The sequence below is a fragment of the Oenanthe melanoleuca genome, chromosome 3 (genome assembly GCF_029582105.1).
Source record: "Oenanthe melanoleuca isolate GR-GAL-2019-014 chromosome 3, OMel1.0, whole genome shotgun sequence".
NCBI lineage: Eukaryota > Metazoa > Chordata > Aves > Passeriformes > Muscicapidae > Oenanthe > Oenanthe melanoleuca.
Genome location: NC_079336.1, coordinates 88,442,631 through 88,514,719, shown reverse-complemented (window position 1 = coordinate 88,514,719; position 72,089 = coordinate 88,442,631). Strand labels below are relative to the sequence as shown.

Here is a 72,089-nt window from a genome sequence, read left to right as displayed (position 1 = left end):
GATTTTTCTACAAAGCTTCTAACCCAATAAATAAGTGTGTTAAGTTACAGTGGTATAAATGTGGTGGGGCTCTGGTTTAGGAGCATTTGAGCAGCCAGAAGGCACTCCATGTTGACACAAAGCTAGGAAACCACTCAGCTGTGGAGACACAGCTTCCCTTTTCTTCACGTACCTCTCTCCCAACCAGTCTGGAGCAGAGAAACCAGCGAATATCATATGCTGCAGATGGATCAGCCATGGATCATGTACAGCTAGCTGAGTCTGGCATGGTCTGATTCCTCTTGTGTTTGCTGGCTACTTACCCAGCCAACAGCCAGACATTTGTGGGGTAAATCATTTCCAATTGTTTCACAGGAGAGAACTGTCCAGCAGAATAAATAATAATTCCTCTCGGACAGGGGTTTCAGTGTTTGCCTGGGGCTCTGGGGCTCTGCTGCTTCCTTTCTGATCCCCCCCACCCAGCACAGCTTCTCCTGGAGAAAGAAAGGAGGTCCCTGCTACAGGCCAGTCATAGGTAGAAAAAGAGGTGCCAGCTGTTTTTTCTAAATTTTTTGTTTAGTCCATATATAAATGGAAAACGTTACGAACAGCAGTAGAAACACTTGGTCAAAAATAATGGAGGCAAATTGCTTGTAAAATTGTAAGTGAAAAAGTTGCTTGGTTTGTGCCACTTATAATGCATAAAACTTGAGGGACTGGACACAGGCTGATGCTTTGCAAAAGACAGTTCAGCCTGTGTGAAAATTACTGGATGTTGCTGTGGCCTTTGCTGGCTGTTGTGTGCTGAGGAGGCTCTGGGGATGGGGAAAGCTTTGCAGCGAGGATCTCAGCTTTGCTTAAATTCTGCAATGTGTTGCTCTTCCCTTTACCTTCTCCTCTAGGCAGTCCAAGGTGATGCCCTCTTCTCACTGCCTGCCCAGAGTCACACAACAGCCACATCCTGCCAGCCAGCACAGGGATTTCTCTGATGCTTTCCAGCTTCCTGATGCTAGTGCAGAAGGGTGGCAGAAGGAAAAGGGCCATGCAGATGATGACCCCACGCTGTGCTGAGCCCCAGGTGCCATCTCTGGCCCACTGGCATCTGGTGTGGCATTGAGAAGTCAGGGCAAGCACAAGAACATATGGGGAGCCTTTGCTCTGATGGTGTCACTGCTCTGCCCTGAGTCATGGCATATCGTCCTGGGAGAGTCCACTGTTCATGGAGGAGCAAGCAGGGCTCAAGATGAGATGGGAAAAGGTCTCTGCAGCTGGGGAGAGGTGCTGGCTTCCCCTAAAGCCCACATTTGAACTGAGGGGTCTTCCTGCAGCTCAGCCAGTGATACTGCAGTGTCCTGCTCATCTTCTTACTCAAAAAAGTGCCTTCCATGCAAATTGTCAATTCCTGGCCAGCTACTTGTTCTGCACCACATCTTGCCTCTAGGCAGAATTTGGGACCTGTCATGCCAATTCAGTCCATATTGCTGGGTCTCCATATCACACTGATGCCTTAAGTTTTAGCTTTTGTATTTCCAGATTCTGTACTGCATTAATGTATAACTCTGAACTTCATATAAAGTGTTAGCAAGTTCTCTTCACAGTTTAGTTATAACAGTCATTTTCCAGCCTGAGAACCAAGGACACCATTGCAGCTTTGGGCCCAAAAAGTACAAACAGTGAATTGAAGAGAGCAATCTGGGAGGATGGGATTTCACAACCTGAATCTGTAATTGGACAATTAACCCCAACATGTAAATGAACCAAAACTTATAAAAGTGTGCAAATGTGTGACCCATGGTGCATCTTGGGTGTAGCCTTGACCAGGCTCCTGTACTGCCCAAGGTGTGTCTTTTGAAGGTCTTTTAATAAATACCTACTTTATTCCTTTAACACTGTCTAGCCTCTGTTCTAGGCAGCCTCTCAAGGCCTCAACACACCCAGGAAAAATGGGTCCTGTTGGGCCAGACAATGCTAAATGCTGTCTCACTGAGGATGAGATGAGGATGCAGATTGATCACTGAGCTTGTGTGCAGTGTCTGCTGCAAGGTGTGGTGTGAAACACACCCAGGTCACACGGGCTTGAAAGGAAATGGAGGGCAGGAGCTAAGCTCCTTTTCAACAGGAATTTATGTGGAGCAAGTTAGGAGCATAACCATGAACCATCCTGGGTTGCTTTCGGAGCAGCTGCCTCTCTACTGAATCTCCCTGACATCTGGTACTTTCCTCCAGGATGGGTAACTTTTCCACCCCAAGGCCAAACAGAGCCTTTTTCCGCAGCCTTGTGCTAACTTTCTACAGCAAGGAGAGCTGAGGGAACTGATGCCCTTAGAAATATTTTTCTGCAGGGTCAGAGTCTCTTCTGGTCCAGCAAGAAGCTGATGGTCCTGGTGGCATGCCAAGCCTCAGGACCACAGCTCAGGATTCACAGATTCATAAATGTCCAGGAGGACCCAAGAAAAATCCACAGGCTGTAAACACAAGCTGTGCAATGTTTCTGTTGAACTGGGGATCACAGTCTATGCAGTTTGGCTTAAGAAATGTTGTATTGTGTTTAAGAAATTTCAGATCCATTGCTATTTCGTAGTTATTCTGTGTGCATCAGAAAAAAACCCAACAGATTAAAAATAATTTAATGTTTCACCTCCTACTGTGTTTTTCCCTCTGTCAAAGCCTTAAAAAGTGTCTACCTTAATAACTGTGGTGCTGCATAGTTTAAATTTCCTTATTTGTGTGACTTTTCTTGTGTTAAATAACCTCTCTTAGTGCTTGCCCAATGATTTTCTGGTGGTGGTGGAAAAGCTCTCTACTGCTGTTTTATCACACTCATCTCTCTATTTCTGCTGGAAAAAAAAAATAAAAAAAGGAGGTTCAGGGCAGCTGAGTGAGCAACCTGAAGGACTGGCAGCAGCAGAACCAAACAGCACAAATCTTCACACCAGCATGAAACTTGGGTTGCCTTGGAGCAGCTCTTCCAGGGTTGTACAAGAGCAAGCAGGGCACCTTCAGCTTCCAGGGACCCTTGGAGATCTTCTACCTGGTTTACAACAGGGGCTGGCTTCCAGTAGCCACCCCAGGTAAGAGGAAGTCAAAGAGGTTTCCTAGTGCCACCTTTTTTCTAGGCAGTCCAGCTTGATAAAACCAACAGATATGGCCCCATCATCTTAAAAGTTTTAAAAGTTTTGGTGTCAAAGAAACCTCCTTTGATAAATAATGTAAGTCATAAAGTAGAAAAATTGAGGCATTTATAAAACTACAGACAGGAGTGAGTCATTCTGCTGGAGCTCTCCTGGACACTAAGTATTTCTCCTTGGATATGTGTACAGTGATTTTGAGCAGATTGTATCTTCAATGCTACAGCCTCTGACATATAGTTATTACTGTTGATGCTGCATGCAGTTAAAGCAAAATGTGACTTGTCTACTATACCATGCAAAGGTGAACAGCTCTGTAAGAAAAGATTCAAGCAGCATAATCCATTAGAGTCCATTTACAAACTAACAGATATTTTACAGACATTCAACAGACGTTCAATCAAATCATAATCTCAGAAACCTGCCAACAATAAAACCCATAAATTAAAATCAAGTTATATAAGCATGACTTGATGAACCTGATATAATCTGATAGCATGAGATGCATATCCTACATTAAGTAACAAATTCCCCTTCTTTTCCCTTATCCGTTAATAGTGGGGCAGAAAATGAGTAGCAAATGTTTTGTAGCCAGCAAACCTGAACCTGAACGCAAGGACATGATTTTACAGGGGATTATTTGCCATTAATTTCACCTTTTTATTAACAAATTGATGGCTGAATAGACTTCCCATTAAAAGCAAGACAATTCTTCCTTTTAAAAGGCAGATTACAGTGTGTGGCCTGTGGTAAGACCCAAGCAAAATGACCTTTGCTTCTGTGCTCTCTGCTCCTCATAAGCAGCAAAGGGCTGTGTCTTGTGGCCATCCTCAGATTTTTCTTCTCTGCTACAACTGCAGACTCTGGCTGGGTCTTACTCAAGGGAAAACTGCAAATTCCCTCCTGAACTCCCTCATGACTGCCTGCAGGAAAGAGAGTATCCTGTAGGAATTTGGTATCTTGCAGGAATTGGGTATCTTGCCTTCACAACCAGGAATTATGCTTTAATAGCATGGAAGGTGAAGCATGCTGAAGACAAGGCATGAGTTGGTGTTTCTCAACATGTTGAGGGGATAAATTCCAGCTTTGTGTGGAACATGAGGGTGACCAGGAGTCTGGGGGCAATCACTAGTGAACGAGCTGCCTAAAACTGCATGTAAAGGGCAATCTTGGGAGCATGTATTTATTTCCTTGGTTATATGGCTCGTACATCTCCAGTGCCCATTTGCAGAAAAGGTCTGAGGGCTGCTCTTCCAGCTCTTTGCTTGGAATAGCAAATGCATCCTGATCCTGGAAAAGGAACAAATGCCCCATTTCACACCCTCTGCTGTCCCATCCACCCCATGCTTCAGCCTGGAATTTGTGGAAACAGCTTCACAAATGCAACCAGAGAGCTGAGTAGACCTAATGAAGCTTAATTGCCACATGTTTATTACATTTTCAGAGTAAAGAGCAGTGCAGTCTGAATGTCTAAATTAATCCTGTGTTACCAGGCCAGCTACCATGACATTTCTATGTTCCAGCATAATGCAAACATAACAAACAATTTGACTTATTTTTATCAGAAAAGCAAATCAATAAATGGATGTCAAAATCTTGACCTGAGCCTCCTCAGAGATGAGGTTTTCTCTTGAATAAGGGGCCTGAAAGCACCTGCAAGCTGCAGGGATCAGGCAGAATCTCACTGGGGACACTGGGGACAGCTGGGGAGGAGCTGGGCAAATGCAGCCTGCTCCCTCCTCTGACCTTTCCTTTCCTAAGCTCTGGATCACAATGCTTTACAGCTTGAGCTCTACAGCTTTTGTGGAAGACTGGAAAAGTGGGTGCTGAAATCCCATTGAAAGTAGATGCTGCACCCCTGTAGGTCTTAAATCCATCTGAAATGTTTGTGGTTGTGATGATGAAGCTGTTGAAATGTGTCCTGCACTAGGGTGACATGGTTCTTCCTGACTCTTAAAGATTACACCTAAAAATATAACCCTTAAGGATATTTTTAGAGGAACTCTCAGCTAGGAAAAAAGGCAAGCCCCTGAGAACAATAAGAAGAAACAGTTTGAAAAGTATATGAGAAGCACAATTCAATTTGATCTTTATTTAAAACTAGGATGCCTCATTTTAAGTAATTTCATTCATGTGCATTTTTTCCTTGTTTTAAATGGAAAAGGACTTGTGACTGACATAGGCTCTGTTCTATTCAAGTGATGAAAAGACAGCCCTATTTATATACTTATAATATTATCTAAGTAGAAAAGTCCCAGCTGGTGCAGAGGCTTTCTTTGTTGGCACTGTGGTTATTTTCAGTGGCCTAGCTTTGACTCAGCATGCAGGAAAGGCAGTGGGTGCTGGCACTCAGGATCCTTGCCCTGTGCCATGGGAGAAGCTGGGAACTCCCACGTCTGGGGCTGAGCTGGGGACCCCCTGGCAGGGGCAGAGCCTTCTGCCTTACAGGGATAAATGAGCTAAAAGCTTTCCAAACATTGTCTACGTGTGAAAGAAAGAAAGAATAACTTTCTCCAGATATGTTTTGCTAAGGTGCCGCTCCTCTTTTGAATGAGAAGCCTCTTCAAAGGGATTGGCTTTTTCATATCAATGCCACAGAGAAACAATACTCAATTCTTGGTACTGAATGTCTTCAATTACCACAATACCTTGCAGGATATGACACTAGAAAGGTTATGCATAGAGAGGATAATTTTGGTTCATAGCCTCTAAACGTTCCCAGCCGCAATAGTGTGGTGAAAGAAGATGTCTTCCAAGAAGTTCACATTACTGGCTGGAGTAAAATAAAATAGCTATATTGTTTCAGCCAGCAATTTCTTCCCATTGTCTTCGCTTTAAAAACCAAGCATACTCAAAGGAGAAGGGATGTGTTTCACTACAATTTGAGAACTGTACTGTAACCAAATATTATCTTCATTTTGCTCCTTGTTTCATGTTACTTTTTGGTCCTTGAGTTCTCCAAAGTTCATCACTGTCTGTGACATTACTGTGACTTGCTAACTTTCTCATTATTTCCCCAATCAATAGGAGAACAATATATGGTGTTATTCTGTATTTCAGTTACCTGTCACTCAGTGTTTTATCTCCATTGATACTCCAGGTACTGCTCACAGAAACCAAAGTAGGCTGTCTTGTCTTCCGCTAATCTTGAATGCCTTTTGTTCAAGAGGTGTTTTGTATTCATCAGTCAACTAAGGACTCATCCTGAAGAAGCCCTCAGTCAGCACATAGATCTCAGTGAAAAAGGGATATGCAGCTCGTGAAATATTCATAGCAAAAGGTACCTCAATCATTTTCACCTTTTGACCCTTCGAGGCTAAAAGGATTATCAGCAGTAAGTGGCAAATCTTGTGGATGGGAAATTTTCATAGGTGAAACACCTTGCCATTCCTTTTAGCCACTTTTGGTATTAAGCCTATTCAGAAGGTACATTTATCTACCCACTCTATCTGCCACTACAATTGTGTCAAACTCAAAACACTTTTAATAAAAGTCCAAAGTTAAAATGATAGTGATCAAAACCTGGAAATAGCCAAGACTTTTTTGAGAAATGAAAAAATGCCGTGGATGTTCTCTGCTTCCTGCACTTCACTGGGGGCAACGAAGAGCCCTTTTAGAATAGCTGTAATAAATACAGCATAGTATTATTCATACCCAGAAGTGCCATTTGGGGAATCAAGTGACAAGTCATCTCAATTTGTAAAGTTAAAGTCTAACACAATAAGTGAGATTTTCTGATATTACAGTCTGCTGAAGGAGAAAGATGAGTGCTGATGGTAGGCAATTAACTTGTTCAGGGATCTCCACAGCTAAGAACAAGGATGCAAAATCTGCAGCAATGGCTTGAGGAACAAATAGGAACAGTCATTTGAAATTGAATATCTGTACTCCATATCTAAAAAATTAAATTTTGCCTACCTAAATTAATAAAATCATCTCTGCTTTGGTGCTAATCCATACGGTCCTACCCATAGTCTGTATCCTCCAAGTAACAGGATCCATCATTTCTAAACAGCAGATTAGCAGCATCAGAGACATGCTCCAAGGCAACAAAAATAAGCAGCAAAATTCAGTGTACACATGGACAGAAACAAGGATAAGTTTGGGGAATCCTGAATTCATACCCCGAGGTCTACTGGGAAAAGGAAAAGTTTCTTGGTGGGGCAATCCCATGGGAAGCACCACCACAAGCAGCCCTGATCTCGGGGCTGTCGGGGAGCATGGTTTGTCCCAAGCAGCCCAGAGTGACTCTGTCATTTTGGGTGTCATTGTCTAAAAGGAGGTCACCAGGCCACCCTCCAGGAGTGTGGGTCGTGCCCTCCACTGGCACAGATTGGCACATGGCTTCATAAACATCCCAGGGTAGAAACAGCTCTTCTGGTGGTATTTCATCAAGGAAGGTGGACAGTCAGATGAACATCCACTGCTTAACAAGCAAGTACCACTGGCCAGGAGATAGCACTCCCTGAAACATGAAATGCAGTTAAGATCCTTGAGGATAAGACAGTGCTGTGTTCTTGGACCAGAGAAAACACAGCAAAGTTATCCAAGGGTGCAGAGATTACCTGTGGCAAGCCACTCAGTCTGCCTCAGTTTCCTGACCTGCAAATCTGAGTTACCTTCTAAAAAATACTAACAAATCCTCTTTTCTGTAGTGGAATTTGGCTTTCTGTGTTCTGCATCCTGCTGATGAATCCACGTGTGAAGTACACACCACCAGTAAAGAGAGATTCCTATTGCATCAAATTTTACATAGAAATGTCCTTGATTTTGATAACACCTCTGCATATGGTTCTTGCCATAGCTTGGAAATTGCTTTGGAATTGCTTGTAGTGTGCCCTTTGTTCTTGAATGCCCTTCCCTCCTTTCTTCCTAGAAGAATTTTTGGTTATGCATTCACATGAGAAAGACTCATTGAAAAAACAGGAGAAAGAAAAGACAATTTGTGTACATAGCAGGCCAAAGTCCTTGTGTCCTCTCTCCTAAATATTTTCTTTACTTCAGGAAATGAACAGTGTGCTTCAGTCCAATGTAACTCTGGGAGTGCATGAAAAAGTATGCTTGGTGGAAATAAATGGCAAAATGTTTTTTTCTTTGATTTCTGTTAGAAGTATTCTTTCAATATTTCAATTGAAGAAAACTCTGGGTTAGAAATATCCTTCTGGATAACAAAAGTCTGCTTCCCTTCAGTGTTAAATCATATGGATGTAGCAGCTATAAAGATTCTGTTTCTTTTGGAGTCATGTGTTGTGTTTGGTAGTTATTCTCTTCCCTGTGGAACAGCACAGGCCTATAGCTTTAAAATGAATTAGCAGATTTCCAGGGTTATTTCAACACTGCTGCTATAGGGGAGAAATTAATGTGTTTCTCAAAAAACTCCCCAGCAGGTTCAGCACTTCACTGTCTTTGAGATGTCAGTGTTTCCAGAAATCTGTCTGCTGGTGGCTGAAGTTGGACTGTAAATGTTTATCTGGACACCTGAAGGAAGGAACATGGTCTGGGAGGTGCCAGGGGTCCAGCAGTTTTCCCAGGCCCTTCTGGGACTGGCTGAGCGAGTTACACTGGAAATCAGAGCATCCTTTTGTGGATTGACCACTGAGTACATTTAAGCAGAAAGAAAGAGCTCTCTGAGGTCTGGATCATGCAGTAGAGTACCTGGCTCCAGGACACTCATCCCTGATGTGCTGTCTCTGTAAGCTCCCTGGCATTCTGTAAGGGACTGGAACACTGGAGGGGAAAAGCCCTATCCTGAACTGCCAGAGCAAAGGCACATGGAGTGCCCATCTCCTTCAAGAACTGTAAAAGTCTCATTTCTGTGCCTGCTGAACTCTTCTTAGCTTGTGTCAGAAAACAAGGGATAACTGATTACACTCCTGGGAGAGCTATATCCATAACACAGACACAAAAGCCTGATATTCCCCAAACCCTGAATTTTTTACCCATAACAGATCCAAGGCCTAGGATCTGTGTAAAATGTCACACAAAGCTGGATAAAAGCTTCTGCAATAGCAGATCTACCTGTGTTTCTCTCTTGGAGGCCTCAAAATATTCAATGAGCAATTATGAAGCCAATAAAAATACAGACAGGGAGGCACACCCTGCCATTAACTTCAAAAGAAAATTAACAAATGAGTGTGCTCAGAGGGGAACCCCATGGCTCAGGGAGAGGTGGGCCAACACAGAGCCTTTCACCTCAGGATCCCAATCCCCTTGAGCTCACAGTCTGTCTCCAGGCCAGCACCAAATGAGTCCTTCACCCCAGCCCACTTCAGGCGTGCAGATCTGCTGTTTGCCAGTACTTGGGAAAACAAGCACTGCTGAGGCATATGTCTGATCCTCTTGGTTTCACTGATTGAAGACTCACACTGTAGATCTGGCTCTTTAGTATATACAGCTCTTGCCTGATCAAAAAATAATTATAATTTAACCATTAAAACCAGAAGTGGGAATTAAAACAAGTAAAACCAGTCATGATTGTAGGTAAGGAAGGTGTAAAGGATGGTATCAACAGCTCACTGTTGCCCCATAAAACAAGAAACATCCTTGGAAACTCAGCAAAAACTTCACTATTTTAATGCTCAAGCTGAACAGATACCAGTAAATGCAAAGAAATTTTTCTCATAACTTTAATTAATGTACCCAATATAAAAAGCAAAAGCAGTGCCTTGCTATCACGCATCCCTCAGTATCAAAGAGAGCATTAGCTAGAAATGAATCACAGTGACCCTCTGCAAATGGGCTGAATGTTTTCATTTTGCATGCTGAACCAATTGAGTCATGAGGAAGCAGCAGCAAGATTTTAATTCCATATAGTACATCCCCACCTCTGAATTTATTTACCAAGTATAACATTTATTTAATGTAATTTAGTTCTAAATATTTAAAAGCTCACTTTGTTTAATATGTTTTCAAGTACAAGATGTTAAGTAATTATGGATGATGTGGTGGTCTTTTATTAGGTAGTTAATGACCATCTGGGAATTCAAGCCCCAAGGCAATGCCAAGGGCTTCTGAGTATTAGCTGGCCATTAACATAGTGGTAATGGACTAGCACACTCTACATGATTATGACTATTAACTAAGCATAAAAAAGTAACATTCAAATTAAAATAGGAAATTCAGGTTTAAGGCTTCTCTAGCATCCTTAATTTAATCAGATCATAGTGACCCATATGGCTGAGTCTTGTGCTGAACTGGATCGCACGGCAGGGATTCAAGCTGGCATCTCCTCTGGCCATGGCAGAGCTGTGCAGTCAGGTCACCAATGCTCCCAGGTGCCACAGTCCCCTTGTCACAGTCACAGTCTGGGGACCTGCTCATGCTGGGACTGCTGCCATCATCCCCTTGCACCATCCTGGTGAAACAGACACGGGGATGCTGCCCTTCCCTGGCATCATGAACGGAGCCAAGAGGGATGCCCCGACCTCCTACCCACCCCTGGGGCTTGGAGGCTGCTGGCTGGACCAGCTGGCACCTTGGAGACTGGCATTGCCCCAGAGCAATGCCAAAACAGGCTCAAGGCTAGGATTGCATTTCCCTGCTGCACACTTTGCAGTCATTACATTTTCCTAGTGCTTTCTTTTCTCCTTTAATTAGGTGATGAAAGACAAAGATATCCATTGTGAACAAACCTTAGATAAAAAGGCTTCGTGCAGTTTAATATGCTCAGGCAGTGTTGCAGCTCATAAGCAATACTTGGGAGAGGAGGGAAGAGCAGATACTGATTTCATTTTGCTGCTGGCTCAGTGCTGCTCTTCTCTTAGGCAGGTATCAACACTGCTTTCACAGAAGTTAGAGGCAGAAAAGATCTATTAGATTATACTGTTCTCTTGACACGATAATGTGCTCTGTATAGACTTGTATTGAGTTTGTTTTGCCATTGCCTGTCATAAAGTCTCTGCAGGCTTGAATTGCCATCATTTTGCCATCAGAATGACATCTTAATATGGTCTCTGCTCCACAGAGTTGCCATGACATTATCATGAGATCATTAGACTATGCTAAGTCACATACAAGAGAGAAAAACATGATGTTATAGAAAACTGCTATTGGGATTTGAAAATTTGATTTCTATTTCTTTGTTGCACTACAGGTCTTTGGTCAGGAAAAAGAGTTCAGTGGAAACCTAATGGGCTGTGATAATCTGTGAAAATGCTCTTTATTGTTATCACAAAATGTTAGAGCATTTTTGTTAAAACAAAAATATCTTTTTTGTTTACACAGAGTCCTTTAAAAAAAAAATGAAAAGTGTGCATTTTGCTCTGGGATAGGGATCTGATTAAAGTTGGGTGTAAACAGGCTAAAATAAAACCTTAAAACAAAAAAAAAAAAAAAAATCAGCGCACAGAGAAGAAATCACAGTACATAAGGGTTTAGCTAAAGACTTTCTATCTTTTTTTTTTTTTTTTTTTTTTTTTTTTTTATAATGTAAAAGAAAATATTTGGATATTTGCTACCCATTTATTTGTATAGCACAGTGCATTCCCAAAAACCCTGAGAAATCTGAGGTCTTAACAAGCCCTGTACTTTTGATTTAAGAGTTTCTCCACTGATGAATGCAGCCATCTCTGGGCTGAAATACAACAATTTAATAGGACACAGCAATGCTACATGAAGCCCAGAGCCAAAGGAAAAAAAAAAAAGCCCAAGGTGTGTGCAGTTAATGCAAAATATTTGCACTGCTGTGTCCCTGGAATACACATGATCTCAAGTCCAGGAAAAAATTAAAAGGTTAAAGAAGTTACAACCAAAGAAACAACAGGACAGTGCCAAGTGAAAGGTCACAAGACAAATGAAAAACACATCAAATGGCTCACCCACTGATGTGCTCTAACAGCAAAATGACCCCCATCAAAATGTTCACCATAAGTGCAGTATCAGAAGCTCTTCAAAGAATGCACGAAAATGTTGGCTTCCTAAATTAATCAAGTTTTATAGCTTGCTTGGAAATTTTGGTCAGGACTTCTAAATAATAATGTACCACCTCAACTAATACAATTTCCCCTTGAAAGCACACCTCCTTTTCCAGTAATAGGAAATAGTGCTTATTGCTGCCACCACCCCAATTTTATGGCACCCTCTGTGCTCCTGTGTAGTGCCCAATACTAGGAATGGTCTTGGCTTAAATTTTGTGTCCATTTACCTTAATGATTTCACTCCACTGTGCAAAGGGGAAAGAGAAAATAAAGGTTTAATGTGAAATCTGAAAGCGAAGGGACTGCACTTTCTAACACTGTGTGCTATGCTCATCCAGAGCAATTATTATTGCTCATTACATTTCCATGCAGAAATCATTACATTTTATATCACAATATGCATTTTTTTATAAGTAAGCTTTAAACAAATTAGAATACTTAATATGCTTTTTGAACTTTTGCCAGACGTGTGCTCCCAAGCCGGTTCCTTCTATTTACATTGTAGCATTTATCCATTTCCAAATATGAGAAGATTTATCTATCAGATTCTGTGCAAATTCAGTACACAGATAATTTGTAAAAAGCTTTCTTTTTCAAAATGTTCTGTGGTTTTTCTAATCTCATCTCTTTTCTAATTTCCTAATCATATAACCTTGAAGTCTAAAGACACAGCCTGTGATAATCTGTGTAAACTGTCTTTATTGTTATCACAGACATTTATTAAAAAAAAAAAAAAACAACACACACACACGCATACGCATTCAAAGCTGCCTTTTAAGTAATACTTTAGTCAAAGTTCAATCAGATCCACATTACTGCTACTCATCAGATAGAAAGTGTTTGCGAGCAGGAGGGGGATATTGACTTTAAAAATTCACTGGCGAGGCGTACAGAGCCTGCAGGAATGTCAAAACTCCAACCTGCATTTTGATGTTTTTGCCTCAGGTTAGTCTTGACTGACATGCTTGGAGCACTCTTGTTTGTGCTCCGGCATCCATTAACTGTCCTTGACTCAATGTTACACGGGCCTTTGCGGTCAGCCCGGTGCCTAATGGCTGCGGCGGATCCGATCCACGAGGTGCAAGGAAAGCACAGCCTCACTCCCAGGGATCACATTGGCCGGGCCCTGCTTCGTTAGGGGGTATTGTTTGATCCCAAATTAATGAGAGCCTGTTAATTATTATTCTGATAACTCTGCTTCGCATGGGAGCGTGTCAGGCGAGTGGTGCTGTAAAGAAGCGGAGTTTTGCGAAGGAAAACAAAATGTCAAGGTTGAGGCGTCTTTGAGTGGGCTTGGTTTACACGTAAGGCATTTCGCTCGAGTGCAGATGTGGGGAAAAGAAAGTCTCAGCTGTACTTTTGTTCAGCATTAAATGACTGCCTTGCAAAAACAGCTCAGAGAAGGCTTATCAGTCCAGCATATAGATAGATGTATACGTCCATAATCCCCTGCGACGTGCATTGCTGACTTTCCTTCTCTCTGACTTTGTCCTTCCCTGGTTTCCACAAAGTTTTTGAAAAATGATCCAATACCCACTTGCATTTGGGTTCATGGAAAGTCTCCCTTTCAAAATAGGGTAAAATGGGTGCTAAAGCAGTGTTAACATTAACAATAATTTTAATTATTCTGATGTCACTCACGTTAATATATATATAGAGAGATCTCTACAGTAAGTGCTGACAGGTACAAATGTGCCCATAGAAATGTTTTTCTTTAACATCAAGCTTAGATAAGCTTCTGAGGTGCCTATATTCATTTACTGGGAAGTACTGAGATTAGACAGATGTCTCAATTTAAAAAGGGAGAAAAAAAATCTCATGTAGATGTGACACTCGTTCACCTGTGTTTTTCTGCCAGTCTATATAATGCTATCAGAACATAACCAGAGTTTTGATTTATACACCTCATTTGACGTTGACTGGCAGCTCTACAGAGAACACATGCAAAGAGATGGTAATTTAAAAATATGGAGATCTTATTAGGCCAAATGGGAAAAAAAAAAAAAAAATCATTTCATTTTACTTCTTTTGAAATTAAGTGGGGGGATAAGGCACCAAAACGGAACATCTCCACACTGAGGCGCCGGGAGCGCGAACCTGGACGGGGCCCAGGATGTGCAGATGGCCCCCGCCTTTGGAAAAGGCCTGGCCAGGAATACCAAGTGCCCTAAATTCTAGCATTGGAGGGGCTTGACATTTTAATCTGACTTAACAGTTGAGGGCAATCTAGGTTATTAAATTGACCTCTTCCACTTATCTGAGATGTTTCACCAGAGGGAGAGAGAGGTGCTCCTCACTGCTCTGTGTGCCACCCAGTTGCTGTTCACAGGAGGAAACACAGAAAGTGCCTTTTCAGCTCTCTGGGTCATCCATGACTATGAAGTCGTGCCTAAATTTAGCATCTTTCAGTTTGAAAACCTTTGCCTGGGCTCAGCAAATTTCTCAAATTTGAAAAGCTCTAGGCAAAGAGGGTTCTAAAATGAGCATCATTTTTTTCTAGTAGTGTCAAAGGAGACTCCAGCCAGACAGTGTCACTGGCAAAACTTGGGGCTTGTGATATGATATGTCTTCATATAACTTGCAAGGATTTTGGTTAGGAAATGTCAGGAGGTCACATGGCTGGCTCCTTTTCTTCTCTTGGCCATAAATTTCATTATCTTGAAACAATGTTTTTCTTTCAACAAATAAAAAGTTAAGAAATAATTGGAATGCTTTAAACACAGGGGTGGTGAGAAATGCCTGTAGATTTGTCTCGCTTTTTTAATGTCTTGCATTGCTGAAGCCACTTGAAATGTCTGCTGTTTATTTTCCTTTGGAGGAAATTTTACTGTTAGTGAATAATTCTCAGCTGCTAACTTGAAGGCCAGAAGCCTTCTTCCCAGCTGCAGAATGAAGCCACAAGAAAAAGCAGCTTCATTCAGCTTTCCCACAATGTAAAGCCTCTCTGCCTCAGCCCTGACCTGGTGGGTGGTCAGCTTAGTCTGTGTGGAGCTCCCAGGTTTTGGAAACACTGCTGTCAGTAGCCACTCCCAGTTGGTGTTAATTTTCCTTGAAATTTCCAAAAGTAAAAAAGTTCAAAATAAAAGCAGTTGAAATAGGCAAAGCAATCACTCCTTAGCTTGACCTCAACATGTTTGAGGCATGGCTGAAAACACTTCAGCACAGGCAAGGTCAGGCTGCTGTGTGGTCACACCATCTCACAGGGAGTACAGAACATGCTTTTCACCTTCTGCCAGGCACAGAATGGAGTGGGAGCTGCAGGAGGAGCAGCAAGCTCTGCTTTGGCCACTTTCCTGCAAACTTCTTCTTGCTTCTGCTTTCAGGTGCCACAAAAAGCACGTGGGTGCATCAGGAGCAGCTGCATCAGGGTACCCCAGGTCTGCTGGGCCAGACCTGGAGCTTCCTTTTGCAAGTTTTGGAACTGGGGCAAGTGAGTATGACTAGAGGCCATCAGCATCTGCCAGTGCTTCTTGGTGCTGCAGGTGGGCTGGTGCTAACATGGGATTGCAATCCCATGGAAATGTGGGGGAAAGAGTGTATTCCTGATCTATCCTGAAGACAATGTGCTTAACAAGCCATGCTCCTACTTGAAAAAAGGCGTCTGTACCTTCTGGAGAAGCTCCATCTCCCAATGACTACCACCTTCTTGATGCTACAGTGGAAGGTAAAACTTGAAGTTTCTAGGAACTTCCTTTGGATAATTTTTTCTAAATGCATGAAAGTGTTTATGAGCATTTATACAAGAGCAAGAGGTTTGGCATGGTCTTGCTTCATATACCTTGCAGTGTGTGCTTGCTTCTTTTGGCCCTCAATCATTGCACAGAAGAAATTTCAAGGTGACTTCGAGCCTTCCATCTCTTCTAGAGGGTATCACAATAAGAGAACTCAGAACTGACAAACCTTGATGTCTGTGTGTACAAATTTCTGAATTGCAGTGTGCTTCACCTTTTTGCAGCAAAGACAAGTCCTGCATGCAGTCTGTTGCTTCGTGGCACACTCTGAGGAAATGCCTGCTGGAAGCATCCATGTGCAGAGGATCACCTCCATAGAATATGCATGGTAGAAACGAAATTTTCAGTGCTGCCTGGGGGCAGATTTCACTGCTGTGATGGAGGCAAGACCAGGGCAAAGTACATGGCTCCCACTTGGCTGAGGAAGGAGTGCAGGCTGGGTGTAGCTGCTGGCCCTTGACATTTGATAGGCTATATGGGAATTGGGATCTCTGGAGCTTTGCAGGCATTTGTCACAGTCCCATTTGTTTTGCTGTGAAGTTTCCTGCAGTTTTCAGCTGTGTTGGAGCTGCTGTGATTGCCAGATAAGTGTCTGGGCTGCGGGTGTGGCTGAGCCAGAGGAGGGTGCCATTTCGGAGGTTTTGCTTTGGGATATTTATAGCTGGAGGAATAAGCACGTGCATGAGAGAGTTTTCCAGATGAAACACATGATTTCAGCTTGCTGTGGAGCTCACCTCAGTGTGAGATTAGCTGCTCATAGTGGATATGAATAAAAACAAAAGATAACTTGGTTTGGCCAGCACTAATGCTGACCAGGAGTGCAGAGCAGTTCCCACTAACAAACCACCCACCCATTAGTCCCCAGTGTCACTACTCATGTGAAGGTGATATGTGGTTCTGATGGTGCTATTTGACACTGTCCTTTAATGTGCAAACCTTGCTTTCACCTTTTCACAGTGACATTTTTCACGGGGGGACACTGGTGAGTTGACATCAGCTTATAAAGCAGTGCCCATGCCCATTCCCAGAATAAAGATGAGAACTGACTTTGGCAAAGTTGGAAAAGCACTGAACAGAAATCTTACATTTCTTGGTCAGATGCTTGTCGTGAAACTGTGGAGGTGCCTACTTCTAGGAGGGGACTGAGGGGTTGAGTCTTGAAGTAAGAAAGATATTAAACTGCAGAGGTGGCACTGGAGTTCAGACAAACATCAGCTCCATACTTGTATTAACAGTGAGCAGGAGTTCCAGAGCGTTTTCCTGGAGCAGTGACCTCTCTGTGCACTGCCATGAGCTGCTTTTTAAAACTCCTGCCTTGCTGGTATCTAAACCCTTCATTTGATCTGGCCCAAGCGTGCAGCCTGGAAACTTAGTGCAGGAGCAATGTTTGTCAGGGCTTCATTAAGGTGTTAATGTAGGCAGAAGGAAAAGTGTCCACCACATAACTGTCTGTGAGCTGCTGAAAAAATAAACACATCAGCATTTTTATTGCTGTTATTCTACATGGATTCTTCTAACTTAACCCTGCAAACACTTAACTGGTGTCAGAAGAACTTTAAAACCTGCTACTTATGTCCTCCATCTACTGAAATCTGGACAGCCTGAAATCACCCGTGCTCCCAATTAAAGCTAAATACAAGTCCATTTTTCAAAGGATGGCTTAAGTTAATCCTCATACATACAGATGAAAGCTAAACTTCTGTAAGAAAACTTTGACAAAGGGGAAGGGCAATTGCTGCATGAAATATAGACACAGGAGAGATCACAGATAAAAGTAGTGCAGTTTAGCAAATTAACACTCATAAATTTTAAAGGTACATTTATATAAGGAAAATTAGCTGTCCAAAGATAACTGTTTAGGAAAAAAATGTCCTCACTTTAGGGATCTTCCTGTGTAGCTGCTTTTTGAAGCCTTGTACCCTGGGCTTCTACAACATCACTTGGGAATAAGTTGTAAAATTTAATAGAGCAGCATATGTAAAAGTAATTTCTTTTGATTCTGCTGCCTCCTCATTTCATCAGGTTGTCTTAGTTCTTGTGTTCTAGAAAATAACAAGTAATCATAATTATGCTATAGTCACCTTCTCTGCATTTTTTAGGATTTTCTAAACCTACTTATTTTTCAAGACATAGAGTCTGCATTATTTTCTCTTTTCTCTGGTTGTATTTTCTCTTGCTTCTCTGTTCCTACACTTATGCAATTGATATTTTTATTGTTATATTTCAGAGAAGGAGGGGGAGTGAGAAAAGCTGCTGGATGTTGCTGCACAGGATGTTGCTGGTATTCATCTCATTTCTATTTTTCAATGATTTTTTTACATTCATGTTTTCTGTCTGACTGTCATTGAGGTTTTTCAAAGAAGCTCTGACAGGTTTGTGTCCATGACTTCCCTCTAAAGAATTCATAACTCTAGTATATATTTAAACTCTGTTATTTATCTAATTCCATATTACATTTACTACAAATCCTATCAGCATTATAGGATACTCACTATACTTATTTGTTTCTGAAATACCTTATATTGTGCCATCAGCTTGAAACAGATCCACAACCTCATCCTTTCAGAAGAAACAATCTCCATTCACAGTTTTTCCTGAAAACAAGTATGGATCAGACTGTGTAGAAAACTGATTCATATAGACATGTGTTTATTACTTTTTTATCATTGTATTTGCCTGGGAGTGGCTGCAGGTTAATTAAACTACTTGCAAAATTGCATCAGAGTTGCTGAATCTGACTAAATCCTTGCAGTGCCTCTGTGTGTTGTTTTTTGGGGTTTGTTTTTAATTGAGAAATAAATGTAGGCTACAGGAACATTTCCATTCCCTTTCCCTTTGGCATTTCTTTCCACATGGAGAGATGCTCCTTATGAAGGTATTCTTCCAACACCAGTAGCTTTTATTTTGAATCACAGACACCATGTAATTCTCCAGTTCCCCTTTTTGGCTTTTTCTGCCAGCACTGTGCCTGACAGAGACTGTGAAACTATTGTAATGTTGTACATCTTTCTATTTCTGGGAATTTTTGCAGGCAGTTTGTAGAGACTGTAAAGGTATGCAGTAGATTTAGGGATTGCATCTTCTTCAGATGCTGTGAGTTTCCTTAACCTGTCAGATATTATCTTGGATTATGCTGTCAGTGACTTAAGTCTGATCTCAGTCTTCTCATTTCCAAAATCTGCCAAAGAAATTATAAATCCAAAATTCAGCTCCTGTGTGTTCAATATATATATGTGTTGCTATAATTATAAATATATTGCATATATGTATTGTTGAATATACTGACAATATAGTGGTTAAATTGCACAAAAAATTATACATATATTCATATATGTATGTACACGTATAATATGGTCATCAGCTCTTCTGCTGCATTCATTCTAATTCTTTCAGGGGCATCCATCCAATTACACCAATACTTTCCCATGCATTTCCTATTTTTTATCTCAGAACTTCTTTCTCTCGTGGGTAAAATAAAAAGCCACCTCTCCATTATTCTTCCACCCTACACAGGCACTTTTCTTCTGCTCCTGTGTGTCATAGGCACTTTTAAAAGGCTGAAGAAAAGATTTCCACTGGACCCAATGTGGAAAACATATTCTGGGTTTCCTCATCAAAAAACATCCTGGGAAAAGATCCTTACTTATTTGTTCTTGTGATATCTTTCACAAGGTTTGTAATTGGGTAACACATTCATTCATTCATAGGACAGTAAACTGGAATAAAGCCTACATTCTAATATGTTCCAAGTCTGGAACAAATAAATATACAACATCTCCCCCCACACACACTTCTGCTAGTTAGCGTGTGGTAATTAACAGTTGTTAAAATGACTAAAATTTGCAATGTGGACATGCTCCGTGAGAAAACCTCAGTGTGATTACACAGTGAGCCTTCTGTCAGAAGATAATAGGTATTTTTAGCAACCCCCGTCTCACTTTTGTATGAGTTTTGTCATATCCCAATCCAAAAAAAAAAAACATAATCAACTTTGGATTCTGGCAGTTCTGGTTTTCAATCAGTCAGAACATCAGCATTTTCACATTCCAGAGGATATTCACTTTGTTGTTTTCATCTCCATTTTACCAAGAGAGGCTGAAATTAGACCATCCCAGATCCCTGTGAGGAAAAGGGTCTGGAAAAGGGTGGATGGGCAGCAGAGGGAGACCAGCTGCTGAGATGATGGGGGAAGCTGTTTTGGAGCAGCCATTTCCCTCTTGCCTTGTGTAGGTTGTGGGAGGGAGAACACTTCACTGGGGACAGAAGAGAGGACCCTTTGGTGATTTTACTCTTTTTGCATAAGTGGAAATATCTACCAAAATGCACAGGAGCAGACGTGCAGGTTCAGATCTATGAGATAAAAGTCACATGGCACTGGTCTGAAGCAGGTCCATCAAATGATTCAGGAGTTTAGAAGACACCAAGAGAAATTTCTCCTTCCAGGTAGAAGAAGATATTGGATATTTGGATAGCATCATACAACAACCAACAAAAGGGATAAGGGTGTTTTCTACAGAGGACAGTAGAGCGACAAGTAGGAAAGTCCAGGAGGTTTGTGATCAGAAACTTGTTTGCTTTTATTTGATTGAAAGCTTTGATGGACAAACTGGCCAGAGGCATTTCAGGTTCTGCCCTGGCAGCCAAAGGACAGCACAGCACTGTTGGGAAAGACAGCAGGCAAACATGGAAAGGTGCTGTGAGAGTGAGAGTTAAACAGATTTTTGAGCAGTGAGCCTGTCCTAGCGAGGCAGCTCTTGAGGCTCCATCCCAGCCTGAATGGGAGCTGCTGCACCAGGACAGCAGTGGAATGAGACTGGCAATTATCACTGGCACTTTTACAAGTGAGGAGCTTATGGGGCTCATGTGATACCAAGTGCTCGTTGTGCACTGAGCAGTTGTTCTGGAAGCCTTGGCTTTGTTTAGTCCTGAGAACAAAAAAGAAATGTTGCAAGGAAAGTGCAGAATGAATCCAAAAAGAACAATGGAACAGCGCTTGATTTGTTTAATTCTGAAATCAAGGTCACTTAGAAGTACTACAGCTTTTATTTGTTTTATTGGGATTTTTTTCTTAAGGATTTTTTTTTTTTTTTGGCAACATCTTTCTTTTCGTTTGACGGTTCTGTCATCCCAGAACTGTATAGGTTACTGATCCTGCCTGTATTCAAAGCTGTTATTAAGTGGAGTCTTTTAGATTTTAGAGAAATGATAATGGTTCCAAAGATGACAGAAAGTGGCAGCTGGTGACAAAAAACCCCCTTGATAAGACGACAACAGTAAATCAAACTACTGCCACTTTTTCGTTTCATGTTTGTTAATACCACCTCGCCTTTTGAAGTTTAAAGCAAGGTTCAAAAGAGCCAGGTGCTGAATCATAATATTAAAGCAAGTAAGGAGCTCCATGAAAGAGAGGAGATCTGAGAGGGGAAAGCAACAAACACGGCTTTCAACTGCCTTTTGTCGGCCTTTCTGCAGATGTCACCAGTTGTTATCCCCAGCAGAGGCTTCAAGCTTGTAGCAGTGCCTCTGGCTGATTCCAACGCAACGTTTCAAGTGTCAATCAAAAAGGAAGGACGCAGCTTAGGTCCTGGTCATTGTCCTGTGAAAAGAGCCAAGCATTTAACATTGATTTAGCTCCCTCAATATACAAAGATAGAGCCAGCTTTGTGCAGCAAAAGGGCCTTTGGCAAGGTTGCTTGTAGAGCAATTCCATCGCATCCGATGCTCCTTGGTTTAGCTGTCACACTGCAGTGTCTGGAGTCCTGTGAAAAGTTATTCAGGAATGAGTGAGCAAATTAAAAAGAAATAACATGCTCTCCTATATAGCAATGCAAGCTATAGAAAGTGCTTTTAGCATCATATAGCCCTGAAAAGCATTTTTAATAAAAGTATTTTGTGCTTTTAAATGCCTTTTAACAAAGAGAACAAGATGTTTTAGGACAACAGGAGGCCTTGTGAAACCTATCTCCATTCGATTGGATAAGCAATTGTACCCACAGTGCCTTGGCCAAGTACTGGCTTATTTTGTTTTCAAGGCACTTACATTCACTACCATCCACACACTGCATTATGCCTCCATAAAGGAGTAAAAAATGCCCCCACACCCAATGGTGACAAAAAGACCCTGCCTGAATGCCACAGATGCTCCCCACTCTGACCTTCCCATCCTTTCTCATGTCAAGTCTTTCCTGCTCCTGGTATTTCTCTTGAAAACAATTATTTCTTGGCAATTATTTCTTCCTCAGGCATTGCTCTCCCCACCAGCTCTCACACAGCACAGTCATGGAAATGACTGGTCAGTGGTGGCCACGCTTGGACCTTTTTGGCAGAACTCTGGTGAGAATTAGGTTCTCACAAATGTGGTAGAAACTCCACCATTATCCTTAAAAAACAAAGGAAAACTGGGTGAAACACAAGTAAAATGTTCCTGTTGTCTTAAGCAAAGTGAACAGATACCCTTTGTATCTGGAAGTAATGTTAAATTTGTGCTTGAAAGTATAGTTCTTTTTTGTGGGATTTCCAGCATTTTTCCATTCAAGTTTAGTGCACCAGGCTGAGCAACAGGATGATCTGGTATCACAGAGTCAAGAGTCTGAGTCCAACAAAATTCTTGTGCATGCAGCCAGCTTCAGTGAGGTGCAGAAAGAAGTTTAAAGATGAGGGAAATATTCCCCTTTTGCAAGGTCAGTATTACTACTAATTTCTGGTTTGCACAATCATTACTTTTCCCCAATATTCTCATCCTTTCCTGTGCAGAAATACAGATTAAAAAATCATGAACATTCTCATGAGAATTAGAACATTTCAGTACCATGATGGCAACAGTTTTTCAGAAGCTTGTTTCCCCTCTTACAGGCAGCTTTCTGCTAACACCTTTCCTAGTCAAAACCACTCTGACCAGGTGTACTTCTCAGCATACCCCTGAAACCAGCCATGCATGGTGGTGGTTTTCCTGGGTGTGGGACTGGGTTACTCCTGATGAAGGAGCCTCATTCCTGCACATTGCTCATATAGCTTATGTTATCTGCAGTTTAGAAATGCTCTGACAGAGGATTTCGTAGGATGGGGTGTATCTTTAAATCCCAGTCTCATTAGGAACACGCTCATTTCTGCATTCCTCCAGAGGCATTTCCAGCATTCCCCATAGCTGGCACTCCAGCAGGCAGTTTAACAAAGTGTGACTCAGTTCAGGGACACTTGCACTTCTCTAAATTTCCCAATGAAAGTGATTTTTAAAATCCTTCAATTTGATCTAACATCCTTTTCTTTTGCACTCACTTTCTGTGACTTGCTCACAGGAAATGTGCTGGGGGAATTTCTTTCTGGCCCCCTGAGTCTGCCCAGCAGCATGAGCTGTATCAGATGTCCACCTGCCACAATTTGTCCTTCTCCCAAACATTAAGAAAAGCAGGAGGCAGACAGTGACTTCCTGCATTGCCATGTTGGTCATTCCAGAATATCCCACAGGCAGCCCAACACACACTTTGAACCAGGGGTCAGTGAGAAATCAGAGACTACAAATCACCAATGGAGAATAAAGCTCAAATTTTGGCTGCATTTTTCTAAAAGGCAATATTCTTGTTGAATGTTGTTGAGCTCCTAACTAGCAGGGACACTACAACAGTAATAATTTCAAAACAGCATTTTACTGGGGCCTTTAGAACTTGTTTGGGAAAAGGTTCCAGGAAAAAGGAATCACATGAAAGCAAATATAGAAGCAGGTGCTCATGGACATGTGTATATGTTTGTGCATGTGAGAGGGAGAGCAAAACAAAGGCAAAAACAAGCTTTACAAAGCAAAGCTAGGAAACTGAGGGCTTCAGTGACCCTAATAAAACCCACTAAAGGTCAAAATTGTTTACCAGCTTGCTAATACAAGAAATGCACAGTTAAGATGTAAAGACTGCTTTTCCATTTCATCACAATAAGATAATGAGGAGAAAAACAACAGTTAGATAATGAAGCAAATGTCAGCTTAACCCAAGTTTTGGTCATGATCACCAAAATGTATCACCCACACCGTGGAGTAGTGCAGAAGGGAAAACAGGGCACAGTTATCATTTGTGATCTTGCTGGACTCATCCATTCAGGATAATTTTTTATCCTTACAGTCCCTGGTTTCTGGTGTGTGGTTCTCATTGTGCTTTTCCAGTAGCACATCTCTGTTCCTTGTAGTGCTGGGCCAAATTCAGGCTTAGTTTGAGCAAATGCAGCTTCTCTGAAGGTGCCAGATAGCCCTGGCCAGCACAAGGAGAAGATTTGATGGACCACAGATGGTGAGTGGCTAGTGAAGGCCTGGTGATATACTTTCACCTTTGTTTAGCAATTCTTGACCCTCTGGGAACCAAAAAACCTCTCCAACAGCTTTGCTGCATTCTCTGCTCCTCCCCAGTGTGACAAAGCTTTTTCTTCACTCCCCACCCACAACAGCTCATTTCTGCCAGCCCCCCCACAACCTGCTCACTCTGAGCCCTCCTGCTCTTGATGTGGACATGTTTTTAAAGAACATGTGTGTGAGCCATTCATTCTCCTCAGAGGTCAGAACAAAGCAAGTGACAGGAGTCATTTTCTATGAGCAAGTAGACACAAGTACCTCACAAACCAGTTCCAAAACTTTTGGAGCAGCAGTGCCACATGCCATTTCCTGGGAGGTGATGTGCTGATGCATTTGCATTCTTCAGTGTTGTGAGTGCAGTGTTTCTGGTTGTGTCCCTTGGAAATAATGGATTTGGTCACCACCAGTTAGTCAATGCAAAAAGACACTTTTCCCAACAACTTCACTAATGCAGGAACCATTGGGCATCCAGATGCTCCTGCCTTATCCATAAAGAGTAGCTGCCTAAGGGTTTCATTGGAAAAAAATGCCACTGTCCTGGAAGTGTCAGGGATGTAGCCTATACAAAGCAATTAATAATTTTGTTTATATAAAGATGTATTTTTTATTATAATCACACAACATCATCTTGCTTAAGTGCCTGTTATTACAGGCTAAGGACTATGGCACAAGGAAATTTAGTTTATTTTTATTTTAGGCAGTGGAACTCTGTATTTGTACTGTTTCTTTATTAGCAAAACCTCTGTGTATATTGTCTTTAGGGAGCACTTTCATTCACGTTTCCCACTCAAAACCCCTTTTCAGCCCAGTGATTTTCATACATCTTCACTGATGGCAGGTTGCAAAATCTAAATTACAGGCATTGCCCTCTTCTTCATTTGTCAGGCAACAGGTTTGTGATGATGTCTCCAGCCAAAATTTTCTAGAGTTGGTGGGACTACAGGAAATACCAGTGCCTCTAATAACCATTATTTTCAGTGCCTCTAACAACATTTATGTCTCAAATTTGAATGTTGTTTTCAGGCCTACCAGGAGTTCTCAATGAATCATATTTGTAATTAAAAACATAAGTGTTTCAAAATTAATAGCCAAACCTGGAGGATCCATGCCATGATGGACTCTTCTGATCACTGAGCCCACTTATTAAATATGTCTCAGTGGCAGAGCTGTTTCTAAAATCAAGGAGCCTCCAGCTTCAGGCACCTGCTTTAATTCAATACCAGGACCAAAAATGAAAGAAAAGAGACAATTTTTCCAGGACTATCTCTGTTTATCTGTTACAATGTAAAAGCAAAAAAACACCAAAGAAGAGGTGTATGTTCACTAGGATAACCCAGGCTGATCTGTGGGGCACATGTGCTCACTAGTGCAAAGAGGATTAACACTATTGCTACAGTCCTGATGCTCTCATGAGGTGTGTACATATACATATACATATACATATACATATACATATACATATACACACATATACATAGATATAGATATAGATATAGATATAGATATAGATATAGATATAGATATACATATAGATATACATATACATATACATATACATATACATATACACACACATATACATACATATACATATACATACATACATATATATATATATATATATATATATATGAGGTATGTTTTTGCAGAGAGGGAAGTAACATGTTAAGCCAACAGATCTACCCACAAGTCATCAGGCTCACAAACCACTGCTCAGATTCAGTATTGGTGTGTATTTCCAACTGAAACTATTCTGTGAGTGAGACCACATTTGCAGAGAGCTTTGGCTGCCCTGGAACAGCATTTCCATCTATTCTTTAATTTGATCACCCCTATCAGATGTATTTCCTTATGGCCACCATCAGCAAGGCACTGCTTTCATGGTATGCATCAGACATTTAAGTTTCTCATACATTTGTCCCACACTCTTGCTAGCTTTTACAGTTTTGAAATCATATCTATTTTCATCATCCTTCTGCCTGCCAGTGTCCTTCTACCTGGCATTATCCCTCCATTCCTTCCTGACTCCTCATGTCACTGCTCATGACTTCAAATAACAAGCTTACAGCTCATGTTAGTTTGTGTAAGCGCAAGAAACTTGTGCAGCCAGACTCCTCAGAGAGCTGATATGATTCTGCTCAACCTTTCTGTGTGACAGCATCAAACCTCAGACAGCCTTTTCCCTGTGAATTTTCTGTGTTTGTGCTGTGTTCTATAATATTCCCCCTGCCCAGGACCACCAACACTGGACTGGGGCTTTCCTGCTGCTAGTCATCCATTTACAATTTCAGTATTTTTGGGATTTATCTGTCTTCTGGACTCTATATATTTAAGGTTTAATTTTTGTTATATTTTTAAATTTCTCTAGAATCACGAGTATAAAAATCTTTTCTAAATACAAGAGTTGCACTTTCAAGGTGTTAACAATATGCAGAGAGAAAGCTTTAGAAAAGCTCACTAATATGTGAAGTGCAATTAAGGCTGTAACTGAGATAAGTCTGTCATAGAAAAGTTATCACATACATGAAGAAAGCCATGCATGCTTGCAGATCAGAGGTTAACACTGCTTTTTAAAAATACTGGTCAAGAAAAATAAAGTTGGTAATTAGTATGTGTCATTAATGTATCAAAATATTTTCTATTTAAAGTAACCCTGAGCATTAAATGTACCATAAATATAACTACTGTATGCTTTAATCAGCTTGATTTTAGCCCTCCCCCACTTTTTAATTTTATTTAAGTTTGTGACAGTCTAAGTTTTTTCTGCTTGTGAGCACTGGCATCACCAGTTCAGTTCAGCTGAGGATCTGGCCCCTACCGTGTTTATTATTAGATGGAATGGACGAGAATATATTCATTTTCTGCTGAACTTTTTGATGGCCTTGCTCTTTCTTCCTTTCTTTCCATTTCTCATACCCCATCCAAAATTTGTGCTGCAGAAATTCAATGTCCCTGTTGCTTTCTTTCACTTGAATCTCAATTGCACAGCCAACCAGATTTCATCGTGGCTTATATGCTCTTCCACTTGCTATCTGTAATCACTGTCATTGTGAAACTCAAAGCTAAGTCAAGAATTGTTGCCTTTTTATGGCTTCCTCTTTTATATATGTTGTGTTGGAGAGCGGTCGTTACCGCTTTTTTGTCATTATTTCTGGGCTTCACTCCATTAGCTACTGATCAGGCCTTCTCTCGTTGCTTTCCTTCAGTAAATACTGTAACATTCAGCTTCCTTTCAGCCTTGTGCTTTTAAAGAAAATCTTTGTACAATTAAAGATATGAAATTGCTAAATACAAGGCTGCATTCATTGTTCTCCCTTTTTAAAGGTTTAATCACACTTAATGGCTCTCTTGAAAACTTGAATTTTCCATGTGGATGGTTTTACCCCACTGAAAGAGTTTGCTAATATTCTTTTCAAGTGTTTTCTCCTTAAATGAGCTATTCAAGAAGTTTTGTGCAGAATAAGATTGAGGAAGGATATATCCAGAAACAATTATGAAAAGTGTCCAGGGCTATCTTTTTAGCCATTGGTGGAGATTGATGACCTCAAGCAGCAGCCAGAAATAGAAAAGAGAAAATATAGTCCTGTCCTGATATGAAGGAAGCATCTTGAAATATCTCATGTTCCTCCTTTTGGACCACTCTCAAAGCAAGTGTTACCCCATATTGAACCCTCCCAAGATGCAGCAGCCCCTGATGAGAATTTAACATGGTGAGAATTAGGCTGAGTATACATCCCAAAGAGGAGTCAGCTTGGGTCCTCCATGTCTCAGTCCAACCCCAACCACCAGCAGATTCTCTGGGAGCACTCTCTGAAGCGCTGGGAGCTGCAGTGCTCCCTGCTGTGGGCTGGAGAGGTGTTGATACAAAGAGGGCAAGTGCACATCTTTGCTCAGTCCTTGGTAATCAATTTTCTGACTGTGACTGGCCAGCCAAAAGCATGCAGCCAGCCCTACGAGACACGGGTTGGACAGTGCACTGTTTGAAGTGCTGCCATGGCTGTTTATCACTCCTAGGAGTGAACCCATGAGCTCTGGAAACTTCTAAACATATCAATCCATTTACTCAGAGGCACAAATTCCTTTGGTCTGTCCAGTGCTTCTGTCTTGACAGTCAAAGCCATTCAGGGTATTGGACTTTGCTTCCTGAGATATCCCATCTCCTTCCACCAACATGACCTCCCATGACATTTGATGGGAACAATCTGAACTGTGAACCAACAGGGAAAGTTTGTGAGCTTGTGCAATGAAATTCTCACAGCTCCTGAAGCTAGACTTCATTATTTACTTCTATGCTTTCTGATAGTCATTGATCTCAATATATTCAGAAATAAATGTTCATTTCTTTTTGGAATACCTGTTCTTCTCAAAAGGTTTAAAACAAACCTGGAGATTCCCAGTGCCATTCACTTATGCAGAAGACCTTAAACAAACCAAGGGCAAACCTTATGGGAAGTCTTACAAACTACAGGAGAAGTAGGGAGGCAGAGAATAAAATAATCTCTGCTATTTTATTTATATTTCTAAATAATTGGCAGCTACTCAGCTACTTTGGTAATAGGGTCCATATAAGTAGGTAGGTACAGGTCTAGTCAGATGAAGATTATAAATTAAATGTAGTAGCAGTAATATTTCATCTGTCCATCTCAGGGCTGATAGCACAACATAAATCCTGAGATACTTTAGATTATATATGTGTGATATGCCAATCTCCACTTAAATATTTTGGGTCTGCTCCCAATAAAGGTAATGGAAGTCGGATCAGTAATTGCTCCTGTGCTATCAGTGAGTCTTCCCATCAAGCAATCCCTGTGTTGTATTACACTGATACAAAGCCTCATTCTGCTCATCTCAAAGTCAGCAGGCTTTGTTAGATCAGTGGGAGCCCTGTTAGGGTATTAGTGCTTTAAACTGCAGCTCCCAGGCTGGATCCCCGTGGCACAGGGACCCAACCCGTCCTTGCTGCAGCGTGTCAGAGCACTCAGCTCTGGAGAGCTTTCTGCCTGACACACAACCTCACATCGTCTTTCTGCTCCCCTTGCAGCAGTTCCCCTCTGGAGCCCTTTCAGGCCCTGCTTGATCAAGGGTTATCAACATCTCTGGGGCAGCCCTGCACTGGGCTGGGCTGAAAGCAGCAGGGCGTGCAGCATGGAGCAGCTGCACTCTCTGGGCAGCAGGAGGGGCATCAAGGACACCCCACCACCACCAGGGGCTACAGCTGTTGTGCACAGTCATTTTAAATAAAGTTGTTTCACTTCACTCTCAGGATTTGCTTGGTTAGAAATGGGATTCCCCAGCAGTGGGGATGCAGAGTACCCAAGGAGCTTCCCAGGCAGGACAGAGACTTCAGGCAGGAGTCATGTGTGATCACTGACCACTCATGGCTCAGTTTATCTAAAAGCCCTCTTGCTTTTGATGAAGTTGAATTTTTAGTCCAGGTATTTGAATTATCACCAACCATGAATTCTGAAGTCTGCCAGTGATATGAACCTGAATAGTAAATGCTACACACCCCTCTATCACTTCTGGATTTGCTACATATAAACAAACACCTAGGGAGCAGAGACAGGATCAGGTGATGTACATAGACAAATATTATGGAGCACAGGTTCTGCATTTATGAAGAACCATTCACAGAAGATTCTTATTCAAAATTATGGCAAACAGCAAAAGGAAGCCAGCATTTTTTATTGTGAACTATGTGAATAGGAAAAAGAGAAACCCAGGCTTTAGAGGCTTCATTAGGACCCACATTCTGTTATTTTTGCATATTACCTGGTACCTGAAGTGGTTCTATCTGGTCACTGGCACTGCCCACAGAAGTCCCAGCACACCCTGAAGCATGCACCCCACTTCCACTCAAGCCAAATATGTGCTTTGGGAGAAGAGTCCTTTTGAGCACAATGCTAAAGCCAGCTGCCAGATTTGCAGTGGAGAGGTAAATCAGCACTCAAGGTGAGAGGCAGAACCAGGTCTGTGACTTTTCCCTCAGACAGAATTAACCAGCACAATACATTATCAGGCTCCTTACAAAGGCAGTAACACTCCCCAGTTCATCTTGGAGTGGGCATCATCAAACGATGCCTTGTCTCGTGTTCTGGTTCCAGTTTTCTTGTAAGCACTGCACTGGAAAACACTCAGTCCTTTACTGCCTCAAACCCACTGGGAGCGTCACATGAGGGCGTCTTTAAAAGCCATGTGATGTTCTTTCAGTTTGTTTTCTTAAACACAGAGTGTCTCCAAAGTTACTGATTAATTTCACACAGCACAAGGAGAACTATTGATTTCCCATGTCTGCTTCTGACCCTTTAAGATATAAAAATGCAAATGCATTGCTTAAAGAGAATATTTATTTATTCCTTGTACCTGCTGCACTCAAGAAGCTTCAACACAAAAAGCAGCTTTTGCTGGATTTGTTTCAATAAATGCAGCATGTTTGGTATTTCACTGAAACAATATGCTAACACACCCATTTCTGAGCTGTTTCTCATATCAAACGCTCCCTTTTCTGCACTATACTCCATGGCTTTCCCACACTGCCACAGCACACACAGAGTGGTGGACCTGCAACTTTGCTGGCAATGTTTATTTTCAAAAGACAAATATTGTGCCAGTGTTAACTTCAATTAGGAGACTTATTTGACAATCTGACTACTCCATCTGATGCCTCAAGGGCAAATTTCAGCACTTTATGAAAGATGTTGGCCAAAGACTGATCTATATGAATAAAATATAGAGGAGAGAAGTTTTAATGAACACTCGAAAACAAAACTATCAAGAATTAATTGCAAATATTTACATGCAAATAAAGGGGTTTTATATCTGTGAAGGCTGGCACATTCAGAAAGAAAGCTGCCACTCCATGCTTTAACTCACCCTGCTGTGCCTCTGTATTGCAGGCATCTCTGGTGGAGTATAATCGATACCATAGGAGGGGCAGCCTGCAATCCCATGGCAAGGCACTCTGCCCACCAGGAACCACACAGGGGGGGCTCCACCTCACCACATCTCCATGGATTTGCTCTGCATTTGGCCATTTTTATTTGCACCCAACCATCTGATGGCAGTTCTTTCATACTGCATTCTGGTTACTCAACGATGCTTCACTTGCAGAATATTTCCAGAGCATGTGAAAGGCTCCCGTGCTGTTCTGGGGAAGCTGTTCCCATCGGGCAGAAAGTCACCTGAGAGCTGCACAAGGCCTGGCACAGCTCAGGAGCACAAAGGCAGCTACACCTGCCCCCCTTGCAGCTCCTGTTTGGCTGGAGCTCCAGGTGCCTCCTGGAGCGGGAGGTTTGCCCAGGCACAGACTGTGCTGCCTGCTCCTCACTGCTGCTGCAAGGGCACTGGGGAAAAGGGAGAATCACATCCCAAGGAAAGGTTTTTTTACAGCCCCACTCAGGTGCTAACAACAGGGATTGTCCCCACTGCTCTGGAAAGCTGGGGCTGCCATTTGGCATTCCTGCTGGGTGAAAAACACAAAAGTGGACGCATTTTCTAGTCCAGCCTACAGTCCTGCAGCTGGAAGGAAGGGAAATATCTTCAGCACAGACTTGAAGACATCTCAGAGAGAAACCTACACAGGGCAATGGGTCTTGGCTGTCTGCAACTTTTCATCCTACACCACTATTAAAGATGCGCTCAGGTCATGCACTGAGACTCCCCAGGCACTGGCATCGGGGCAACTCTGCCCTAAAATCCATGGATATGGATGCCACAGGCAGGAGTACTGGCCTGTTTACAGAATTGCCCTCAACAGCAGGCAGATAAAATAGTGACAAAGGTGCAGCACAACTCTGAGCAAAAATATTTTTTTTTCCCGTCTCTCTCACAATGTCGGATATTTTACTGCTGGAAAGGTTTCTGTTCCAGTGAGGCCATAAGAGCTGGAATACTTTTCTGAACCAGTTTGGTCCTAATTGCGAGCTGGGAATTATTCTCACGAGAGTTCAGGCCTGTGTAAACTATTCAGAGGAGACATAACCTTGCTATGTAAGTCTTAATTATTGTCTCTAGTATTTTGTAGGACAGATACCACCTCTCAGAGCTCATTTAAGGTCAAGTATATACCCTGGGCCTGATCCCTAGATGATGGGACCCTGCACATTGGTTCCCAGGCAGTTTCTATTTGTATTTGACTGTTCACCCACCCTTATTTCACAGCCAAGCACACGAGCAGGTTTTTTTCTATAGACTTTAATTCAAAGGTCTCTCGAACTATGGCAGCTGGGAGTGTTCTGTTGGAATGACTTTCTGGGGAAAAAAAAATATGCCTTTTATAAAACCGGGATTTCTTTTATGGGAAAATTTCAATTTCGCCAGAAATTTCTGATTTGCTATTAGGAAAAATCAAACTGATGTCTCCATGGCTGCTTGGCTGGAAGGCTCCTGTCGATTTTGTTGTCGTCTGCGGGGAGAGAGCAAAATTGACAATAGTCTTCCAGGCAGGCAGCTGGGGAGATGCAGCAGGTCTGGAAGAGGGAGGAGGGGAGGTTGAGTGCCCTGGCGCTCTGCCGGCCCTGCAGCCCAGCTGCCTCCCCAGCAGCCAGGCTAGGGGGAAGGCGAGGAGGAGGAGGAGGAGGAGGAGGAGGAGGAGGAGGAGAGGCAGGCACGGGGTGGCCAGCCTGCAGCAGCCTGCGATGAGGCTCCCGCCGCTCTCCCTTTTTGCCAGGCAGCTGGCAAGCCCCAAGAAATCCCAGTTTGCTTCCCCTAGAAGAGATTTTTATTTTTGTTTTCTTCTGGAGAGCATTTACTAGGGAAAAAAAAAAATAAAAGCTTGAAAACAAAATTTAAAATCTCACAGTTTAAGGGGAGGGGGTAGTGAAGGGAGAGCGATAATTTCAAAATGACTGTTTTCTCATGAGAAGGTATTTCTATGATTTACACAGCTCTACCTTACACCTAGTACTATACTGGTGGTGAAAAAAAAAACTTCTTTTCTCTTTTCTAGTAAGAAGTACAATGCAGCAAATAAATACACCGGTGTGGTCAGCAAAAGAACACCACTAGTCACACCTAAGATTAATTTGGATGTCACAGAACAAGGGTAAATGCCTTTTTCTGTTCCTCATATTGTCTAGTGGGAACAGTGATCCCAGGTCAAGCAGCAGCACTGCCTTTACCAACAAAACCAGACCCCCAAATCCCCACCAACCCTGTGCCTCTGCCCACAGTTAAGCAACAACCAGAGACAAATCTTTTAAAACCAAAAGAAAGCGGAAATTCATTGGCGAGTTTAGTCTGATGCAGTTTGAAAGGGTTGGCTAATAAATCCTGAAATTCAAGGATATTTATGGAATTGGTCACAGACCAATTGCAATTACATAGACTGAGTACAAGGCAGTGAGTGTGTCTTGCTGTAACATAGACCATAAACTAGAAGCTGAGCCCACTGCAGGCTGTTTTGCTGGCTGTGAAGCCTCTTCCATTGTGTGGTTGTGTGCATTTCTCAACCTTTCTGAACGTGCTCAAGTTAGCTCCTGTTTATTCCACACTGACAAAAAAGCACTAGAAGCTGAAAATGTAATGACAGGAGGAAAACACAGATTCACTTCCCGACTCTTAAAAATATTTAGCCCCAGTAATGTGCTGGGGGGTCACACTTTGAGATTTCACACACAGACACACACAAAAGCACTCTCATTCTTGCAAGACTCATTATTCATATGATCCTAAGGAGATTTTTGTAAAAGAGAAAGACCAAGAGTAATGAAATCGTTGAATGATAATATTCAGTAAATCAGAGAAAATATTTCTACAGGCACCTTGAAATATCTTTTTTTAAAAAAATTAGTTAAATAGTATTTTTCTATATTCCAGTAAGTCATCCCTGATTTCTATACTCAAATGATCCATCCTATAGATACTGTGTGGCCCATGACATCAGGATAGATGAAACACCAAAAGGTAATTGTATCAGAGCAACATCATCAGAGCAGAAGAGCAAATATTAATTTAAGTGTAGGCTTTCTATTATCATTTTATAATGTAGGTTTTTTTGGATAATTTATTAATCCTAACAAAGATGAGTGATTTGGAGGCTGCATGTTTTTTTATTTCTTAGGAGTTATTTTATTTGATAATGACATTAAATATTAGAAACTATAACAGCTGGTGTGTTTATCCTTACTTGAGTGTATTAACCTCTTTAGCCCTTTTTTCCAGAAGAAGGATTCAGCATTACAGATTTGACTGTCAGCTGCAGTGCCTGGCGGCCCGTTGGATTGGCACCCTGACAGAATCGAAAGTCCAGTGCTGCAAGTAAACATGGATGACATTGCAGATAGATAGAACTGGCTGACTTGAGGCACCTGCAGCTGTTTGCACCAGAATAAAAGCAAAGGTTGTGTTCACTGGAGTGGAAAAACACTGAATTTACCTCTAGTTATTTTGCCTGGGAAATTCCCCCCCCGCCCCCCACCTTTTTTTTTTCCTGGTTGTACATTTTGGAATCTTTCCACTAAAAGCATATTAGGCTGAAATACCTAAGTGAAAAAATCCACCAGACACCAGAGGGTTCTATAACCTGTTTCCTCCCACTCCCTTTTTTTTTTCTTAAATTCATTGAACAGTTTCCCCATCAGCTTCTGCCCAGTAAAATTTACTCTTTACCGGTGTGAATACTGGGCTGCAGGGAAGGATGCAAACACTAAATAGCCAAAAAAAATTATCAGCAGCTGATTTTTCAAGTGTTGACTAGATAGAAACACTTATAAGCAGCTGAATTATTTTTTTTAAACACAGAATACACAAGGGCTGCCACAAGTGACAGTACAACAGCATACCTAACCATTTTGTTCAGCAAAAAACTCTTGATCTCTTTATCTCTCCCATTTCCCAGGACAGATCCTCCAAGTCCTTGGAAACAAGGAAGACAGCACAGGAGCTTAGCAGCAGCTCTGGCTGGTACCCTGTGATAGATGTGCAGCAGCCTCATAGCCGGAATATTCATTTCTGGAGCAGGGAGGATCTCGGCGTGCTTTACAAACAGCATTTAATTGCCATAATCCCCGGTAAAAGTATGAGATCTAGTTCAGCAGTAGATAAACTGACGCACAAAGAGCTTAGGGGACTTGCCCAAGGTCACTCTGTGAGTCAGGGTGAGTGGTGACAAAGAGTGGCTGGGGGCACTGATGCCGTGCCCGCCCGGCTCCGGAGCCTCTCTCCCCGGAGCGCAGATCAGCAGCTGGACTGACAAACCAGTGGGACAGGGAGGTGGGTAGGCATGACAGAAATGAGGTGTTTGATGGCTGGGCTTTTCCCCTATGCCACCTGCATCCCTTTATAGCATGGCATCATTTACATTTTTAAGGAAAGTGTATTCCTTTTCATGGCGGGCCGCTGGTGGGGCTGGCGCTGCCTTTTGTGTGGCACCCCTGCTAACAGAGGTGGCGGAGTATCAATCACAGCCCTCCCTGGGGTCATACCTTACTATGCTGGCTCTTGATCAGAAGGAAGCAGATGGTTATTTACAAACAAAATAATCGAGACCTCAAGAAGGTTGGGGTTTTTTTCCCCCCAAACCCTCCTACAGATGAGGCCAAAATAAGGTAGAGTTGCTTGTGTCCCCTCCTGCCAGATTTCAAGGACACTGCTTGCCCTACCAGCACCTTTAAATGCATTATTGGTTTAAATTTGCCAGGGAAATGCGTGGCACCTGACAGAGTAGAGTTGCCTCAGATTATTCAGAGTCTTTCACGGGGATCTGGCACTTAAACCACAGTGTGAATTACTGCTAGATTATTGTGCAGGAATATTGTTATCTGCCATACACTACATGTTTGCAATCAGTTCTTTACAAGCCACGCACAGGCTGCCTTTGAATCTTTTTCAGTAGTCATGGTCACCCTCCTTCTTTATTTAGTGTTAAGTGTTATTCATTTAGCAGTAAAAAATGAACAAAAGGGAAGAAAGCAGGTGCTCTAAGTTTACTCTACAGCCAGCTGTCAGGAAGACACACTTTACTTATTTATTTATTTTTTTGTGGCACATAAAGGGGATTTATTGAAAGTGTTGGGGGGAAAAATATGAAGCATACATTCAATCAGTCTTTTCTGTAATCAATAAGGTTACTGAAGCAGAAAAAAACTATAATGAGTTGTCACAGAATTTGAATTCCCATTTACTTCCTTTTATATGTATTCAGGCAGAAAATCATCATGGAAAGTGAAAGTTGGGAAGCAAGGCCTGACTCTTGGGTTGGGTTTGTTTTGAATTTTCCAGGTAGCATTTGACCAACTGTTTGCTGGGTGACAAGGGCATTTCAGAGGGAGGAACCCCCTGGTGAAGTGTGGCTGATCTTCCTTTCAGAAGATGCTCAGCCACAATGGTGAATCCACCTGGACTCACTGTAAATTCCTTACCCCTCTAAGTGTTCAGCATTTCCAGCCAAGGGTCAAAGTGTCCTCAGCTCAAATGTGAAGGAAAGAAGAGCCCAGCACACACACTGAAGATGTCATTCCAAAGGTGTCTGGAGGAGATTTGACCATACAGCCCAAGAGCTTTCACTTCCCAACAGGTTTAGAATTTCTTAAAAGCATTGCAGAAAAATGTAAAAAAAAGGGAGGCAACAAAATCCTGTCCTCACATCAAGGCATACTCCTAAGGATCAGAGGATGGATTTAAGGCACACACTAGCTAAAATTGGTTCAGCCTCAAGTATTTTTCCTTAGGAATCATTCCACATGATATCACTTGCTCAGTCTGCTTTCAGTTTATCTTACCTATATATTTTTCATGTGCTCCTTCTTACTCATGTGCCTGAATGTCCCAGTAGCTTCCAAAGATTCTCATTTTCCCTCAGTCTTCCTATTTTAATTTTTTACCCAAATGTTCATTCAAAGGTTATGAGCTTTGATTTTAAAAAATCCTGGTACTTCATGTTGTAGCTCATGTGTTTCCTCATCACTCTGACAGTCTGGTCACCCTTTGGCTCCATGATTCACTAGTCCCACTGACAAACTGCAGAACACCTTTTATTCATAGGAATGTTACATTTATATGATAGAGAATGGATGTTCTGATCTCAGCACATCACAGTCCATCTTGGGAAGGGCAGAAACCTGCCCCACATAAAAGAATAAGAAATTAAGGTACCTGAAGCCCAATCTCTAGCAGCCAAAATGGTGGATTTTAAAACATAGGCTCCTCATAATTATCAGTTTAAAATTAAAAACTTGTGCTTTTTTATGTATGTAAAGACAAAATATGAAAAATTTCATACTAGATAATTTTCATAAAGCATAAAAAACCAATTGGTCACCCAAATAAATATTTATGTAAACTCTGTGACCATCTCTGGACATTGATCAATTCTTTGCATTCTTTGAATGCTTCTGAAGTGTACTATCTCCACCAGTACATCATCTTTTGGTGATGGGGATCTAGACTTTAACCTAAATGGTCAAACCAATGTTAAACTGAAGAAAATTTTCTCTGAATGTCTCTAATCCTTCCCTCTTTCTCTCCTTGCTATTTTTTTCCTTTCTTTTCTACTTGCTGGGTTTTAATTTTTTTATTTTTCCTTATTGCAGACAATCATAGAATTGAGACAGGGAAAATACAGCACATAGCCAAAATCACATAAATTTTAATGGCTTTCCTGTTCACTTAACCCCACATCAAGAGTGCGACCTTGCTAGTCTGAACCATGAACCATCAGGGTGTGGAGGCCAAGAGCAGGGTGGATCTGGCCTTGCTCCAGTGTCTACTGCAGAAAGGAAGCTGTGGGGCATTTTGTGGGATATTTTTGAAAACACTGTGTGTCTTTTTCAAGACACTTGTGCCCTAATTACATGGAAGCTGGCAATAGATTTGGTAGCCAGTCAGCAGCCACATCCAAGAAGACTGACACACAATTAGCACTTTGCAGTGCACGTTGCTCCAGCTTCCCAATAATCTATGTTTCTTCAGCATAACCTAAATTTTCAGTCATCCTTTGTTTCCAGGATATTTACACACCCTGAAGTCCTTAATGACTTTGTTCTCCTAGGTAAGGAATTCTAATTACTGTTAACAGGAAGGAAATTTAAGAATGGAGAAAGACTTAAGGAAAGATTTTTTTAAAGGTATATTAGCACTACAAGGTGTAGAGGCACGGATCATTAATCCAGAAAGGACAAAAGCAATGATCTTCTCTGACCTCTTGTACCATGCAGGCCACTTAACTTCCCCAAATGCATGCATTTTAAGTAGAGCAAATCTTTCAGAAAAACATTCCATCTTAATTTTCAAATTTCCACTGGTGTAGAAAGTGCCACAACCCTTGGCAATTTATTCCAAAGGTTAATTACGTTCCCCCAGAAAAATGTTCACCTGATTTTTAATCTGAATTTGTCCCTATAAAACTTCAGGCCTTCAGAGCCTGCTATTTAATAGACTGAAGAGGCTTCATTTTAAGAATTGCATTCCCCATGGAGGCAATTAGTGTGGGATTATCTCACTCAGGGTTAACCATGCAGAAATGGAGCATCTTGTCTCACCCAGTGTTTGGGGATCCTTCTGTAACCAGTTGAGAGAAACAGGTGCTACCTGAGGGCAGCCCATTGCACCTATCCCAGTGCAGGGTTAGCTGTCCACTGGAGATACTATGAATAAAGGGACAAAGCTGTGAGTTTAAACCCTATTCTTGTCATCTGCATGGAGAAAGTTGGGCAAAACTAATCCCATCATTCTGGACTGGGATCACCTCATTTCATCAGTCTTCTGTTTTCTGGAGGAAAATTAATTCATTGAGCTCTTCATGATAAATAACCTCTTGCTGTTCCTTACATGCACTTGGGGATATTCTCTGTGCTCCTCAGCTTATCAACATCCCTCTTGAGATGGATTCACAATGGGAATGCCAATATTAGTAGTAATATAAACCCACCCTGCTCACAGCTGCCATTCCCTGCTGAACATTCAATTATAGTCCTTTTAGGTACCATACTGCACTGGAAGATTTTTCCCTGATTATCCACCTGTAATGAGTTCAAAGTAATTTTAAAAGTCACACCTACTACAGTAAAGTCCTGTAAGGCCAACTTTTGCTGTTTCTAGACAAAACCCACTACATTTTATCAGCAACATATTCATTTTAATAATGTCTACTCTCCTAGTGTTTGTGTGGTCTGTAAGTATAGTCTATATAATCTAGGTAATCTATATAATCTATATAGTCTATAGTTCTCTTTCTCAAGGACGTGTTTAGAAATGTTAAGTAGCTCTAGATCCAGAACCACTCTCTGCAGGATTCCATGCTTGCTCAGTGAATATTCCCCATTTACAATTACACACTGAGATGTACCAGTTAGCTATTTTTTAATGCATTTGATGTTTGTTGCAATGATTTTGTAGCATTCTCCTTTATTAACCAAAATGTCAGGTGGTACCAAGTCAAATGCCTCACAGATATCTAAGTACATTACATCAGTGCCATTACCTTTCTCAACCAAGCTTGTAATCTCATAAAAATTATATCAAGCCAGTTTGACAAGATCTATTTTCCATAAACCCATGTTGAAAGGCATTAATTATATTACCTTCCTTTAATTCCTTATTAATCAAGTCTCATATCAGCTGTTCCAGTATTTTGCCTGGGATCGATGTCAGGTTGACAGGCCTATAATTACTCAAGTCATCCCGTTTAACCTTTATAAATGTTGGCTCTATATAAGCTTTCTTCCAGCCTTCTGGAACCTCCCCAGGGCACCAAGATTTGTTGAAAATCATCATTAATGGTTCACAGAGCTCCTTTGCTAGATCTTTCAGAATCCTCCGTTAGCGCCTGCAGCCTCTGCTCTGACCATACATCATTCCTGTTACAGAAAGGTCTGGGAGGTCCAAGAGACACTGATTGCATCTTCCAGTACCCAAATACCTATGCAAGCCTGGCTGCCAGCAAGCTGCCTAAAGACAGGAAAAGAGAAATAAAATAAACACATTTTATCTCCACTCTCTGCCCCTGGGCACTTTAAATATCATGTCTTCACATGAGAGCATATAAATTCCTAAGAATGTTTGTCACATAGCCCTGCCTGGAATTAAAACATCCCACCTCAAACTCAGAAAAAGTGGCCATCATTCCAAGGAGTGTCACAAATTTCTCCTGAGAAGCATGCCTAGTGCTGTAGCACAAGGCTGGTCTCTGCAGCACCCAAACCCCAGATGTGCTGGATCTTTTTCTCTTTGAAGGTGCAATTTTCCCTCCATCTGTATCATGGCACAGCTGAGGTGTATTCAGGCTAGGGATGCACCCCAGCAATCTGATAAGTTCAATTAGTTTGTAAATACATGATATTGATAAATTCTACATGATAAATTCTACATTCTACATATATACATGTGTGTGTGCATGTGTGTATAAAGTCTTGTTTGAAAGAAAAGCAACTGCCAGGAAATAAACGAAAAATCATGCAGAGTACTACTTTTAAAACTGAAATATTCCAAATATTGAATTGTAGGATGTTTCCAAAATGCTGATACACACAAATGAGACACTGAAACATTGTCAGTAGTGAATATTGCATTTCTCTGGTAAGAGAATTGACACTTTGGAGGTGTGATTCATACTAAAATGCCATAGCAGAAATATATCCTGTTGCAATTTTTAAACATCCCTGTTTAAGTCTGTTTCTTTCTGCTAAGAATTTGTTTTGTGGATGTCCAGGCAGCCCATCTTCCTACAGACTGAAGATCAGGTATTTCTGTGCTCCCACTCTCCATGAACTCATGGCCTCTGTGGCAGGCAGAAGGGGTGTTTTCAATTCTAAGTGTGCATGCCTAATTTAACTTTGCCGGTAATTTAGCTAAGTTGTGCACTGAGATTTTTTGTGAACAAGTAATAAAATGCATGGACAATTTTCCACATAAACATTTTCTGAGGTACTTGCATGCTATCTGAATTCCCTGCATGTTCATTCTCACAGATGAAGCCCCCGAAGTTTTTGTTTCAGTCAGTTTTGGAATTTTGTTCAGGTATCCTTGAGATTAGTTAATGAATTAATTATTTTCTAAACTGCCCTGTGCCAATGCAGCTTGTAGGCAGGAAGCATGAAGGGAGGGTTGTTTGAAAAGCTGAGTGAAAAAAGCAGAGCAAGTTCAGATGTGACAGTGTACCTATACAAACATATATATATATATATACACACAAACCTATATGTAGGTAGATCTATAAAAATATATGCTTTTATGCACATGCATGTGTAGAATGTCAGTTCTTAGTATTATTTTTGGATAAAGAAAATCACCCCAAATTTAGAAGGGTAAAACTAACAGAAAAAATTATCAAACCTTTAAAGTAATGAAATACTCAAAATTAAGTCTTACCAGGTGGAATATGTTTTGAATTGTAAAGGTGTGTTAAGTGAAAGAATTACTCTAAAAAATTGCATTATTAAAGAAAAAAAACAACCAACCAAAAAAATGTACTTCTTAGCTGGTGTCACAGATCTGGTCACCTCACTGAAACAGGGGCAGCAGAAAGAACCATTACCAAGAATGGAAACCAAAGTGGTTTGATGCAGAGGCCTTCTTCCTCCAGTACTGCAGGTTAGTTCACATGAAAATGAGCAGAAGTGAGTGACTTAATGCATATTCTATGTGGGATAAATCTGAGACTCCTAAATAAACTAATGAAGTAAAATTAAAACTGGAAACACAAATACTTTACATTTCATATATATAACGTGTAGAACAGACTCTGATGGAGGATGTTATTGAGAAAAATAACCAAGGAGATGGTTAAAATGGGAATAATGATGACATGAGGTGAATTTCCACTAGTTACAAAAACCTATATAAATACCTAAATACTATAAATCAGGAATTTTGAAACTTGGTATCCATTATTTGTTATCTTACTTTATTACATGGCTATTTGTTGGAGGCAAAATATCTAACTAGATGACCTGTGGGCTCATGACATGAATTTCCACTGTTTATCCAGCACCATACTGCTAAAAGTACACAGTGACTTCAGATATTCCCATTATCCACACCAAAGCCATGCAGGGATAACACTCCCCTTATTGAAAGAGCATTGCTCACACAGCTGGGGCAACCAGTTGCAGGGAGCAGCTCTACCTGAGCAGCATTTGGGACCCTGAGCTAAACCAGACACAGCTTCAGTGTTGGCACTGTCCTGTTTACAAATGCACAATAAATCACAAATAAAAGTTACCTTTTTGGAAGCTTTGTTTTGGCAATTCACAGTTGAGGAACAGCAGTCACAAATCATAAATTTCATACCTTTGTCACCAGGATTTCAAAAAATCTGCAGGGCTCTTGTTTGGATGCAAATCCCAGTAGGTGCACCTCCTGTGATGCACATCAAAAATACTTTTAAAAGGTTTTCATTTTGGCAGCTACTGCCAAGGTAAAACTTTCTTTCAACTCTCTCCATGTTATTTTGGGGAAGGCTCTGCTTATTCTGCACAGAGGTCTTGGCCCCCACCCCTTGCACCTGCATCTTTGAAGCCTAACAGGAAAATTGGAAGTTAGTGATGTTTTATTTTCCAAGCCCAACAGGTCCTTTTATTGCTTGGTAGTAACTGCTAGTACCCTGTGACATACTGACAAAGGTTGCCTTTTCCCACAAATGCCTCAGAATAATGAGATGTGACAAATTAAACTGCATTTGCCTTTTGTCTAGCATAATCCTATTTTTTTTTTTTTTTTTATTCTATGTTTAATATATTTTACAGCTCATTGGAAGATCCACGTTGGCAGCCCAGGTGAGTAAAGTTTTCTTCAGCTCCACAAACCCACCATTCATGAACTGCTGCCAAAAGGAGCTCATCCATATAGTCCCATCCCTGCCCTCAGTGCAGGGAGGCAGGAACCAGCAGATCTCAACTGCAGAGCCAACCAAGCATGTTGAATTAACTGCAGAGAGCTAGGACTGGGTCTGAGGAGCAGACTCCCCCAAGGAGCTTGCAGGACATTGTCCCAGAGCATCTGAGTGAGATAACCCAGCAGGGCACCACACAAAGTCTTCCTGGGGCACCTAGAGGGAGCCTTGATGGGAATCTCAAAGAAACCAGTGCTGTGGAGGTTTAGGAAGACACCTCCTGACCCCAAAACCCTCCTCTCTGGAGCTGTGCACTCCTCGTCCCAAACAAGCTGCTGAAGAGAGCAAGTTTCCTCCTCTGCTATTTCCCTCGTGTCCCTCGGCTGGCCCTGCTCAGCCTCTCCAGCACATGTAAGGAGCACAGACACGATCATTTAAGTGCAGGCTTTACTTAGCTGTCCTTAAGAACACAAAACAGACCCAGCAAAAAGAGACGGTGTCTGTATGCTCATTAAAACGCTTTCAGCCCAGGGCAAGGATTTGATCAAAAGGATTCCTGCCAATGGAAGGGCATGCTGGAGCCATTGTAAGAAGTTATGTGAGCGTCTGCCTTCCTTTCCTTTTCTTTCTTGTGCCCTGTCCCTTCCACTGCCACCTCCAATCTCTTTTCTTCCAGCTGGGGGAACAGAAGAGATTTTACTTCCTTGATGACAATTGTGTCCTTTGAGCAGCCAAAGCAAAAGGCACTTTGAGTTCAAATGAGACTGTGACTTAAACCAATATTAGCCAAGACCAACACATGTTTATTGTAATATAAGTAACCTTCATTCTGATCAGCAGGTTTTCCTCACCCCACTGCAGTTTTACTCATTGCCTCTTTCATTCTTCCAAAATGAATAAATGAAATGGCTGCACATTTTTATTCACAGCAGTGGGTTTCAGAACTTCAAATCAGAGAGGCGTTTTGATTTTAGAAATAAACTCCAGAGGAAACAGTTTCAGCCAGAACTTTCATATATTTTTTTTTGCCAGTTTAAGGTAACATCAAAACTCACCTTTCCAAAAAAATGAAACCTCACAGCATTCTTTTAATCCAAATTAAATAAAGTGTCATCCCTGTGTCCTCTTCCTTCATATTTAGAGGGAAAGAAAACTATCCTGCCCATACTTTAATGGTTTTGTCTGCAAATCCTAAATGCTCTGCTGCTGCAAATTTCAAATGATCTTATACAGCCAAAGTCTCTTTGGTGTCAGCAGCTGCCCAGGTAGCAACACAACCACGAGAACGCTGCTGATCAGAACAATGAATGCCTGATCTACAGATGTCATATCAAGGTAGAAATCTTGATGAGCATTGTAGTGACATTACAAAGTGGATTACACATGCTGTATCTGGGTCAGAGAAGGAGTTATTTCAGTAAGGTCAACAAAGTACTTCTGGCCAAACTTATTTTTTGACATTTTGAGAGATACGCTTTTGTTTGTTACTTCATGTTGCATCTCATAACAATGGTCTCTCTGTTCTCCTGTATCAGTCTGGAAGCAAAGTTAAAAGGAAGGCAAAACACTCCCGTGCCTGGGGTCATGCAATTTCAGAGATGGGTTCCAGCTCCCTGCTCTACTTTCCTTCATGACTGGGGGCCCAGCTGCTGGTGCCCAGAGAAGCTTTTGAGCTGCACGGTCAAAGTGTGTCCCTTTTGTCCCTCTCTCCCTGCCTGCACTCTCCACCCAGTGAGAGGATACCATTAGCACTTTCCTGTTTGCTAGGTGTGTTGGTGCTTGTCAAGGAAATAAATGCAGCAAGGCTGTAAGGTCCTCAGATGCTCCAGCCCATGCATAGAATAAGTACCAAAACACTTATTTTTGTATGTGTGGGTCCCTGCATGGCAAAGCAGTGACTGTTCAGCACAGAACACACCTCACCTTCAACCACCTTTCCTAGAGATGGACCACAGGCCAAAGGCTAAGGTACCATTTCTGAATAGCAGACAGGAGATGAAGTTGCTCTATCCAGGGAATGTGATATTTTAAAGCTGTTGGTTTACAGAACTGTTGGTGGGAGGAACAATACTTTTAAGATTTCTTTTTCTTGGCTGTACCAATGCATTTTCTCATCGTAATTTTGAAACTAATTTTTTTTTTTTTTTCAAAATTTGAGGCAAACCAAATACCAAATGTAGTTCTTGACATCTGACATCTTATGTTTCCAGATTCAATGGGCTCTCTGAGCTGGCAAAAAAAACTGGAATGGCTGTCCATCCCTTTCAGCTCTGCTGGGCATCTCAGTGCCAGCAGCTCCACAGCACCCACGACACACACTGAACCTCCTGGCTCCTCAACTCCCCTGCAGAGGACACCCAGGGTCTTGTGGCTAGCTTGGTATGGCTTGGGCAAGATATCCATGTTAAAAATATCGCCATGAGATTGTCAAGAGAGAGACACTCTTGTGTTGGAGAGACTTTTCAAGGCAGTACTTCAGCTCTGTTAGTCCTTATCCAACTCAAAATCTTGGGATGCAACTTGGGGATGCACGAGCAATCACACCAGATAATCTGCTGGACCTCCTTCCACCAGTAAGGGCTTATAAACTTTTCCCCAGTTTCAAGTCTTGACAGAAAAGTAGTTTAATGCTCAAGTATTACTCAGTGAACTCAGATAAATTGACTTTTGGTCAGGTCCTTTCCACCACAATAGCCTGCCTAAAACTGCAGAAGCAGATCTTAAACTGAAGCATTGATGTCACCTCTGAACAGCTCAAACCTAAAAGAAGATATGTGAGTATATATATATATCAAGAGATAAAAAATGTTCCAGTTATCCGACCTAATTACAAGCATAATCCAATTGTGTTGTTTCTATTTTTCTAAGGAAAAAAAAAAAAAAAGAAGAGATATTTCTACTCACTTGAAGAAGTGGCAATCCTAATACCGCAAATCTGCACATTTCTGTAAGAGTCAAAAATGGAAACTGGATCTGTAACTGAAAGCTGCAATTATCAAGGCTAACCTTTCCTGACTGAGAAACGCAGAATTAAAGAAGATAAGAAATCAAGTTAAGAAAAAATGTTCATAAGCTGAAATAATTGAAAGAGAGCAAAACAGTTTTTTTTCCCCAGTTGCTATCCTGCATGTCAAAAAACCTGCAAAATCCTAAGGGGGTAGCAATAATCCTATGCTGTATTTATTTCTATTTATTTATGATGACAGTAGACTTTATTCCAGAACAGTGGTACATGTGTCAGACACATCTGGCTCAACAAGGGTATGATCCAACACCCAAGGAGCATAACTAAGATTATCCCATTGACTTCTGTAGGCATTCCTCCAAGTGCTCCCTCTTGGTGCTGTGTTACTTCCCTTAATGGATAATTCTCAGCTCACATCTGTGCTCTAAAACGATGCTGGTGGTACATAAAGAATGAGTTTATTTGCTTTTATTATGGTGTATGTTTCACATTCTATCAACATAATCCAAGGTTTGAGTTTGATGTTAAATAATCAACCTGTTTATGGAGGGAAAGTAAGACCTTCCCCCATGTTTTAATAAAGCTTTACCACATATATAAATAACAGGCACAATTTGTTTCCATTAGGAAGATAAGCTTTCTTCAAAGCAGTTCACTGTTTAAGGCTTTAAATTTTGCCAGCACTTGCACAAGGTTGCAACAAACCTTGACTTATTTACAGAGAGATGTTGAGGGGAGATAAAGTCACTTAATGATCCACCAGTTCTTGCTAAATACATTTTCCTTCCATGCCCTCTCTGAAAGCAGGTAGGATAGTACCATTCTTTGGCATATTCTTAAAATAATTGAACTAAAGGTTTTACAGAACAATTAAACAAATGGGTCTTATGGCTTCTCTGACTAAAATAATCCTCTAAGAACTTAGGGTTAAAAACAGCAAGAAGAAAGTCCCTAGGCATTTATTTGAAAATAATTATGTAGTAAGAATAGAAAAGGGGACAACAATAGCATAAACAAACCAGAAGTTTGATTTGCTTTGGTGCCTCATTCAAGACCAGGTGGTTTCTGTGACATAAACTGTCAACATTCAGTTTTTTGAACTTTTGTCAGATTTGCAGCAACAACAGCAAACAACTGCCCCAAATGCCCCAAGCACTGAGGAGAAAATATTCCCATCAACAGAAACATTTGACCTCTGCTTGTCTGAGTGCATTCCAGCTTCTCTGTGTTTGTTCATAAGGACTCTGCTTGAGTGGACATCAGCTCACAGCAAGGACTGACTTAGTAAAACCAATATGTTGCCATAGGGACCCTGATGTATTTATCAGAATTTCCCCTTCCCCTGTGCTCGGTTTTGACTTGAATAGGATAAGAGCGGTTTGAATTGTTTTTTTTTTCTTTTTATTAAGAAAGAAAAACAAATAAAAAAACAAACAGAAAACCACAAGAAGGACAAAATCTAAACCAAGCAAACAAGCCAAATCAAACAAAAAAAAAATTACCAGAAACCCCACAAAAATACTCTCCAGTGTTCATTTCTTATCACTGCATTTGATCAGTTCCCAGGCTGCCCAGCAGTACCCTCTCTGCTCACCTCAGAAAGGTGCAGCTACAGGTGTCAGTCTACTGGGCCATGCTGCAGGCTCTTGGAAGTCAATGCAAGGTGTCTGTGTGCCTCTGTTGAGGGCAACACTCCCCTCCCTCCATCCCCCTCATTTCCTTGTCTCCTCTCCCTGCAGGGTTAGAGGTGGTACCCTCCTACAGACCCTTCAGAGGTAAAATATCAACACTGGCATTGACTGCTCCAACTCTACAGAGGAACTCAAAGTTCAGAAGTGAGGGAGAGTTTTAGCTTGGCATAATTTCAGCACTGTGTGTGACTGCAGCAGGTGAGGCATGGTTCTGACCCCAAAGAATTTTTGTAACTCTTTATTAACTCTGCTAGGAAGGTGCTGAGCACCTGGAGCATTAATCATCACACATCTTACTCTAGATTCCTCCTTCCAGTGACTGCCTTGGCCATTTCCCTGGGGAAACGCATCTCTCTTCCCAGGTGAAGTGAAGCTGACCAGGACGAGCCCTTTTTTCCACTCTGGACTGCTGGCAGTGAAAGCAGAGCAATCAGCAGGGTCTGTTTGCAGACAGGGTTTGAGAAAATCCCCCTCTCCCGCTCCCACAGGTTCTGCACACACAAGTGCTGCATGGGAAACAACAAACACAACGTTAGTCATTTCCTCCGTGCTGCCAGCTGCTGAGGGTTTGCATAAGAAGAACCCTTGGACTTCAGATCATTTCTTAAAACACCTCTTGCCCCAAATCTTTCAGCAAACAAACGCTGGGCTGGTGCCAGTGAGGCCAGTTGAGCCCTGTTTCCTGGTGTGCCCTGCCACCTTCCCTGCCATCCTTGCCCCACACACGCCCATCCCTCACCCCACAGCCACACGACACACCTGCTGTCTGGTAGGGACTGTATTTTGGAAGCCTTCTGCCTGTGCTGCAGTCAGGGCAGGTTTAGATGCTTCCTTTGTGAGCAGTACTTAGGTGATGGTGGCACCTAAAAACTTCAGTTATGGATCAGGGCCCATGTGACACTGCAGGGCTGAGTGACAAAGGAGACAGCCTTTGCCCCCAGAAAACAGACAGTCAACAGCTCAGCCAGGAAATAACCTGTGTGGAAAAAGGAAAACGGTGGCACAAACAATAAAGAACAGATTTAGCAATGTTGCATTTTAGGCTATAGGAGAGCAGTGAAAAGGATAATGCAACATAGCTCCTCGTGTAATGGAGAAGCAAAAGAGAAAGAGAGCTTCATTTAAAGAAACACTACACTTTATATAGGGTAGTACATGAAAAACAAAATAAAAAAGACTCATTGGTCCAAGAAGGCAACACCTCTCTGAAAACACCTTCTGCAAAATATCACGAGACACTCACACACCTCTCACACACCCTGCAGGTGTATAATCATTGTTATAATTTCTTATCCTTGTGAAGGCTGAGAAAGGCAAGATTTCAAGGATGCTTTTTCCCTGGTTCCCAGCAGCATCCAACAACATAGCAATAAGTCAAAACTTCAGCCTGGTAAATAAGATTGCAATTTTGATGTGACCCCTGCTCCTGAGTCAGAAGGTGAAAGCACCATGATCATTATGCTTCTGATGCTCTCAAGCATTTTGTCTTGTCTCTCATTTGTTCTGGCTGAACCTGTTTCCTCAAGCCTTCCTTTGCCCTCCTCAGGGAAACATGCTTGGAGAGACCTGGCACTGGCTTTCACTGCTCTGAGTAATTCCTATTCTTTAGCATGCAATAGTTGTTATCCCTGAGATCACCATCATGTCTGAAGCCTGCTGTCTCATCTCTTCACACCCAAGGGGAGCACGTCCTCAGGCAGGTGGGAGGATGGAGAATGTCCTACTTCTGTGCCCACACTCAAACCTCTCCCCAGTGTATTGCTGTAGCATTTCCACAATGTGGAGCAGAAGGAACCGAAATGAAGACCACAGGAGGTAGGATAGAGTAGACCAGGAGGTCATCTCTTGGTCCTGTTGGCTGGTCTTTGCTGGGAAGATCAGTCCAGAGTCATAGGACTGTTGGAGAGCACTGGAGAGCACTAGAGAACTTCAAATAATAAAAAAAACCTAAACCTAAGTTTCTGCAGCTGATGCAGTCACCTTGGTCCCTCTGTACACTGTACTCTACCAAAAACTTTTATTTCTTCCCTTATGCTATAGCCCATGTAGGCTTTCCTCTTTCTTGGCTTCACTTCCTGGGAAGTTTGGTATTGGGGTTGAGTAGTCTTAGGCATCATGCTCATCTAGTTTATCCTACAAACGTGTCTCTCCCCTTTGTCACTACTTTATCCCTGTTTGACCACATTTTCCACTTCTTGCTTCCACCAAAACGTTTTGTATAGTAAATTGCCACATCTGCATCACTTATCTTAACAGGAAAGGCATGTCTTGCTTCAGCTCTAATCATAAGGAAGGCACTCTGGAAAATGTGTTTTGACGTGGGCCAAGCTCATAGGAGCTTTCCCATTTTATTTACTATCCATTTTTCTTCCTCCTCAACCCCCAGCATCACAAACCCAGGACATTATTTTCTGTAATCATCCTCTTATGTGAGCTCACCGAAGCAGTGAATTTGTTAATGTTCTGGCTATGTCTACACATGCTGTCAATAAATCATGTTCACCATATCCTTTACTGATCCTCTGTTCCTTACATACTTGAACATTTCCTTATTATTTACATTCACCTCCTCTGCAATCTTGCTGCACTCTTTTGCCTGTTCTTGCTTTATCATTGTTTACTGTCTCGTTTTGCAGTCATGCTCAGAACCTCTTTATATCTCATGCAGCACTTCTCACTTATTTGTCACATATTTGTTCATTAATCATTGGTCTTGGAGAAAAAGTTATTTTCTCCACTTGCTTCCCTTTCGGAGCTACATCAGAGATCTCTCCATCTTTGCTTCCTTCCAAAAAAAAAAATCTATCAGTGTTAATATCAAAATTTTAATCTTATCTCAAGCTGACCATGGGCTTATACTCCTCAACAGAAAACAGCTTGCCAGAAACAAAATTAATAAAAATAAATGATGAAGACATAAAATTATGAGCTTTCATTATGAAAACTCTCTGCCAGGCTCCTGAAGTCTGTGGTTATTGCCTCAGGACAATATTCTTGGTCTCTTACAATAAATTATTTCTAGGCTTTACAGTATTTTTTTACTTTGTGCTGTGGTGTCTGCCTTGTATCTCCTCATTGCTCGTCTTTTCCTACCTCTCCATCTCTTCATATAAGTGGAAAGAGTAGGTAAAACTCAGCACACAGGTAGAGACAGTGGCACATTGAAATACACAAGCTGAGTTTTCCCCTGATATTCAGCTGTTGGATTCTGTTGGTGTGCTAGGACTAGAGTGCCAAATACATCAGAACAAAGGCTATTTACAAAATATTCACACCAAAGTTCCAGATGCTAATCTTTGTAACCACACATGCTGCTGAAGGCTGGTGAGAACTAAACATGTATTCCAAAGCATGAGGGAGTACCCTAAATATAACTCCTCTGACAACATTATACTCTGATGTGTCTTTCAGTACTCATACAAAAGGGCAGCAGCTCAAGCCAGTATGTGTGAAGAAACTTTCCATGCTGTATTTTCTGGTTCTCTTGTTCTCTTATTTCTTGTGAATTTGGGAAATAGCCTTTGACTTGATTGCTGGATTAGGAATCACTAAGGTGAGTAGGGTTTCATCTGTGTAGACCAAGATACACCATCAGCCATTGATTCATTTTCGAGGACTATGGGACTTTCTTGGCAATACTTGCTCAGGAAGCAATGGGAAATTTCATATTTTTTGTTCATGTATCTTAGGATTTGATAGGTGTTCCTTCATATTGATCAATGAGTGACCAAAGGGAACACAATCTCAAGCAAATGGTTTCTTACCAGAATTCACCAGAAAACATTCAATTGAATGATCTAGCTGGAGCAGTGCCTTTCATCAACACTGACACTCTTCATTGATAGGTACTGGGACAGATTTCAAGGGAAGAGCCCAGACAGCCAGAAGCCCAGTGAATATGGCAGTAATGAAGGAGGTAGGAGACAGTCTGAGTCCCTGCTTTGCCTAATGTAATCAGGGACTTGCTGCTCTGACATTGCAGGCTGAGTGCAAGCTTCATCTGGCCCCTTGTAGATGCCTTCAATGCAGGCTTCTGCATCTGAGCTCATCGTCCATCCTGCCTTATGGCTGAGATGCAGGAATTTTTAGTACCTGTTACTCAAGCCCTGAGTATGACTGCTGCTCTCCATCATCTCTGAGTGGAGCCAGAGGGAGTGAATCAGAGAGAGAGCTCTGCCCTACACACCCAGCAGCTGAGAAAGAACCCCTCTGGACACTCAGCCAACTCCAGTGAATGGAACAGTTTGAGCAGGAAAGGTAGATGGGCTCATCCCACCTCCTGCAGGTATGGTCACCTTCCTGGCTCAGTGGCTGCCTTTTCCAGGTGCTTCCTGCTGCCATGCTCCAACATCATCTGCTCTTCTCTGCTGTGTGCAGATCACTGGCACAACATACTGTGAGTTTGGCAGGCACTGCAATGTCCTGGTCTGCTCTTCTGCTTGCTTCTCTTGCTTTAATCTGAGGTGAGTGATGTACTTCACACCTGGCAGCCTCATCCTCTAGAAAGTCCACACCAGGTCATGTGCTCATATTTTAGTTATCATGTGATTTTTCATGCTGGGGTGATCTATACTAATTTCCACAGTCCCCTACAAAGCTTCATGGCAATCAGGTACTGCCAAATAACTTCCTTTAACTGACAAAAAGTTTACACTTTTCCATACTAGGGGCTTGTCATATCACCTGTCATATTTAGTGGGGTTTAGTACTTTTCAAGTAAGGCATTTTCCCTCATCTACCGCTGCTAAAAGAGAAGAAACAGCTAATTACATTCCTAATGCCATTGTTTCCTAGCCTGATTAAATCCATCTTCTTCTTATCCTTTTGGGATAAGAATTAGTTTTCTGAAGTGTTTCTACTTTTGCAGAGAAACTTATTCAGGGTGCTCATGCCATAGGAAATACAAGGCTAAGTTTCAGAACTGGAGCACCAACTGATATATACTGATATATACTGATATATACTGATATATACTGATATATACTGATAAATATTGATATATACTGATATATATACTGATATATATTGACATATACTGATATATACTGATATATACTGATATGTACTGATATATACTGATATATACTGATATGTACTGATATACCTGAGAGGACCAAGGTGTAAAGGTATTAATATTGCTGCTAGGAACAGCCAGATAGTCACATAATTTAGAGCACTGTCAGGGCTGTTCTAAAATATGCAGGTATTCCTGACCCCCGCTGAACTCTCCATTAGCCAAGGATCATTGCAACTATTAGCCTCTGCTGCTGTATTCCCTCACTAGGCTGAACTAGGATGAATTTCAATTACTGGTCCATTCCCTTCCCTTCCCTTCCCTTCCAGCTTTACAGCCTCTTTCAAGAAATATCCCCTATCATATTTCCAACACATTACAATACTCCAGTCAATTTTCATTAGCACAACTTCCATTTGGTTGGATTTCTTCCCATGTCTTAGGTGTTTGTGTTGCCTCTTCTGGAGCATTTTTCCCTGCTGATAGACTGTGTCACTGGATCCTAACTACTCCCCAACTTCAACCTCATTGATCGAACTTGGCACGTTTCCTAGAGTCAGGACTGTGTAGGCTCAGGCTATGCAAGCTTGGCTGTTCAGCTGGCCATGTGAGATGGCAATCTTGCATTACTTCTGGAAACCCATTCCCCGCTTCACTTCTGCACCGTGGCTGTCCCAATCAATAGCCGAGTAATTAAAATCCCTCATGATCAATGTTCTAGCTGTTTTACAGACTTCTCTTATCTGTAAAAACATCTCCCAACCTACTTTCTTCGCTTGCCCTGCGGGTCTGTAGCAACATCCAGGAATAGCATGACTGCATTCATTGTCCTTTCTCAGCTTCTGCCCAAACAGTCTCTGCTCTGTCAGACCAAACATTTGTAGTGTTTCCTGCTCTGGGCATGGATACACACTGCTGTCTCTGCTGTGATTGAAGAACACAGCCTGCCCCCTTAATAAACTTTGCATCTCCCTACTCTGCTTTCAGTCCATTCTAGCTCACACATTCCAGGAATATCACGCTTAGCCTTGGAAATGCATGTTTTCAATTGCTGACCTTATTAATATGCTCACAGCATTTGTATAGAAGCTATTTTCTCCTCCCACCTTTGCTTTACATTCTCATTATCTCCTGCAACGACAACCAGCGGATACATTACCAAGAGATCCATGCATTCCCTCCTTTAAATTCTTCTCCTCCCACTCCACTAATCTAAAAAAATGGCTAGATCATTTCCTTATTAGTGGACAATCTGTTTGCTCCCATAGGGTGTAGAATAATGCAGGCCATCTCTCCTTTGCCATTTTGCCTTCTCTGTTTTGTAGTTTACATCATGCCAAAGTCTCACATTCCTCCTTCTCTTGATTTCACCCCCCCAATCAATCTAATCTATTAATTTTACTATGCTAAAATGAGCCACTTGCATACTGGAAAATACCACTATGCTGCTTTCTCCTTCCACAAGATAGCCAGGGTGTGTAAGGCTTTATTTTTACAAATACCTGTATGTCTTCCCTCTACATAATTTATAAAAATCACCATCCATTATGCTAGATTTGTTTTAAAGCTCTTTTATCTGCCATAACTCACTGACTAAAAGTTCCCTATCCCTTCTCCCAAAAGCATTTAAGTTGTGTGCATTTGTGTGAGGGTTTTAAACAACTGTCTGCAACATCAGCTCTGCCATCAACACTTCTCTAATCGTGCTGCAGATTTCCCCATACCCATTTCATCATTTTGTGAGACCGTGTCTTCTGAATCATTAAAACTCTTGGAAATGTTCTAGGCACTGGTGCAAGCCCTCCTCTCTTTATCACACTTCTTCCCTCCTTTACTACCACTTTTCAGTTACCCAGCCACTGTGCTTTATATCCTCCTGCTTCTGCTGGAACAGGGCTGCTTCTCCAGCACAAGGCTGTGCTTCCAATGCACTCATCCTGCAACTTGCTCACAGCTGGTTCTCCTCCTCCTCTGTCACTCCTTCAGAGTATGAAACCAGCCATCTGTCATCACTGAACCTCTCATATTCATTGATCTTCCCCAGCACATCAACCTGTCTTTCTAATTCCACTCTCCAGTTTCTTGGTGCCACAGCAATTGGCTGTGTGTGTACATATATTTGTGTGTGCACACACAGGGTATTTATTGTTCTGCCTTTGCAGTCCCCATGTTCAAAACATGCAGCAGCTGGGAAAAAAGAGTCTTTTTACCTTTTTGTTTCTTAAACTGGGGCAAGGAGAGGATGACTGCAATTCAGTCACAGACAGTAATAGACAAATTGCACATTATTTCATGTAAGAATGAAGAAGAACTCAAAAATAACACAGAGCATCCCCTACTCTTGAGGAGCTGCATTTATGAGTGGTGCCCATCCAAGCACTACAGCTCCTAGAGAGGGTGCTTCAATGACTACAGAGCTTCTTTTCCCTTCTAGCATGCAGTGCAGTGCAGGGTGGGGTACAGAAACAGAGCTGTGCACTCTCCTTGCTCTCTCTGACCAATATGGATCCATTCTCTTCTGACACCATCCCCAAATCTTGTTCTTATTCCACCTGTGGTCCATTCTCTCACCCTTGGACCTCTGTGTTTGTACAGAGTCAGTTCAGTGGCCATGCCCCATGGCTGGTGCTGGTAGACACAGTGGAGTGAGAAACAACAAAAACAACACTAGCAACACTAATATCAAGTCACTGTGAGGTCAGTCCTTCCACAATCTAAGTAAAGCCAGAAGGAGCTATTATTCTTACATGGTTTACAAGGTTGGGGTTTTTTTGGACCTCTTCCAATAGCTAAGCTTAGGTCCAAACTGTACTTGTGCCACTAACTCAATCCCAGACTGTTCAACTGAGAAATCAGGCTGGTTGAAAGTAGCACCCAGGCTTTCTAGTTTCTTGGGTCTATTTCTCTTAAAGGGTGCAATGAAGTTTTCTATTTTATGCACATAGTCCTGCTGAGATCACTCAGACTTCAGGATGGCAGTGACTTCTGTCCTGCATGGCACAAGGATGTTTATGTTTGCAAAACAAAAAAAAAAAATCTATGAAAATGTGATTCATCTTCTTTCACTTCCACTAAATCACACTGTAGTCTCATGATTTCCCTACAGCTGATGACATCAGATTAAAACCTACAGAGGCAACACATCTCACATCAAACATCATGGGCCTGTTTGCAATTGTTGCAAAGTTCTTCTGTGTCTCTGCAAAAAATCACTGCCATATTTTTGGTAGAAGATGTTTACTGCATATGATCAGGGGCTGATTGTTTTTTAAACCTGGGTTATCTTGTCTGGGTTTATTTTTTTCCTCAAAATTCTAAAACTGATTAAAACATATGATCAATTTATCTTTGTCAAATTCCATCATTATGGTAAGACACCTTTGCTGTTGTATGATGGAAAGGAGTGGCATCTTGTAATACTCAAAGCCCTTGTTTTGCACATCTGTGCCTTCTCTTACTTTTTCTTGAACTTGCCCTTAACTGGTACCTGTGATATTGCTAATTCACCTAAAGAAACAAGGAGAAAAGTTCACCTACAGAAACAAGTAGAAAAACTCTTGGCTCATGAGGAAGATGTTTCTTTTTATGTAATCAAATTTATTTACCAGTTATACCCAGAAATTCTTGTTTCTCTGAGAAACTGTGGGGAAAAGGAACTTCCCCATTTAAGAATTCAAGCCTGTCTCTCAGCAAGGGCTTTGGTAAAACCCATTTGGATTTCTTCCAAGGCCACTTCACCCTGCTTCTCTTACCTCCCACCATCTGCTCAGCACCCAGATCCCCACATTTGCAATGAAAACTGCTTTGGCCCACACAAATTCAAGTTGATTGGCCTCCCCTGAAGCCCAGTTCCTTAGGTGCAGTCTTTCACTGTCTTTATCTTTCTTCAGAAGGAAAACTCCCTCCATGTGACACCAGTGCTGTGTGGCTGCAAACCCATTTGCCTTAATGAGGTCAGCAGCTGCCTGCAGATGACAGACAACTTGGTTGCAGCCATTAGCACATTCCAACATGACAAAAACACATTTTCAGTGAATATTTTAGCAAAAGGTGCTGGACTAACATTTCTGTAAAGTGAGGTTCTCTCTTCACCTACAAGGCCACTCTTACACATGCATTTTGCCCATTTCCCCTTGTCACCTACTCTTGCATTTTTCCAGTCCTGGTGGCCAGTTTTAGGCAGTCTGATTTCAGCTGCTTGTCTTTGTGCTTCCACAACTGCCTCTGCTGGAAGGCATGGGTGGCATCTTGAGCTGGGCCAGGGAACTGCTCTGGCTGAAAAGTAACAGGGAAAGTCAAAGACTATTTTCAAGAAAATTGTTTTTCTGAGCTTCTTCACCAGAGGATCATGGATAGGAGCTCCTTGCTTCCTTAAGACTGTGGTCATGGATGAGGCCCCATGGAAGTTTTAACTAGCCTAGGACAAATTCTGCCACATTCCACCACAGCTCTCCCTTCTTCCCATGTTGGGGATGCCACTAAAGACTCCAACACATCCAACAAGAAGCTGAGATTTCCCACTTACTTCTTAGAGCAGTCTGATTAGCTAGTCTTGTTTAAGACTGAATTTAAACAAATTACATTTTTTTCTCCCCATCCAGTTTCTTTCAATAAAACTTGTTTCCAAATTTCTGTTCTCATATTGAAGACTCTTTTGACAAAGTTTCTACCTGAGAAAAATCTGATTTAATTTTAGGTCCTTCAGTAAGTCTGAGGATTCATATAACTTGACTGACAAAGATTGTCCATGCTTGCAGGTGTACTCCAGCAGTAAGGGAACTCTTGCAACAAAATACAAATGGGACAACCAAAAAAAAGAGAAGAGAGAAGATCAAAAACTAGTCACAACCAAGATTATTAGAGAAGTTTTAAGCAAGGACTTCACACAAAGTCATGATGTACAGCACTTACAGAAACATCACCCATGTTTGGATCCAGCTTGGATCTGTTGAACTGCCTCAGTCAAAACAAACAAGAATCCTGAATGAGTTCTGACCAGTTAGAGAAAACCTTCCACAGTTCTTCTTAGGCCTATACTGGATTTTCTGCTGGGATGAACTGCAGGTGCTTAATTAATTTGCCTAATACAGGCAGCACATGCCATGGGAGATGTTGCAAGGTTTTCCAGCTGGTGGCCACTGCTGCTCCAGAAGGGTTTGGTCTCTTGTTGTCGTGCCAGCTGGCTCCAAGGAAATACCTCAAATAAACATGGGTGTCCCAGATAGACAAGACTGGGTGTAAGCCATTGAATTCCTCCCCTGTGCCTAAATACCTGTTGAAGTACAATGCAGCTGTGGGGGAGAGAACTCTTCCCCCTTTGTCTCCAGGCTCAGATATGTGCTGTGGCAATGGGCAAACAAGGAAAACCACAGGGAGATGTGCTGTAACAAGTCTGTTCTCCAAGGGCTCTTTCACAAACTCCCCAGCTAAGTAAAAATGAGCAACAAGAGATTTAGGAACTGCTTCTTTTCTGTAGTTGCAATTCACTGCCTTCCTCAAAGGCTGAGGGTGCCAAAAATTGGTCAAGCTCTGGAACCCTGAATTCTTGCTTGGCTCAGTCTCAGCCACCACAGAATGAGACAGGACCTTCTGCTTAGCAGGGTCAAGACTATCTCTGCCCTCACTTCCCAGTGATCTCTCCAGGGACTGTCCTCACCTTCTGGCACACTGGAGCAAGGATCTTAATGTCCTCAAGCAGGGCTCTGATGTCTTAGGGACACTGCAAGATGCTGGGGTCTCCCAGTCTACTGCTTCCACCCTTACAGCTCCCAGCAGTCTGGTTCATCATCCCAGGCATGGACACTGGCTTCAGTGGAGTGCTCTCTACCAAGGATCAATAGCAGCATTACAGCCCCTCAATTCTTCCTCTGTCTCCTCACACACTTATGCTTCCCTGCACGTTACACTACAGCTTACCTTTTGTCATTCCCAGTTGTTCCTCTACCTCACTTTCCCTTCAAATCCGGACACACAGCTGAGCTCCTTGTAATTCACAAAAACAACCTCCCTGCAGCATGGCAACACCAACCCAGAAGTGCACCTATAACTGATGGAGGGCTGAGGGAAAAGACAGAAGTATGTGGGCCATGAGTGGTGGAAGGGAAGAACTCATGGGTGGAATGGATTGCTAAACAATTTAATTGCTTTTTCTCTCTTGCTGTGGAGGAATATGCAGTGTGGTGTGTGTGCAATAACATATATAATTAAATATAGGTATTTACACACTTATTTCTGCATTATTTAAATACTCCATTGTAGAGTATATTGTAGAGTCATACTTCATTTCCACCTGTAGATAATAAACCATGTAGCTCATGAGGGTGCCAGAGATCTCAAACAACTAGTCTCTATAATCTCTGGAGGGAATGCTAAATCGAGCTGAAAACTTCCATTGCAGCATTATGCATCCACTTTTCCTGTTAACCTGTTTTTCCCTCAATCAGAGAATTTTGGGTTTGCTCCAGGCAATACCTTCTCAGAAAGGAGAAAGTACGTGATGTTATGTGATATCTGTTCTGATTTTAAAAGCTATCCAGAAAGAAAGTGTGGGAGGACACAGATTGCATAACAATGATTTTTTTAAAAAGGAAAAAATCCACTTCAGTTCTGAAGATTGTAGGGGCTCAAGGATTTGTTGCACTCCAATATCTAGAGTCATGAGAGGAGATAAACACCTAAGTAGACGAGTCAATTTGGTGTATGAAAGATGGGACCTCATACCTTCCATCTGCTTGCAGTGACTTGAACCTATACATTTTCATTTACACAGCTTTGTGCTGAGCAGTGGTCCATAAAGCAGGCTGGGATGCTGGGGATACTCTGTTAAAGCTGTTTCACTGCACATGGAACACACTGATATTCACTTGGCTGGAGGAATAAAGGAACATGACTTTAAAATTCCCTGGTCATATCAGAGTCCTAACCAGGGACTTGGATTAGATAAAGCAGACATGAGATTAAGGGAATATCTTCTCATATTTAATTTCAATATTGAACACGTATTGAAAAGAGCTGAGGTGTCCACCCAGAATTGTAAGGCTATTCACATACAGCAAAGTCAGTCACTTGTACCTCACTCTTACAGCCCAATACTTAAAAGACTTCTGACATTAAACCTTCTAAAAGTGGCAGTCTGAAGTTCCTGGATGAAGAAAACACCAGTGGCATCTTCAGCCACTGGCCATCTGATCTCTGGGATGGCCAGCACTGCTGGTTGTACTTTAAAGGTGCAGGGATGGAAAGACTCACTGGTTAATAACATGAAACCAGGCCTGGAAGCACCACGGTGCTCCAGGATATGAGACACAGTAGCAGTACAAACCCAAGTAATAGGGCAGAAAAACACTGTCAGATGAGGAAATGTTTGTGAGAATTGGGTATTGGCTAAACAGTTCATTAAATCCTTCATAGTCCCATCATTGTTTCCCATTTCTTGTCTCAGGTCTGTCTCAGCCAAGAATAAAAGGCTGTAAAGCAATTTCCCAGAACCAAGAATGCCACAATACTTCTCAGCTCTAGTACTTCATTTCTATTTTACTTTGGATTAGATATGAAGTGGTTGTTTTTATGTGAGTGAAAGAATGTGAACAGAGGATGAAATCAAAGTGTGGTAGAAGTAGCTACAGCTGCCTTAGACTCCAGGGAAAACAGTGCAGTAGGAACAGACATAAAGTCATAACAGAAGGTATGAGAAAACAGCCAAAAAGTCTCCAGTGTTGGTTTGGATGGCACAGAACTCGTCCCACAGAAAACCCTTTAGCACTCCTGATTTACAGCTAACATGGGTCATCAATAGACAAGTCATTTCTGGACAAAATATGATAGATTTCCAAAGCTATGTGTAGGAGGAAGAGGACTGAGCAAAGGCTGTGTGTTAATCATCCTTCTGACAAAAGGAGTCTGTTTGATCTTTAATTCGTGGTCACAGGCTCCGTGTGACACAGTGGACGTTGCAGAGAGATGATGAGTGTGGATCTTATTCCATTATCCATGTGCTCATGTGTACAGAGAGACAGTTCATGCAGCCATCTGCTCTCACTGTGCAGTCATGCAACAGTTTTTCACATCTTTGTCTTCTGATTGGCCTTCTTTCACTCTAATTTTCTGTCTTGTTTGAGTTAAGAAGGACAAATGACTAGAAAGCAGTGCTTGCTTTTGTCTGTCAGCTCACGCTATCACAGTAGTGTATTTATACCAGTAGCAGCTCTAAAGCAATTTGCAAGTATGAAATGGGACAGAACAGCCTTAGAGCATCCCCAAAATTTCTGAAGAGAGTTATTTTTGCTCTTTTTTTCCCTTTTCACCTGCACTCTGTGTTGGCATATATGCTTGAAGAGGAGTCAAAAATAAAAACAGGGTGTATACTAACCCTTCAAAGCTGACAAGTGATATGGAAAAACTTGTATTTTGACTCTATTAATCTTGTCTTCCACCTCATAATAATAAGTAGATACTGTCCCTTATCACACCTCTTGCCTCTGTTTTGCAGCCAAAACCCTCTCTGACCCCCAGTTCACACATACAAAACTCCCACAAATAGTACCTCCGTACATTGGAGGTCATTCTTACTTGTAGTGCATTGCCACTGCACTTGGTCTAATAAAATCAGTTAAAACAAAGCAGGTTTGCATGCTGAATTCCTTTTTAACCCAACAAGGAAAGCCTTTGAGGGTGTTTTGTCTTTCCCACTCTATATTAAAACCCTGCAGCTTCTCAGATGTCCAACCAATCTTAACTTCATCTTGTAGCAAAAAAAAAAAAAAATAAAACAAGGTACCAAGAAACCCAAGCTGAGCACACAGATTTGCCTGAAAAAAATGGCTAGACAGGGACCCAATGGGATATCCAGGAGCAGTATTCTTCTCATCCATGTACTTTTTGTGCTGGATAGACAACTCTCTAAAAACCTGTATGCCAATTGCTTTAAGGAGAGGAAAGGACAGGCTGAGGGATGAAAGGAGACAGCCAGACAGCTATAATTCAGACTTTCATAGAGCTTTTAGACTCAGATGCTCCTGAAATTCATTTATAAAATCATGTGAACTTTCTCACTGAAGGAATATCAGCAGTGATACCATTGTGGGGGAAAGAAAAGATCTCAAGCTTTGAAAATACGACCATAAGTGCTTTGCTGAATAGTGTTCAAGTGGGTTTGAAACTAGGCAAAATGAGTTTGTCTGTCCCTACTTAAAACCACAGATTAGATAAGTATGAAAATATTTTCACTGCTAAGCTATCAGCACTTGGCTTCTCTTTTAATTATAGTCAAATAATGTAACAAAGGGCAATTTCCATAACATTTATTCTAACAATTTCTTTCATTTTGCATCACAAAATGATGCTGAACTTTTATCAGGACATGTACAACACCTCCTACTTTGTATTTTACCTTGATGCTGATGCCTCTGAAAGAGCAGTAAAAGGGAGATACCTGTTAATTGCCTCACACCTTGCCTTCAGAGAGCTGTTCAGAAAGAATCTGTAATTCTTGCACACCTTCTACACTTAAATGCAACTGCACAGGTCTTTGCTGTTAAACCATCTCACAATCTGAAATCACTTGATTTCTTACAATGTGTTGACTCTATTTTCTCAATTTTCACTTCTCAGCCTTGCACTTCTTCACCTGTACACAGGTGCTTCCTCTGAGTCTGAATGGCTCGCATTTCACAGATGGAGCCTTATTTCAGTTGTCAGAGAACTTTAAATTAACAGGGAAATTCTTAGTGAAAATATTAATAGCATCTTTTTTAGGGGAGAACATTTGAAACTAAAGAAATTATATCCTTGAAACAAAAAAGAAGAGTGAAGGGTCTTCTACATTATTATTTAGAGAAATGTCATAGAAAACCAAAGCATGAAATATTTATAAACTCTGCTTTGAAGACCCCTATAAAACTGCTACTGAGTTTCTTTAAAATGAATATGCAGTCCATGATTTCAAAGCTTACTGTATCAGGTCCTCAAGGTCTTTTAAAACAATTCATTTTCACTTCAGACATGAAAGGGAAAAATGAATGTAACGAGTCTCAAAGAAAGCTTAAATCTTTGCATTTCAGGTTATGGTTTTGGTTTGCTCTTTTTTATTGATCATTTATGTTCTAATTCTAAAATGCATTGCTCATATTTAATGCCATACACTAGAAAAATAATTCATCTAGGCTATATTTAAGGAAATAATATGTATTTTTTTAACTCATAAAATTAATTTGAAGGAGTTCCTATACTTCAAGAAAATGCATCTAAACCACATTGCACAATATTAGCAATAATGTTGTCTAGTAGATGTCTCCTCAAAACACTTTTGATCTCTTTTATTGTTATTAAAGCAAATCCCAATGTAATTGTACCCTCCATTACAGTAAGAACAGTGTCCCTCATACAGCCTGAGCCAGTGGCAACAGGCTTGTTAGAAGCAAAATATTTTATGTCAGGTCTGTAAAAAGGAATGAAGAAAACATTTAAATTTGAGACAAAATCTCCCATTGCTGCATTTTCAAAGAAAACCAATCATTTGCAAGACAAATCATCATTTTTCCTCAGCAGACAGGGATTTTCTTTCTGAAAGGATATTAAACTCCTAAAATGTTATGCCCTATCTGAAGCCCTGAACTCCTCTGTTCAAAGCACAACATCAGAGAAGCAGTAGTTCTTTGTTTAATGGAAACAAAATCCCCAGAAAACTAGGGCTGTTCATCTTCCCTTCTCAGAGCTTTCTTAGGAGCTTTAAGATATTTTTCTGCTGATGATTTTGTGCATTTCCATCTGGAAGGCACTGATTTATTTTTCCATTTTCTGAAAGGAACTGGAGTGAACATGGCTGTTTATTTTTCTACTTAGATAGTGCCTTACCATGCCAAGACAACTCTGAGCACCAGCCTCATCAATTAATATCAGCACCACTCTGAGAATGGTGTTTGCTAAGAAACTGTTGCTACAGAACAAGCAAAATGAGGACAAAACATTGGGCCAAGAGCTAGAAGAGGCAGAGGGGAGCCAGGATGTGTGGATACTGGCCCAGGGAGCACAGACGGGGTAGTGCTGTCTCCCTGGCATACTCCCCTCCCCTGCAGACCACCCCCTCCCCAGCACCAGCATCACCTCCTGGCTTTGGGCTCTGCACCTGGGTGGGAGGGGCTGTGCTGGGATGCCATTCACACACCATATGGAGCCTTCCTCCATGTGCAAACCAGCCTAGCTGAACGCTGATTCAGCTGGGGCTGCGAAACCGCTCCTCGCGCTTGGGGACATCTGCGGCGCCTTGGGACATTCCACCAGCCAGGGGAGAGCCAGCAGACTCCCAGAAACAGCCCCATGCCCCAGTTGCCCTCCTCATATTTAACAGAAGAGAGGGGAAACAGCAAGCTCACCTTCCCAGGTTGACGTGGGGCACACTGCAAGCTGTAATTGCTGCTGCTGAAATGCTGCGGCACCGGCAGCATTTGGACACAAAGTGAGCGCTCGCTGTCACCTCTGTCACTGTGTTTTTAATTCATCTGCATGGAAGGAGAGAGGCTGCTCAGTGGACTGTCCTTTCTCTGTATTAGGACATATAGGACCCCTCATCCATGTATTTCTTTTCCTCTCTCTGTGGTCCCAAGCTCCTGCAGCAGTCCCACCAGAAGTGCTACGCAGTGACCTTTAACAACTGCTTTGCTTGATCTCCACAAGTAACAGACTAAGGTACCCTTTTTATGCCATCTGCATAAAAATATGGTGAATATTTTTATATTGGTGGTGAATAGCAAAGAGAAAACTATAGGCTTTGACCAGTGAGAAATAAATGCCTTTTTGGGCCATGATTGTACCACAACTGTGAATGATGACAACTGCTCATGGTGGAGTACACAGAGTAACCAGCAAGGCAAACAAAATAAACAGGAGCAGAGAGAGAAGGCAGGGGAGGAGGGGAAAGAGAGGCTAAAAAGCAGGAGTAAATGATTTATTTAAGTTCCCACAGGAAGGTACTAAAAGAGGCAGAGATAAGACTCATTTCGTGCCTCCCAATTCAACGTTCTGTGTACTGTAGCACACAGGCTGGGCTGTTTTGCTGCTATAACACACCACTCATTGTACTCTTCAAAGTTGATATTAATATTTTCTCTGCCTCTTTACACGATCTCATAAAAAGGAATCTCTCTGCCTGAATGTAAAAACTATTATCAAGCATGCAGTTGACCAAATTCTGCCCAGATGTTGCAGCGTGGTTGCAAACTATATGTCAGCTGTTCTTTTTGCTGCTCACCATGCAGTCAGCCTGTTCATCTGGCCATATGGAAGATCCATGGGAAAAAAAGAATAGCTATTTGTGCGTTGGTATTGAAAGTCAGAATAATACAGCCTTTAAGATTTAATGGGTACTCAAGCTGGCTTACAAATAACCTGCTTTGTCTGCACTATTTTGTCTATGTCTTTCCTTATGAAAAACAAAGAATAGAAAAGAAAGATCAAAGATTTCAAAAGCAGCTTTGTTTTGAAAGCCAAACTGCCTTACTCCTTTCAAACAACAGGGAAGATTTCTATGCACAGGCTTCAGACTCACTCTGCACCTTGGCCTGCTGCAGTAGATGATGGCTCCACAAGAATTGTTTCAGCTCCCTGTGCCCCCCCACATCCTCTCCTTCCCCACAGACAAGGAGCCCAGCAAAGCCTGGTTCAGTCCTCCTCCTGCCAGCCTGCCTGGAAAGCCTTCTGCATGTGGAAAGAGAAGCAGCTCCCGAGGGAAGGGGAACACACAAATTATGAGAAATGGATATTTCCTGTCAAACAGGATAAGGCAGAAGTTTGTAATGTGATTCCCAGACATCACTGAAGACAAGGGGAGATCTGAGGTGGAAACTCAAGCTTTTTATCACACTGCAGTTGCACAGTACAATGAAGCTCACAACTCATATGCCAGAGGCTGATTTCTATCAGCCATCAGGACTTAGGTGAGCTGGAGTTACAGCTATGCCAGTGGTGGGATTGGGTGGGGAAGAAGCTTCTGGAGGTTTGGGCACTGCAAATTTAAGCAGTTAGATGGGGTGACTATAGACCATTCACTCCCAGGAGCAACCCAGAGTGGCTCAGTTGGGCTGGCAGCAGTACTCACATGCTTACAGCAGCACTTGGAAGCCTCTTTTTATCCATGTTGACTCTTTGGGCAGTCTACTGTCAGAATTTAAGCAGTGCATTCACAGTTCAAAGCTAAGCTGTGAAAAACCATTTCCTTCTTTGCGGACAATGCTTCACCACGTCAAAAATCTCTTCTTGCAAGCCCAGGGACCTGCAGGTACCAAACTCCCTGAGACACAGCCTTCAACAGCGCCTGGCTTGGGAAGCAGGGTCTGTCCAGAGGGTCTTTGCACGTGTGAGCACCTGTTTGCAGGCAGTTCTCTGCTCTGATGTGGAAGGCTGAGCCTGTGCACGGCCACGCGGGCGCAGCTTCAGACGTTTGATCATTTGGCCCTGGCTGCGCTGTCAGCTGCTGTCACTTTCTGTTCAGCGCGGCGTTCATAAGGCAGCAGCTAATGGGGCGGGAGCATGGGGAGGAATTCTGGCAAAGACAAGTTGCCACGATATTTATTTGGCTGTCCTTATGTAAAAGAGTGCAAAAACGGAGCAGTAAAATATTGTAAAACTTAAGCTGATACTTCCGCTAATTCGAAGTGGCAGTTTTTAAATAGGGTTGCTTCTGTTTGTCACTTTCAATCATAGAATGCTGATAGTGGTACTTAGAAGGACTTAATAGTCTTAAGAAAATAAAGTGTCCCCCTCCCCCTGAGCAGGACAAACAGAGCCATATTGTCATGCCTTGAGATACATCAAGTGTGCCGAGCGGGGTGGCGGTGGCTGCGCTTCCTCCTCGGCCGACGCGAGCGAAAGTGACAACTTGTCAACTCTCTCGTCCTGTTCACTTTGCATCCTGCTCTCTTTCTTGTGCTCTCTTGCCTTTCCTTGTCTGCTCTTCCCATTTCCAGTCCTGGGCTTCAAAAGAAAAGGGCACTCCCGTGCCGGCAGCTTTTAACTGTTTTATTTGCGCACACCCTTTTCCTGAATTAAAAATAACTCCTTTCCCTGACTAGTTTTCAACATGTTCACAGGACTTGTACCTTAAGTGAAGTGAGGCACAGGCACAAGCTAGGCTTACTGGGGGAGGAGAGGGATTTTTCCAGGTAGGAAAGGCAGAGTTGCAGGCACTAGTGCTTCATGCCCCACGCACAGGCCGAGCCAGAAACAAGCAGCCATGAGGCAGGAGGCTCCCATGCCATGTCCTCTTTCCCAGCAGCGGGATGAATCCATGCCATTTGTGGTTGTTATTGCAAAGTCCCTGCAAAATGATGGCCAGGGCCTTACCTGGACTAATCCTGGTTTTGCTAAAGGGCCAGGGACATGCTGCTTACTCAGGTTTAGGCTGCATGGGCACCACTGGGCAGCAGCAGACACAGTAAGAGAAGTGTACCATGTTTTTCACATGCCCACCTCTTATTCTTCATTACACACCCCGTTCCACTCACTCTGACTGCAACAAAGTGCAAATCCAGTGCCTTCTGTGGATGGGCTTCCCAGATTTTAGTGAGGGAGGTGAGGCTCTGCTGTGCCTCGAAGGACACACACAGATAAAACCCAGGTACCTCCTCTTTAATTCCTTTGTCAGCTCCCTCCACGACCTGCTCAGAATCCCTGCCCAAATGACTTTGCCAAGCAAAGGCAACAGAGTCAAACCAGCAAGGACTGCTGTAGGAAACCTGCAGGCAGCAAGCAGAGGGGCACGGGGAGGGGGGTCCCCCAACACTGCCAAGGAGCTGTCTCAGTATGGAGAGCATGTTGGGAGGGCTGGAGAGGGACTGGGCAGTCAGGAAACACAGAGAGAGGACACAGGGGTCACTCCAAACCTCTTTCACATCAAACCTCTTTACCCAATAAATAAACAACAACAACAAAAAAAGCTGTACAATTGAACAAAGATTTCATTTGTATCAGAACAGAGAGAGGCAGATTTTATTTTCCAGAGTGAAACTCAGTCTAATAGCCAAGATAAGAAAGTGAGTGTGTGCGTGTGTGTGTGTGTGTGTGTGTGTGTGTGTGTGTGTGTGTGTGTGCAAATCCAGGAGGGGGAGTCAGATAAGAAAGAACGATTAAGTTCCTGCATGAAAGTAGTTAAGCTGTCATCTTAAGCTCACTCTGACAGAATTACTGCTCTTTATTCGTAAGAATACTAAGCAACAGATGTTCACCTGGCCAAGCAAACCTCCTGAAAGGAAGATACCCATATGTGGCAGTGATCAGAGTGTGCTCTGATTCTTAGAAAAAAGTTTTGTTTCCTGGTATTGGCTGAAGCATAGTAGAAGAGTGAAAAGGAGAAAATAAAAGGTAGGTGGAGAGGAAAAACAAAGGGAAAGAGTGCAAAGACACAAAAAGGAGCCAAGGTGAAAATACAAAAGCTAGGGGGAACTCAGGGACATTTCTTGAACATCAGTAAAAGCATTTGTAAGGACAATAGCTACACAAGAGACAGCATAATTAAAAGAGTACAAGTAAGAAAAAGAGTTGAATTTCTTTTCACGGTTTCTGTCTCCATGTTATTACAAGTTAGCAGGCAAAATGTGCAAGCAGTGTCCATTCTTCTCTACTTCCTCATGTATTTTCTTTGCTTACTCTTTTGTCTTATTCATTTAGTGGATTTAGAGCATTGGGATTCTTTTGTGTTGAAGTTTCATGAATCAGCCTGTCTGCTACAGCCTGGGACAAGCACATCCTCCAAACACAGTCCAGAGTATAATCCAAAGAAAACACAAGAGACAAGAAAGACACAGACTCATGGGTACTTCAGAGGTAAGAGGAATTTCATCCTGTTAAATTTCTAGAGGGCTGCTCACCGCAGCTTGGGGCTGTCCAGGACACAAGCAACCAGAACAAGTAAAAAAGCAAAAGCTCAGAGGGGAACTGGGAATGAGGGAGGTGATACAAGGCTGAAGAAAGATTAGGGGCAGCTGCATTAACTGGGGTCTTGCTCCCTCTGAACTCACCATCTGGCAGCTCCAGAGGTGCAAGGCTGAAGAGAGCCTGAGAGAATGTTCCCTGTTTGGCATTTATCCTCATCCAGCAGGAAAACAGGACAGAAGCCTCTGCCCCAGCAGCAAAGGATGTTTGGGACCTGAATAATACTGCAGGGAACATGCAGTGGCCATGTTCACATTTAGTATCTTTTTCAGTGGAAAAAACTCATTATATTATGGCATTGCATAATCATCCCTGGAAGATACCACTTCTTCAATTACTTCTTTGCAAGGATCCTATTAAAAGGCAATAAGCCAAACTGTAAGTTAATTTTGAGTGGTTTTTTCGCCCAGGCAAATCCCCTTGTGTTCAGAGCAACGGGTGATGAAGTTATAGCCTAAACCATGTCAAGCTGTTCTGTGTGCTCCACAGTCAGTCAGATATTCCTTCTGCTGGAAAGATCACTAATTATTCAGTCGGCATTTGCCTGAATAAGGCCTCAAGATTTGGTCCAAAGACAGCAAATGTTCCTTCTTGATTATTTTTGCAAATTAAATGAGAAGAATTTAGAAAGAGAGCATATGAAGCTTATTTGTAAGACAGATGTTAAACAGACTAGCAGCTTCTCAGTATCCCTCTAATACTTATCCCCAGTACCAAAATATATTTCTTTAGCCTTTATAATGACATGGGAGTACTTAAGACTTTACTGGTAGTATCCTGAATGGCTTTACAGGTCTTAAGAAGCACGAAATTATTTTTTCTATTAGTAATATTTTAAAGGAGATTCAGGACATTTTGGAGTGGACTGAATTTTTCAATTAACAATTTGTTCACCAACAAATGCTGTTTTGAGTCAATCAAAAGTATTCATTAATACAAAGAGTCTCAGATGGGGGAGGTTTTTTTTTTAATGCCTTATTTTGAAATAATTTCTTATATCATCTGACCTAAAATAATACTTTCTGTCTTTTGAGGGTGCTTAAGAACTGAAAATCCCAGGTTCTCCTGCAGCTCTGAGTCAATTAAACCTTTGAGCTCTCTTGGGACACGGCTGTAACTTCCTTAGGGTGAGCCTGGGTTGCTGCACTCCAGCAGGAATGGGACAGATTGTGCTTGGTCCCTTCCCCCACCTTTCAGACCTACTTCACCTGCTCACAGCAGCCTGTGAGGTGTGGGAGATATAAGAACTGTTAACACACAAGTTAATGAGCACACACCACCTTCCTTCCCAACCCGGCCAGCAGCAACAGTCACAACAGATTTCAGGATATGGCATATCAGAATTGTAAAGCAACTATTTGTTAGCCCTGGAGTGAAGTCAAAATATTACTCAGCAATGTTAGGAATAGCAACTGGTATCTGAACAATATTAGGATGCTAAAATAAATTTAATAGCTTTCCCTTAACACAGTGCATCTAGCCTTCTGAAAAATAGTCGTGTAGATAATGGGGCATTCTGGATAATATTTTCTCTTTGTGCACCTTCCATATAAGCATCTGTTCTGTTTATCCAAAGATTATTTTCCTAATTGCCAACTCAACCTGAGACTTGAAAATCTATCAGTCAACTCTCTGCAGGTAAGAACCTCAGCAGTGACATGATTTCCACTGCTCAGACCTTTCCTGGGATCTGTGCTGACTTGGAGGCCCAGGACAGACCTGCTCATTCCTCCACTGCTGTTTTGGATGTTGACACACCTGCAGATTCAGCCACATGAGACCTAAATAGTCCTCCTACAGTTTGGCACGTTTTCACTACCATGAGTACAAGGCCACTATTGTCACATGGCTGCCTTGTTGCATTTTAAACCAGAAACATCTTTTTACAGGGAACAAGAAGAACATACACCAGGTCTCTGGTTGCTGCAAAGTTTTACTAAACTCATCAAGGTTCCACCAGCTTGCACAAGCTGAGAAATCATCTCACAAACCAAGAGAACAATCACCATGAAGCAACATATGAGACCTTTTTTAGGCTCAAACTTCCAAACGCTGCGTGTGCAATCTTAATTGAAGTGACTCATTCTTCCAGCACACACAGAGCTCCAAGACACAAAATGAACTTGTCCAGGCTCAGAACATTTGACACTGAATCTGTCACGGATCAGATTACTTCACTGTCCTACTTCTGAAAACATGGGGAGCTTATCTTGGCATTCTTATGTGCCCGTCTTGAAGGAGATAGCCAGGGCTGTCAGCGTGCAGAGGTGATGGGTGATGCTCTGCTAAGGGGATGGCACTCCCTGAGAAAGAATTCCTGGGACCCAAAGATGCAGACAACCTAGATACATGTTGCTTGCAATTGCCAGCAAAACCAGAAACTTCAGTTTATTCCTCTTCATATTAGTTCAAATAACCTGGTTTTTGTTTCTGGAGAGTAATCATGAGGAAAAAAAAAAAAAAAAAAAAAAAAAGTATGCCCTCTGTAACATTACTTCAATAAAAAGGATAAATATTGAAATTCTGAACGCTTTTTTGTAACAAAATTTTTGTTTTTTAAAGGCTGACCTGAAGTACATATTAAATCAGTTTAAGAAATGAGGAAAGCCAAAGGAAAAACCATGAAAAATTTAGAGGAAGGTTTTAGTTAGATACACAAACATGGATGATCTTTCATGTATCTCTGAGATTATATATTTACCACAGCCATTCACACCGCTGTCTTGCAATTACCAGCAGTCCAGCTGATGCTCTGGTTTTCTCCAGCGTGGAGAACTATGTCTTATCACTTCCTGCCTGTTTTGAGCCCTCTCCAACTTTGCTCCTTCCAGCAGCAGTGTTTCTCAGTCCATTCTTGATAACACCAGGGAGGGGAAATGGTCTGGAGGAAGAAGAGGCTATCATGGCATTTGAATTTCCCAAGAAATTTCTTCAAGCAGCGTTTTTAAATGTTTGTGAACAATCCCTGTGACATCCTGACTCTTTTTTTCCTTGCAGATTAGTACATCAGTGCTGGTCATTTCCTCTGCCTCCCCCATCCCTATTTCTTATGCTACCTAATCCACCTATTCTGGTTTCATTTCTCTCCCCTCTCCCCTTTGACCTAGATTCCATCCATTTCCAAACGCTTTCTTTGATATCCACACCAGCTCTTTCTCCACTGATGTACCTCACATCCAAACCTGCCTACCAACCTAAGAAGCCATCTTTTGTGTGCTACCAGATCAAAAAGGTTTCTTGAGGATCACATGAGTTGTATCCAGGCCTTTCCTCTGCCAGTCTTTCATACCTCCTCTTAAAAATTCCAGTGGGTGATCTCTTCTATGCACCTACAAGACGGTATCTGCTGTAATATCACTCTCTTAGTATTTTTCCTTCCTTTAGACCCTGATTTATGATCCTTTTCTCTTCCAACTGCTACAATCAATCAAACCCATAGACATGCAATTTTCCAGATCTTCCCTAGACATATTTGTGAAGTACCAGCTGAATTTCCTGTAGCCTGTGATACTGGTACTGTGGAAAATGCCAAAGCATCTTTCCCTTGCTGCGTTTCTGAAGTAAAACTTCCACATTATCTTGCTGAGCACCGTGCTTGTGAAGATAACCTTGAACACGTTAATGGACCATAAACCAACAGTTATCTG

The 72,089-nt window shown here is 41.9% G+C and overlaps 1 long non-coding RNA gene across 1 annotated transcript; it reads left to right on the top strand.

Annotated features, from left to right (window-relative positions):
- Positions 1-35,198: 35,198 nt before the first annotated feature.
- On the top strand, positions 35,199-46,863 carry LOC130251259 (uncharacterized). Its single transcript, XR_008840120.1, has 3 exons — positions 35,199-35,296; positions 42,766-42,795; positions 45,062-46,863. It is a non-coding gene; the product is annotated as an uncharacterized LOC130251259 (long non-coding RNA).
- The last annotated feature ends 25,226 nt before the right edge of the window (positions 46,864-72,089 follow it).